This window comes from Pyrus communis, chromosome 6, assembly GCF_041283825.1.
Source record: "Pyrus communis isolate YQ-2024b chromosome 6, ASM4128382v1, whole genome shotgun sequence".
NCBI classification, from domain to species: domain Eukaryota; kingdom Viridiplantae; phylum Streptophyta; class Magnoliopsida; order Rosales; family Rosaceae; genus Pyrus; species Pyrus communis.
The window spans coordinates 20,747,612-20,818,847 of NC_142570.1; the positions used below are offsets into that span (position 1 = coordinate 20,747,612).

Here is a 71,236-nt window from a genome sequence, read left to right on the forward strand (position 1 = left end):
GACATGAGAACTCCAAAATATACAGTTCAAACCTAATGTTTGCTCTTTTATACACATGTAATGAATTCGACATATGCCCAGTGCCTTAGATCGTTCCAAACTTATATTAATTTTTCAAATTACTTTTTATCATCGACAGAAGTCATTCGTTATTGAGAATAAATTGCACATCAACATTCAATAAAGATGCAGTATCGAAACCGAAGGGTATTGCAAGAGAAAATGAACCGTGAGAGTACCGTAGGGTGTATTGCAAGACAATACGAACAGTGAGAGAGGATTCGCACCAACCCACGACGAGACAAAGGGGAAGAGAGGGGGTGGACGTCGCCGTCGCCGTCGCGGTGGTCGTTCGTGTTCGTCGCTTGTGGTAGTGGAGGTGGTTGGTTAGCGGGGCGTGGGTGATCCAAGTCCGATGGGAGAGAAGATGAGGACTTTAGGTTTTGAAGAATTGGGTTCGTGGTTAATTATTGACCTGAATTTTATATGGATTTTACATGAAAAACCCAAATGACCAACCTTTTGTTTTTTGGAGAAAAGGATATACGAAGACCATCCAACAAATTTGGGCGCCAACTTCTCCCCGCACAAATTGCGCGACGACTCTATGTGACGCTGGGGTGCGGTATATATTACAGAGTTTTAACAAAACATTACTGTTACGGTTCATTTTTAACGAAAAATCAAATGTTTACCTTTACTTGGTACTATTTATTTTACCTTTATTTTTCATTTTTCATTAAAATTAAAGGTTTTTTTTTTTACTTTTCGTTAGTTTTCTTATTTATTATTATCTTCTAGTGTTACCTTTCTTTACTTAAAGTTGTAAATAGGAGATTTTATATTTGAATCTTATAAATAGCGATAACTAATTTATTTTTCTGCCCCTTAATTTAAGTATATCATTGTTCCAAGATGTTAATGCTCAAAATTGTAAGGTTAATAAACTTAATTAAATGACTGTAGATAAGCTCAAGAGATAGACTGAAATTAAATGGACTTGAAGATGTAAGTAGTTTACTTTTGAAAATTGGGCTGCATCTATTGTGTATATTGATTTCAAGGTTAAATAATGCTCGGCTAATAGATTTACTTTATCTTTTCTGATTCATTTGACCCTCATAATGGAGGTATCTACCCCTTTATATAACCCACACCCTCTTAAGGCATCTCAAACTGGCATTTAATGTGCCAACCACTTGTACAAGCTTACCGACAACCTTTCACCTATCCGCCCAGGCCGTCGTCAAGGAAGTGACTTTCTAGCAGTCGAATGGCACTTCTTTTAAGGCCCAGGTGGTTGACGAGCACTGCCCTGACTGCGTTTATGTCCCATCCTAGGTCTCTGTTATTATTCGCATGTTGCTGAATGGCCTGAGTAGCACTTAAGTAGTTCTATCCTTAGAGACTTGTGCCATAAAGTTGTCAGCACACCTACATGTTTTGCGCGGTTGGGTAGTTATCCTTTTGTCTTGGTCAGCCTGAACACTCGAGAGTCGACCCTATTCAAACTCTTTGACCTTGGGCTTCTTGCCCTTTTCTTGGGCTTATATTGTTCGGTATGCCTAAATGGGCCCATTGTTAACACAAGAAAACTAGAAATTATTTTGAGGTCTCACTATAGACTAATTCATGAATTTCCTCATATAAGTTTTAGGCATCACGTAAGTCTCATTTCCTTATTTATATAGTGTCGGGCCAATGACAGGACAACGCACTAATCAAGTTTTTTAAATATGATGCATGTAGCCACTTAGTACTACGGTCTAGTGTTATTTCTCTTACTTGTAAGTGAGAGGTCTTATGTTCGATTTATGGCAAGCCTATTGTAAGGCTTAGTTCATTCCCCTACCATCTTAGTGTAGATACTATCGTTTGTTCAAAAAAAAAAAAAATATATATATATATATATATTATGCATGTCAACAAGTGGCTTAGATTAAAAGGTTATTTCCATTATTTCAAAGGAGCTTCAATGAAAAGCTCTTAGGCTATCTCCAATGAAGATGGTTAAAAGGCTATACGCTACAAAAATGACCCATTTGGTAAAAAACCTTTCTCCAATGGAGGGTTGGGCCAAAAATGTGTGAAACCCACCAGGCCAAATGTTGGCCAAAAAGCTAACGTGTTGGCTACTTCAAACCCGATTATTGGGGCCTATCTGCCATCCTCCAATTGCTGACATCAGCATGCAAAGGCTAGCTGACGTCATTTAGCCATTGAATTTTTTTTTCTCAGACGAAATTTGAAAAAATAAAAATAAAAATAAAAATTCTAATTTTATTTTATTTTTATAAACACTTATGCCATTTCTACACTATTTCTCACATCTTTTTCACCTTTACGTACTATCCTACCTCACTTTATTCCAAGTTTTCACATTCTATTCACCTCAAACACTCTTTTCATACACACCCCAAAAACTCTTTTCAAATGGCCAATTTTCAACCAAAGGTAAGAAATATTATTAAGATTACATAAAGATAAAAAATTTTTTGGAGAGTTACTTATTTAGTGACACGTGACATTCGAAATCCTATCTGTCACATTCCCGCCCAGGCCTCGACCACATCCCGGGCTCGACTCCACCATAGCACGATATTGTCCGCTTTGAGCCCCGACCACGCCCTCACGGTTTGGGCCCCCACCACATCCCTGGCTCAACTCCACCATAGCACGATATTGTCCGTTTTGGGCCCCGACCATGCCTTCATGGTTTTGTTTCTAGGAACTCACACGAGAACTTCCCAGTGGGTCACCCATCATAGGAGTGCTCTCGCGTGTTACTCGCTTAACTTCGAAGTTCCCATGGAACCCGAAGCTAGTAAGCTCCCAAAAAGCCTCATGCTAGGTAGAGATGGGAATATACATATAAGGCATAGAGGATTCACTCCCCTGGGAGATGTGGGATGTTTCAATCCACCCCCTTTAAGGGACCGACGTCCTCGTCGGCACACACGAGGCTAGGTTAGGCTCTGATACCAAAATGTCACATCCTGGCCCAAGCCCCCACCACAACCCGGGCTCGACTCCTCCATAGCACAATATTGTCCGCTTTGGGCCCTGACCACACCTTCACGTTTTTGTGTCTGGGAACTCACACAAGAACTTCCCAGTGGGTCACCCATCATAGGAGTGCTCTCATGCGCTACTCGCTTAACTTCGGAGTTCCCATGGAACCCGAAGCCAAGGAGCTCCCAAAATGCCTCGTACTAGGTAGAGATGAGAATATATATAGAAGGCATAGAGAATCCATTCTCCTGGGCAATGTGGGATGTTACACTATCCGAAAAATTATTGAGATTATATAAAGATAAGAAATCTAAAGGCTAATTTATTTAACGACAAGTAGCACTCAAGCTATGTCCAAATAACCTTATTGTAATATGATATTTTAATTCAATTAATCAATAAAGTTAAAGGACAAACTTAAAAATAATAAATTTTAGAGGCCATGTTTTAGCCATTTTAGTAGGAGATGGTATATAAATATAGCCTGACACTATTCATTTTAAAATAATTTCATAAAGAGCTATAATTATGGACGGAGTTATGTGTAGCCATTTCGATAGGAAATGGTTAAGATTGAAATACTAAGGACAAAAAAGGTGGTGGCATTTTCGTAAATAAGTTAAATTTTAGTGGCAATATCGTAAATAAGTTGAAGTTAAGAAGAAGTGGCGATATTATTTTTGTAAATAAGTTGAAGTTTAAAGCTTGTGTATAAACAATCGACCTAATCGTGTATAAACAATCGGAGCCACCAAGTTTTAACTTATTTACAAAAATGCCATTGCTAATATTTTCCTTTTTTGTTTATTTTAATGTTCATTAAATGTTTTTAGTTGAAAATAAAAATAAAAAATTCAGACCCTTTCATTAGTTTTTCCCATTTCAAACATCTGATATCAGGTATTTTATTGATTTTTTCTTGATCTTATTCCTAAACTATAACTTTAATATTGGTTGTTTTAGTCCTCAAATTATACAATGTGATTGCACTTGTGGTCCTTTTTGCTAATTCCATCAATTTCTTGTTAAGTTGAGGGTAAAGTAGGAATTTCGTTAAATGAGAACTATCAATAGTGTTTAGAGACCATAACTAAACTTGTGGTATAGTTCAAGACCAATGCTACAATTTAGCCAAAATAATAATTGGAGCAAGGTATTAAGTCTTTCCCTTGTTGATGCATTTTGCTTCGCTTTATAGAAGAGAGAGACTGTTTCCTAGTAAGTGCAAGCAACGAAAATGATAGTCCCTCGCGCGTTCATGCGAACTACTAAAAAATGGTGAGATTATTATATAAAGAATAAAGTCTCCCTTGTAGCATCAAACTTACTCCAAATTGATTGTCAAAAAAATTGGGTCATGTTTTCACAAATGTTCATGGAGTTCTTCCAAAATACACATAATGCACTCAAAAATGACATTGACAATATCATGCAAATTCAACATAAAACTATTATTGGTAAATAATTAGGCATTCATAATATCATTTTTGGAAAGACCCTGTTAATGCTAACGAACTCATTATGAGAATTCAACAAAAACTAGTTGGCTAAAAAGCTAATACTTTCTCTAGAGATGGTAGACTTACTCTTATTAAGTCTAGTATAGCTAGAATGCCTAGTCATACTATGACTTTTTTAAATGTCACCCCAAAGTTGTTGAAGCAATCAATAGAAAGAATAGAAAGTTTCTCTAAAATAAGAAGTTAAATTTCTCTCCAATGTCAAGGAAGGATGTTTGTCTTCCTAAGTCTTTAGAAGGGCTAGTGTAACGACCCAAAAATTATTCAGAAGCTAAACCCAGTAGTAGGCTAAAACAAAGCCATAGTTAATCATAACTCTTTTAACCACAGTAAATTTCCTTATTTGGCACTTACTCATAAAATTTATTTTGGTTATTTTATGGCTGTATCTAACCTCCTTGTTAGACTGCCTACGTACCCTCAAGTGAGATCAAGCCATTCATAGTTCACCGTCATAATTAAACTGTTTACTATAATATTCAAATGTTGGACATTAATGAAACTAAGTTCGAACTATGGAATTTCATCGAATGATGTCAAATATAGAATCAGATTATCGAATGTAGTTTAAAAAGGCCAAGTCGGCCCACTGGCCATGCACCGCCACACGCGGTGGTTTTCCACGAACAAAAAACAAGATTTTTGACCAACTCTAAAAATTACCAAATTTCACAGGATTGTAGAACACACCACAAGGAAGAGTTTTCATACATAGGCTGAAGTCCAATTCGGCCAGGAAATGGCCTGAAAACGCCACGATTCGTTAGAGACCCTAAAATGAGTGTTCTTCGATTTTTCGAATCCACAGCTCCGCCACCCCCAAACTTGTCTAGGCTTTGTTTCTGGTCTTAAGAGGAGTTGACTAAGGGTAGTGGTCGACTGCACTACCTTCAAAAATGGTGGATAGTCGCCGAATCCCCCATAGTGCCGTCTGTGAGATCCTCACAAAATAGAGACAAAGAACTCTCGGACTTGGGGTGGAATTTGAAGAAGGAAGGTCGTGGAGTTGTGTGCAGGTGGTGACTGGTGAATTTCGTCGAAAAAATTAACGGAAATTGTAGAAATTCGCTACTCAGAACTGGGTCACAAACTAGGTTGTAACTAGGTCAAGGGGATCTGATGCTTCCTTTCTATCTCCCTTGTCTCCTTTTTCCTCCCTTCTTTTTGGCTAGTTTCCCCATTCTTTCTCTCATTTTCTTTCCTTTTCCCGTCACAGCCACATACATGACTTCATCACAATGGTCTTTGCTCTAGCAAAGTTGGAGCCTTCTAGAATTAAAGGGTCAAAATGACCAAAATGCCATTGTCTTTGTTCATTTATATCTCCTTCGTTATAATCCGTTTAGTGAACGGTTTCGCCTACGCACTCGTAGGATTGACCTTTGTCACGCCCCGGACCCAGAATCGCTGAAAGAATTGATTCTGCACCCAGTGCGCGAATAAAACTAAAATAAATAAAAAGAAATTGAAACGAGTTTGACAAATAGTTCTTTGAAAATGATGCGGAAGGATAAATAGGCTGGTAGGTCGGGAATGAATCGAAAATCGACTTATTGAATATGCGAGTCAAATATGCTTGGTTCGAAAATCACCATTCGACTTGACGTACATCTCACGAATCCTTTCTCTAAATTGATCTGCACCCTCATAGACTTGGATTCGACTTCGCGATCACTAAGGTGAAAATTTGACTGTCATCAGACTTAACTCAAGTTATGAAAATACAGTGAAAAAGTTAGAAGGCTGCAAAGTTCCCTTTCTTTCCTTTCTTTCTTTTTTTCCCCCTTCTTTTACTTTGGTCTCTAGACTAGGGAAAAAAGGGTGCTTTCCTATTCTTTCTATTCTCTTTTTTTTTTATGGTCCAATCAAAATTCTACAGGTGTGACCACATGTCAACCACAAACAAGATTAAAACCTTTAGTTGGCTAACTATCAATTTGCCACGCGGCTAGCTCAACCCTTTGTGCAGCAACATGTCACCCATTTATTTGTCCTCTAAACTCTGAAAATTATTCCAAAAGATACTATTACTTCCGGATTAACTGATCTTAATCAAAATAAACTTTTTTTTTTCTTTTTCTGGTATCTTAGGCATCCAAAATAACTACTTAGAAACACTTAATAATTTCAAGGTTTCACATTCTTCCTCTCTTAAAATAGATCTTGTCCCCGAGATTTTTGACTATTAAATAGTGAAAGATGTTTCACATTCGAGCTATTTATTTTAAACAAATCAAAACCTCACTTTATGATTTCACTCCCTATTCGAAAAAAAATGATTCTGGTCTTTGTAAATATTGGAATCTCCAGCAGTAATTATTGGCAATACATATAAACATCATTGGTCATACAACGGCATTGCCACAATTATTTCTCAAAATTCGAGCATAAGATTCGAGTATAAATAATCCAACTTGATGACCGGTCTTGCAGTCAATTACCTTGCCTTTATCCACAATTCCAGATAGGGTAACGAGAATGTCCATTTACTTTCTACACCACATGGATCACAAGTACCCTCCTTACAGATTATGGGTACAAATTTGTTTGTGTAGGCCTCCAGAGGTTTAGGGGATTGAAACCCAAGGCATCGCACGGTGCCCTTCACTTTTAATTCTTCTTAATTTAGGAGTGTCCATTTCTACAGCTATACCACATAGACTTCCCGCAGGACAGGGCACTCCTAATTCTTCTCAATTTAGGGGTGTCCATTTCTACAGCTATACCACATAGACCATCCCGCAGGATTAGTCTATTAGCATAACACCCTCTGAAGGTTTAAGGGATCAAAACCCAAGGGAACCACACAATCCATTTCACTCTTAGGTCATCAAAATAATCCATGGAAGCCACACTCACTCTCCCGAAAGTGAGAGATTAACAATTATTATTATTATTATCATTTTATTTATTTATTTATTTTACATGAATGCACCTTCATCATAGGACTCATGAAATGATTCAATATCCATGCATTTCACACCAACAAAATAGAATAGGTAGTTTAGTTAGAGTTGAGAGAGAAAGACTATAATCATACACAGAGTAACACACAACACTAGCTACTACTATATGTAAATTCCCAATTCACTCCACAATTAGCCCCAAAATTGTGGATATATAAATGATATTATTTGTTAACCACAATCCACATGAAATATGTTATTAGTCCCATATACAATCCTTGTCAAACACCAACTTAATAAAAGGGGGAAAAATGTCCTGAGAAATCAAAATTTTAACACACATAAGAACTAAACAGAAAATCCTTGTAATCATATTCTAACTAGAGGTTTCATCAACATGGAGAACATGAAAATTTGCTCAAAATCGAGTTCTTAATCATCTACCAAGCTACCCATAATAACCAATGATTCAATCAAGCTAGCAATTCATGTAAGAAAAGATAAATTCCTGGATTCCCAAAGTCACAAATAATCTCACAATATGTTAAATAGCTTTTAAAATTTACCTTGAATTGTAAAGCTCAGCTCCACAACTTTGTAAGTAAAAATGATTTCCATAATTTGTAGCTGAAAACGATTCGTCACTTGAAATTTACACAAAAGTTACAATATTTGCAACATGGTTTTAAGAAGAACAACCATTTTCTGCTTTTTGAGTAGCTACTCAATGAAAAACTTGAGAATATAGTATATTGTATAGTAGAATTGTAATACCCTGAAAATTTAAATATATGAATTAAATGTTCATAATTATTAATATGTGGACGAAAACCGTTCATGAAACAGAGTTATAATGAAAGAGTTCAAGAACATGTGTGTGTATGTATATATATTTGATTCCCATACCGTTCATAAAACAACGGGAAGGAAAAGAAAGAAAAGATAACATAAGGTTTTTAATTTTGAGTAATTACGTAAATTACAGAAATGGAGATCTCGAAGAGTAGAGCAAAGTTTATACCTGTGGCTAAGTCCAATTTGGCCTGGAAAGGCTCCAATTTGCCTCGAAACCGCCGGAACCCTATAAATGGGTGGCCTCGAATCGTCACCTCCGGTGCCCCGCCGCCCATACCATTGTTTGGGCTTTGTTCTAGTCATCTAAGGAAGGGTTTTGGTGGAGGTAATTGTAAGAAATCATGTCACAATTGATGGATTTTGGGCAAGGTCTCTCGTCGCACCCATCACTATTTTTGTACCAAAATACCATCAAATTTCCTCTAATTTTTGGTGGAACTAGAAGAGAGAGGGCCAGGGTGATGATTGGGAGCGGTTTATAGGTCCAATTTGTCGAAAAATTGGACAAGAAACGGCGAGGAGCCGCCAGTTGAGGAGATGGGTCGCACGGGTTTTGGGTCACATTCCATGGTAATGAAAAGTTCGGATCTTTATTTTATTACAGTGACTATGATTTTGGTTGGAATTTTTGCTAATGTCAATTTTAGTGGTTTGGTTTGACATAGTGATATTTACTTAGCCACTGACGATTACAGCTAGAATTGATGGGGAAGTTTGTGATTTTAATTTCGTTTGGTTTGGTTACCACAGTTATAAATTGTCATTGTTGAATTGGTTATTGTGAACCAAGTTGAGGACGAGCACTTATTCTCGTGGCTATGTGATAAATAAGGTTTAGTTTTGTTGACCAATAGAGTGTTACATATTTAAATTTTCTCTTTTAATTGATGAAATGTGAATGGTATTCTGAATGAGCGAGTCACTCATTTAATATATTTGTGGCTGCACTTTGAAGTAAATTAAAAAGAAAAACAATTGAAAGAAAGATTTAAAAGGCTTTAACTTTTTACCATGGGCAATTTAGCTAATTGCGAAAATGAAAGGAACCATAGAATGATAATTTATGTTAGTAGTGTTGCGAAATTGGCTTTAATCTTCTTTCCATTAACCACTGAGTGTGATTGGAAATTTCCAATGAATTTGGTTGAAATTTTTGATATTCAGTTTGTTAATTATAAAGCTTTGGCTTGAAATTTTGAGATTCTACTAGATTGCTAATGGATGACATAGAATTTTGATATTAAATTGGCCGAGAATAGTTATGGCTGGAAATTTATGCTGCCAATATTGAGTATTTTCTAATGATGGTATCGTCAGTGATGGTGGCTAAAAATTTAGAAGAAAGATTGTGGTAACGGCTGTGTATAGCCAATGGAGGCCATGAGAAATTTTGGCTTAATGTGGATATTTATTTTGCCAATGGGCATGGTTAGAATTTCTGATATTTATTTTGCCAATGAATGTGTTTGGGAATATGAGAATGTGAGTAATAATCATGATTATAATTCGTTGTTTTGCTTAATTTTGAAACTTGAATAAAATCGTAGATGGAGGAAATAGTTCAAATTTGTTTTTGTTATTAGATGGTTGAAATCTCGGGGACGAGATTTATTTTAAAGGGGGTGAATGTAATACCCTGAAAATTTAAATATATGAATTAAATGTTCATAATTATTAATATGTGGACGAAAACTATTCGTGAAACAAAGTTATAACGAAAAAGTTATTAACGTTTAAAGTTAGGGATATTTTTGTAATTTTGCTCTTAACTAGAATTCTCCAGAAAATTTGGAGTCTGAGGTGTGCCACCTGTGTGGCTGAGATGAAAAGAAAATAAGAAAAAAAAATGGGATGGATGGCGGGGATGAAAAGGAAAGGTTAGAAAGGAGGAAAAGGGGGAAGGGGAAGAGGAGGCCAGGAGGAAAAAGGAGGGGAGAAGGGTGCACACGATCACGGATCTTGGCCCAAAAATCGTGCAACCCGCCTCCTCAACCGGCGGCTCCTCGCCGTTTTTTGTCCAATTTTTCGACGAATTGGACTTGTAAACCGCTCCCAATCATCACCCTGGCCCTCTCTCTTCTAGTTCCACCAAAAATTAGAGGGAATTTGATGGTATTTTGGTACAAAAATAGTGATGGGTGCAGCGAGAGACCTTGCCCAAAATCCATCAATTGTGAAATGATTTATTACAATTACCTCCACCAAAACCCTTCCCTAGATGATTGGAACAAAGCTCAAGCAATGGTAGGGGTGGCGGCGCACCGGAGGTGACGATTCGAGGCCACTCATTTATAGGTTTCTGGCGGTTTCGCGGCAAATTAGAGCCTTTCCAGGCCAAATTGGACTTGGCCACAAGTATAAAGTTTGCTCTACTCTTCGAGATCTCCAATTCTATAATTTTTGAGAATTTTTAGAAATAGTTAAATTTTTCGGCAAGTTAGGACGGTCCGTGTGGTGGTGCACGGCCAGGGAGCCGACATTGTGTTTTTATGCGAATTTTGCTATTCTAATTATGCTTTTGGGATCTAACTGTTGTGGTTTGAATATTAATACGATTGTGGTATATGTGGGACTAAATGAATATTTTTGGATTTGGTTTGAATTTTGAAAATGTGAACTACAAAAGGCTTGATCCCGTTCAAGAGTACGTAGGCAGTCTAACAGTGTTAGATGCAACCTTAAATAACTCAAGAAATAATTTTTAGAATGGGAAGTGTTTTATAAAAGGAAATAGTGACAGAGTGAGAATAAAGTTGTACGTTTGGTGCTTAAATTTTTAATTATGAATCATGGTTGTAAACAAGACATATAATTAAAGAATTACGATAGGTGGTAGTTAACTAACCAAGAGTTTAGTTTGGGCCTATCACCAATAATATTCCCCGAAAATAAAATTTTTGGGGCAGGGGCGTTACAAGAATTGTCTACTTTGATACCCTTTTGTCACGCCCTAAACCCAAAATCGCTGAAAGAATTGATTCCGCCTCTAGTGCACAAATAAAACTAAAATAAATAAAAAGAAACTGAAATGAGTTTGACAAATAGTTCTTTGAAAATGACGCAGAAGGATGAATAGGCTGGTAGGCCGGGAATGAATTGATAATCAACTTATTGAATATGCGAGTCAAATATGCTTGGTTCGAAAATCACCATTCGACTTCACGTACATCTCATGAATCCCTTCTCTAAATTGATATGCACCCTCATATACTTGGATTCGACTTCCCGATCACTGAGGTGAAAATTTAACTGTAATCTAACTTAACTTAAGTTATGAAAATACAGTGAAAAAGTTGGAAGGCTGCAGAGTTCCCTCTGTTTCCTTTCTTCTTCTTTTTTCCCCTCTTTTTCTTTGGGTCTCCAAACTAGGCAAAAAAAGGTGCTTTCCTCTTCTTTTTATTCTCTTTTTCTTTGTGGTCCAATCAAAATTCTACAGGTGTGACCACATGTCAACCACAAACAAGACTAACACCCTTACTTGGCTAGCTATTAATTCGCCACGTAGCTTGCCCAACCCCTTGTGCATCAACATGTCACCCATTTATTCGTTCTCTAAACTCTGAAAATGATTCTGAAAGATACTATTACTTTCGGATTGACTGATCTTAATCAAAATAAACTTATTTTTGTTGTAGGCCTATTTGATTGACCTAGTAGTCGTGGAGTGTCCAAGCTGCTGAAGAGTAGTCTTCTAGGTAGTCTTTAGGATTTTCTTTGTTTCCCTCATTGCTTTTTTGCTTTGCTTGAACTTCTTTGGTCTTTGCTAGTTGTTTATCAATTTTTTGCTAGAAAATTTAATAAACTTGTCTTCCTTTTCTTTTCTATAAGCAGACAGGCTTGCGTAGCCGATGCAGTCGTAGGTGTTGGTGTAGAACTTTACAAAGTTGTTAGCCATAAGGTCGGCATCTGGACACATTACTTATAGAAGCAGACAAGTTTGCGTGACCACTAGGCTGTTAACCTTGGCTTTCTCCAATTCCGTAGGTTGCATAGCAGGTATCACAACACTTTAGAACTTGGTGTAGGTCGTTCCGCACTTGGCAGAAGTGAAGTTTATTGACTATGTAGCATGTCGGTAGTGAATAAGTCTAGCATGGCTTTACTGCTCGAAGGGTAAGCCGTAGGCAGTTTTTTGGTTACCGTAGGCTACCTTAGTGCACTTGGTAACAACGTTAGAGTTCCAGGGCAGCCGTCTTTAGGACGTACTGCATAATGTGCCCCATTCGTCTTTGGGCCCCGATTCCCTGTGGATTAGGTCAAGAGACCCAAAATCCTTCAGCTAGCTAAACCTTGAAAAAGGCCATTGTGGCTACTTTTAGGAATCCCGACGCAAGCCATTGTGCACTTAGTTATACCAGGGCAGCCCGGCTCATCCACGTTAGGATATTCGAAATGTAAGTTTATCCTCCCGTCTCGGAGAGTAGACCCATTTGGGTATCGGGGAATTGGTTTACCCTCACATACTGGAGAGCAGTTAGTTTATCTTCTCGCACTAGAGAGCAGACCCATGTGGGTGTTGGGGAATTGGTTTACCCTCTAGCACTGGAGAGCATGGTTGGTCCCTCGAAGGAGGAGGGCAATTCCTGCGATGAGTCCTTAAGAAGGGCGTGATCTTCTTTTGAAGTGCAGGAATGATCAGTTATCGTAAACATGCAGCTAAGCCAAGTTACAGATTACTTCTGAATTTCTCATTAAAAAATGAGTGAAACGAATGAGAACTTAGGTGTAAAGTAGAAACTGCATAACAACTGGATAGTCCTCGACTTGTGAGGTGGTGTCCGTTGAGCTGCTTGAGTCTTCGTGCTTTGATGTAGTAAGAGGTCACACATGGTACTTCCTCATATTGTAGGTGTTCCACTGCTTTTCGATCTCTTTGTCGTTTATGGTGGCAAAGGTGTAATTTCCTTTGCCATCTACTTTGCTGATCTTGTACGGACCTTCCTAGATAGGATTCATCTTTTTGGAGCCCTTTCTGCTGGTAGTGATGAAGGTTTTCCTTAGGACTAGATTTCTGGGCTGGAATTGCCAGATCTTGGCCTTTTTGTTGTAGCTGGAGAAGAGTTGCTGCTGGTAAACTACGACATGGGTAATGGTTCGCTTACATTTCTCTTCTACGATATCTAAGCTTGTGGCCATCTCCTTACTGTTCTGCTCGATGCTTGGCAGTTGAGTGCGGTGGCTTGTCGTTTAGTGGTGTGATACACCATCAAATATCCAGGGAGTTCATCTGGCCATTTTCCCTTCTTGTCTGAGAGGGACTTCTTAAGGCATTCGAGGATCATCTTATAAGATGCTTCAGCCTGCCTATTACCTTGAGGATATCTCGACGTGGACATGTGCTGCTTGATGCCATACTTTTGGAAGAACTTCGCCAAAATCTTTGCCTATAAATTGCGGGGCGTTGTTTGTGACGATGAATTGAGGGATGCCAAATCGACAAATGATGTTCCTCCATATGAAGCGTTATATGTCTGTCTGTGTCGTGGTGGTCATGGGCTCTACTTCTACCTATTTGGTGAAGTAATTGGTTGTCACAATCTTCATGTATTTGCCCCTAGTAGCGGGCGGTATTGGCCCTACCAAGTCAATTGCCCACTGTATGAACGGCCAATGACTCGTCTATGGGTGTAATTTACTGGCGAGTAGTGCTGGTACCGATTTGTAATGCTGATAGTGATCATACTTTTGTACTAACTCCTTAGCGTTTTGGTGCATGGTAGGCCAGTAGTAGCCTGTGTTTATAACCTTGTGTGCTAAAGATTAGCCTCTGGAGTGATTTCCACAAACGGCTTCGTGGATTGAACTTAGAACCTTTAGGTCGTCCGGAGGCGCTAAGCAATAGAGATATGGTCCAGTGTATGATCTTTGGACAAGAATGTCGTTCCACATGTAGTAGGCTGGCTTTATTTGGAGCTTTCTAGACTCCAACCTTTCCGTGGGGAATATGTCATTGACTAGGCAGTCTATAATAAAACTTTTCTAGTTTGGAGTTGTACTAACCTGTGACACTTCGGCTGCTGGCTCCACCTTTATGCTTGGCTTATCTAGATACTCCACCGGAGTAGAATGTTTAAGTTGGTGGTCGAGAGGGGAGCCTATGTCAGCTAGTGCGTCTTGTGAGCATTGTCTGCCCGTGGAACTTGAGTGAGGGTGTAAGTCTGAAATGCCTCAAGTAGTATGGGTAGTGATTGGCTAGGAATCAGAATGAATTGTGAGCTTTTTCGCCGCTAAGTCTTTTGCCATTCGAAGGCCTGCTAGTAGGGTCTCGTACTTTAATTTGTTGTTGGATGCTTTGAATCCTAGAGTGATCGCTTGATTGGGCATCAAACCGTCTGGGGTGACAAGGACTATGCCTGCTCTCTAACCTTTGTAGTTGGATGCGCCGTTGACATGCAAAGTTTCCATCAGGTGGAGCAGGCGCGACTAAGGCATGCTCAGCTACCTCCGGGGCGTTGTTGGGCCGCTCTATTGCGTTGTGAAAGCGTGGTAGGGAGCCTTGGAGCTGGGGCCATGCTACACGCATTAGGAGATGCTCAACTACCGGTATGAGGTCACTCTAGAGTTAAATTATGAAGTAAGGGTAGGCTTGGGCCGTGTGACACATATCAGGAAGTGGTGTTCGACTGTTGATATATGTTGCTCATATGTAGAATCTTTTGGGGCGATGAGAATAAAACTTGCTTCCGAGTATGTCATTCTAGTGTTTATCTGCCTTTGGTAATCCTTTGGGCCGAGTTGTTGCGTTTGTCAGAAAATTTTGCATCCACTAGTGTTTACGCCTTTATTGTCGTGCGTTTGGATTGGGCAGAATAGTGCCATAAGGATGACTACGTGCATCTGAAGGTAAAATTTGAGCTTCAGGGTTGCAACAACTATCGCCAAAGTTAGCTTTTGAATTTCTGGTAGCATCGATGAGAGCTTTTGAACTGTGGAATATAGGTAGTCGGGACCCCAGCTCTTCTCGTATGATGGTTTGCTGCTTCAGATACTGTCAAACATGCAAATAGGTAATCCACTGCTTCCTGTTTGGATCATAGGGAGATGATGTTAGGTTTTTTTTCAAGTCCTTGCATCTTGATCGGCGAGCCTTGTCCCAAAGTGCATGCTTGTCTATCAGAGTGAAAGAGTCTGCCAAAATTAGATTTTTTTCATGATCAATTTTTTGAATAGTGGGTGGTCTGTTGGAAGTCATTTTTGGAAGACTACTCTGCCTACTCGTTCTTATCCGTGAAGGTTGACCTGCTTATGTTGGTCATGTTCCGTCGAAGTGTCTCGTCGGTAACCTTGTTGCGTTGGAAATCACGCAATCGCTTGGTCAAGAGTCTCTCTACTTTTTCCTGAATTTGCATTTTTTGGGGGTAGCGGAGCTCTTGGCTACCCTCAGTCATGACCTACATATCTAGGCTGTTCTTCTATGTATTCGGCTCGTCGTATGTGCTAAGTTCCTCGCAGACGAGCGAATTTCTCGTAGACTGCCGATTGAACTTAAGCCAGATTAAGTGACTATTTCTATCTGTCCATCGTGTTGCCTATTCCGATGTGAAGTGAAAGATGTTTCTTGCGGGCTTGGCCGCGAATGAACACTTCGCCTGGAAGGTTGCTCATGTTGACTATCGGAGTATGACCCTAACCGTGAATGTATGCTCGTCCGTGGGCCTAGTCGAGAATGCATGCTCCTATGTGTGCTAAGACTAGAGTATACATTATCTCGAGGGCTTAGTCAAGAGTGTACACTGCCCAAATGCTCGGTTCATGGCTGGTTGAATGGCTGCTTTCCAGGACACTGCTAGAGAGGTTTTCGTTTGCCCTTGTCTTACTTCGGGACACCTCGTCTGGGGCACGATGCATCTTGGTGCACTGCAAGAATTGGTTGACCAAGGTCTTCTGTTGTGCGACGGCGCTTATCCACTCTATGACTTGTCAAGATAAGTGTTATTCTCCATTTGGGTTGGAAGAGCTTGGAAGAAATGTATCTCCTTGAGCAGTAGAAGTATGGTAGACTCTGAGCCCAAGATTTGAGTTGGGAAATATCAAATCTGCAGAAAAATGTCGATCCGAAAATTTGGAACCGGGACGGTTGAACTAATCTTGGACAGATTTGGGCTGCTTGGAAGGCCACGGGAGAAGGTTGGGCCACATAAGTGGGCTACTCGGCGAGAGCAGGCTGGGCCACGAGAGTAGGCTGGGCATGGGAACAGGTTGGGCCACGAGAGTGGGCTGCTCGGCGGAAGCAGGCTGGGCCACAGGAGTGGGCTGCTTAGCGTGCAACGCATTGGGTTTACGTTGGGTTTAGGCGGCACGGGCCGGCTCGGTTAAGGCTTGGGCCCTTGAAGGTTGAAGTGGCACGGCTTGGGCCATGGTTGTGGCGCCATGTACCTTGCCGTGGGTGGCCACCGTGGTGGTTGCCACGGTGGTGCCTCGTGGGGGTGCCGCTCTACTCACCGCTATATTGAACCTTGAAGATCACAGCAGCCTTAATCTTTGAATGTTGGAATTTTCGTTCATCGAGGTTTCCGAATCTCTCACCATTTGTAATTTTCTTTTACGTTTTATTAAAGAATTTTTAGAAAAAAAATTCCAAGAATAATAACGTATGAAAAATCTACAAATAAGCAAAAAAACAAAAAACCTTAGATACAAGAGTCTTTTATGAGCGTGTGGCTCAACTCTCAATGAAAGCACTAACTTGTGGATGCAAATTTCTTCCTCCTTGCTCTTGGACAAAATTAAACATACAAAATAAATAATACCTTAGGTCAAGGCCAAAAGCCTCAACGCCCATGATGAATGGGGATGGAGGGACTTTGGCCAAAGAATCTCCAATGCCAAAGTTAGAATTTTGAGGGAAAAGTGTTTGGAGAATTTAAAAAATTTAGCAAGAGAATTGGAATTGAATTTTGGAGAAAATTAGGTAGTATTTATAGGGGTGTGGCCGGCCCCTTTAGGAGGAGGAAGACTGGCCACTTGGTTGGCATTTTGGGTGAGGTTCATGATTTGTAGCTAATTAGGAATAATTGAATAATAAATCAATTAATTAGCTAATTAATATAATTAAAAATGAATGATTTGAGGGTTACCTTGTGAAGAGGATTTGATGAGGATAGATGAAATAAGTTTAAAAATAAATACCTACTTGTACATTTTTTACTTGCTTGAAGGCTGATTATCCACTGTTCGCGCGTAGGAATTAGGTGTGCCTCGAGAATAATTTTGTTATTTTACCTAAAAATTCACATATCACTTCGTAATTATTTTTGACTTCACATTTATAACATAATTATTATTTTTTTACTTAAATTTTTAAATTTTATCTCCAAGAATTGAAGATGGTTTTAGAAAGAAATTATTCCCTGCCAGCCACAAAGGGGCTCCTGTTTGGAAGTACACTGTCCTTTCTGATCACTAGTCAGTCACGAGCTAAGTGTCAGTCTATTGGCCAAACCGCCAAACCGAAACCAAGTGCCCCTCTGGACAGGGGAAAAAAAAAACAAAACCCAGGGCCCCAAAGTGCAGCAAAACCCCAAAAAAACAAAAACACAGACATATATATATGCTTCCATCAAGCTTCAGTGACGCAATCGAAGAACCGGATTCTTTCTTTCTTGTTCGTCTAATCTCTGAGAGAGAGAGAGAGAGAGAGAGAGAGAGTATTATGGCTCTGCCTCAGTCCGTACGATGTTCATCTTCTACGGTAAACAGTAATTTTGTTCGATTTTAATCCTATTTATTTATTTCCGAGAAGAGAAGGGAATATAATTTATAATTCAGAAGAATTCTCTTTTAATTCTGAATGCAGGAAGGGGAAGAAGGAAGAGAGGAAGACCCACTTCATGTTAGTTTCCCTTCCTCCTTTTGCTTTTTATATGATATGCATTTGGATATTACTGGCTACTTTGCACCAAATGCAATTGCCTATGAGATTTTATGTTGGATGTAATATCACCGAAGTTATTAATCTAGTTTCCACCTGATGAACGCTATCCGCTATTCGAAACATTATACATTCAAGTCTGGATGCAATGCCGTATCGTCAAGCCCTGAAATTAGAGCAAAAAGAGTAATTGTTTACATGGAAACTGAAATTAGTTCGATAACGTACTTAGTATGAATTTGTATGTGGTTTCTTCTGTGCATGAAGTTGTTTAAAGCTGGAAGCGGATGGAGTCCGGGGAAAACCAATTGTAGTTTCTATAACTTCAGTTTGTATTTCCTACTTTTCTTATTTTAGAATCATTTGAAGAGAATGTGGTTTATTATTGTTGTTATTTTGTTACTATTACTATAATTTTTCTTCCGGGTCATTGAACGATTTGAGGTATCTATCCCTGCCCTCTCTTTCAAATTTTAGGACCTAAAACAGAATGTAGTTCAGTATACTCGGCTCTCCTCAATGCTCGGGCACAGAACTGGATTTTGTCATATGTAGATAGCATCTTGCCTTTTTCTTATGGAAGAGGAGCATTTCATTTTTAAAGTGACATATTTGATCCTCTCATGATGTTCGTACTTTATGGTTTTCCCAGAGTTCCATTGTGTTCCGATCATCTTTATGCATTCCTTATTCGTTTAGATATTGCAAACAGCTCCAATAATTCATTGGTTGATGTGAATGGAGTTATTGGACAAGCTAACAGATGATAAATCTAATAATTGGCTTTACCATTTTGGAGGATCATTAATTTGTGTAATCCTTCATTAGGAAATGTTTAACCAATATAAAAGGGCTAACTAGGAAGGGTTGGAACAAGAAGATGACCATATAGTTCGTGATCACTGATCAGTACTTGCTTATGTTTTATGATTGTGTACATTACAAACCCAGACGCGGACACCAACAGATGCTTGGTCATGACTATTTTTCTCTTGTACCTTACTAATTACAATTCCATCATGGAATCAATTAGCATGCCCCAGCATTTAGTTGAAACGTGTGTGAAACAGATTGAGGGATGTTATAGTTCAGCATTCATATTGGCTGAACCAGTTACCTTTGAAGCAATCTACTTTATAGTTTTGGCATACAAATATCTGTCCAATTCTTAATATCTTATTGTATATACTTTCTACATTATTAACAGGGACAAATGATAAACAAGCTTGCTAGTGCTGTGATGAAGAAGCTCGCGAACTCAAACACCTCACAAACCCTCACACCTGAGCTAATGAGTCGTATTAAAATAAGCCTTTCTGAAGCCTACCCCGTGTTTTTCACAGCCGATCACCCCACCTATGCTGTGGTACCACTCTTTTTCCATACTAATGCTTCTTGAGTAGATTTTTGCTGACTATTCCAAATTTTTTAACTTCAGAATTTTATATTTTTGTAGATGATACAGAAGGCAGTTGCTGAGTTGAATGAGGAAGGGGGTTCGACTGAAGAAGCAGTATCAAAATTTATCAGAGAGCATTTTGACTGTTTGCCATTGGCTCATGAAAGACTCTTGAGTCATCATTTGAAGAAACTTAGCGAGAGCGGAGAAATTGTTAGTGCTTCAAAAAACTGTTATATGCTTCCGGCTCATAAAATTGATTCTTATTCTCAAAGGGAGCCTGTGGAGAAACCGAAGAGAGGTGAGCTGGGTAGGAGAATAATAAGAAGAAATGATTTTGAGCCTGAAAATCTGGCAGTAGAACGAGTTGAACTGACTGGACAACAGAGAGAACATGCATGGCAAAGTCAGGAACCATGTCAGAAAGAAGAGTTTAGTAAAGCGATTGATGATGAAGACGTTTTCCCAGAGAAACAAAATGAACTACAAGACGAATTGAATGGAAAAAATAGACAAGCGGAAATGCAAGAAGCTGCCATGGTAGTACAGAAATATAAAGTGACTGAAGAACAGGTTGAAGAGACTAAACAACGGAGAGAACATGAGCAACAGAGTCAAGAAACGAGTCTAGAAGAACAGCATGGTAAGGTGATTGACGATCAAAATGGATCTCCGGAGGAACAGCAAGATGAAGTGAATGGACAAAAAAGTAAAAACCAAATTCAAGAAGTTGCCGTGATTGTTGAAAAGCATACCAATTCAAAACAGAAAGCAACTGAGGAACAAGTTGAATTGACAGAAAAACAAAGGGAGCATGATATGCAAATTGGAGAACCCGATCTAGGAGAATATACTAAGTTGATTGACGACCAAAATGGCCTAGAGCTACAAACTGAACAGAATGAACTGAATGGACAACGAAGTCAAACTCAAATGCAAGAAGTTGCAATGACTTTTGAAAGGCAGAATAATGCAAACCAGAAATGTAAAGTGGCTGAAGAATGCGTTGAGCTGACATGTGTTGAAGTGACTGAACAGAGATCACATGGGCAACAAAGTGAAGACGCAGGTCTACTAGAACAGCATGGTGAGGTGATTGACGATCAAAGTGTATCTCCTTATGAACAGTGTGTTAAGGGGAATGGACAACAAAGTGAAAATCAAATGGAAGAAGTTCCAGTGATTGTTGAACAACAGAACACTGCAAAAGAGAAATATAAAGCAACTGAAGAACCAGTTGAAGTCACTGATAAACAGGGAGAACACAAGCAAAAAAATCCACAAGAACAGCATAATACGGTGATCGAAAGTCAAAATGGATCTTCGGATGACCTGCAAGATGAAGTGAATGGACAACAAACTCAAACCCATGTGCAAGAAATTGCAGTGATTGTTGAAAAGCAATGTATTGTGGAGCATGATGACAAAGTGAATGAAGATGAAGAATATGAATTGACTGAACAACATGGAGAACGTGGGCAGCAAAGTGAAGAAGAACAGCATAATAACATTGACTATCAAAATGGATCTCCAGAGAAACAAAATGAACAGCCAGATGATGCAGATGGACAGCAAAGTCGAATACAGATGCAAGAAATCACAGTGACTTTTGAAAAGAAGATTGATGCAGAACAGAACTATAAAGCGACTGAAGAAAAAATTCTGGCACAAGAGGATGAACAAATTGAACAACAGTGCCAAAGTAAAGAACAGCAATGGGAGATGACCACGGGACGGTTACAGATTGAAGGTATTGAAAGAGAAATTCAGTTACTAGAAGAACAAGTTGAAATAATGGAAAAGCTGACTGCACCAGAACAGCAAATTGAAATTATTTCAGAACAAAATAAGTCACAAGAGCCAATTGACTTAATATCCCAGACCATTGATTCTTGGTTAGCCATTTTCGCTATGTATTCAAAATTAGTTTTGTTATTGACTATTTTATAAGTGTCAATCTCATTTCATAAACAGCAATATGCAGGAGTTATCATCCAATAAGCAAGAGAAAGATGCAGCTATTGTGATCAATTCAAGCCCTCTTACAAGTCAAAAATTGCCCCACCATGGTTCATCACATTTGTCTGAGGTAAATGTTGAAAGTTGAAACTCTGTTGTAACGGAAATAGAATGTTGAAATGTGTATATAAATAATGCAATAATTTTCTCTTGATACAACATACTTGCGCCTGCAATGTTGTGTTTTTGTATTATTATTTATTTTTTAGCAACAAGGAATTTTGGAGAATTGTTAATGGCATGTGAGGTTGAGGAAAAGTTGTTAGAAGATCTGTCTAGTATAAGGGAGTCGTCAACCCATAGTACTAGGAAACCTATTACAGACATAGAGGAAAGATCACCGTTAATTACTAGTTCTTGTAGAAAGAGGAAATATATAGTTCGTGGTTTTTCAGCACGACAGAAATAGCAACACGATGGCCAAAGAGCAACAGTGATAATTTTTCTTTTTAACCCCTCCTTTTTGAATGCCAAATGTTAAAAATAAGCATACTTACAAATAAAATGGTACAAGCAATTTACGATCCAATTTGATGCATTCATGCAGGATGAGGAGCAGAAAGCAGAAAATGTGATTGAAGAAAATGCTGTTGAGATGGAATTAACAAAAATTGAGCAATCGTGTGAAAAACAACGGGAAACACAGGAGTGGTCTCAGCAAAGGCAACTGCTTCCTCGGCGTAAAAAACCATCTGAATCTGATTGTGGAGTGCCAAGGGCACCTAAGTTTCAGGTATCAGCCATGACATTTTCTCTTGGAACTGCATTCTTGGAGACTAGGACATATAAGTTAACAGTACACTACATTGTGATTATGGAATCTTTTATCAACTCATGTACAACATGCATCCTAGTCGTTATGCATGCAGCAAAAATAGTTGAATAGAATTTGAAAGATACCGACAAGTTATCCCTGGACTGGAACTTTTAATGTTAGTCTCATACATTCTTTCAGGATGGAGAGGAGCAGCAGGCAGAAAATGTCACGGAGCAATCGTATCGAGCACAACATCAGACAGAGGAGCAACAGAAGTTTAGGGGGCTGGGGCTTCAGGATCAAAGACCATCAGATCAACAAGGGGAAAATGCATGTCAGGTAGCAGCAACTAGAAACCTCACAATTTCTAGCTTGTTAAATTTGGCATGAATTGGAGAACGACCATGTAATTGTACATGTAATTGGACATGGAAAATCTGAATATGCATGGAAAGGCTTTATATGGGATCTTTGATGGATAATTACAAATACAAACATCGTTTTATAAGTAAATAACACTATTTACATGCATGTGTAATTGTGTATGCATGGGACAATCAATAAATTTTTTGTGACAGCAATTTCTGGCATTACCCAGGAACTTGAGCATGAGCAGCAGCCTAGGGAATGTATACAGGAAATGGGCGTGGAACTTGATTATTTGTCAGTTAAGATGTCATTTGAACCACAGAAAAATACAGATGAGCCAGGACAGCAGCGGCAGTTGCGTCCGCGGCACCGGAGGCAGTCCACGTCTGAAGTGTCAATCACACCAAACCTTCAAGAAGCTGAAAAGACTGAAGAGCTGAAGGCATCAGCAGAAAAAACAGGCCAAACACAGCAGCAGAGGCAACTGCGACCTCGAAGCAAAATGCTGTCCGAATCTGGACAAGCTGCGACTGGATCTAGGGTAGTTTTGCTACCTTCACAATCTCTGGATGAGGAGTGTACATCACTTTCAAACAGTGGAAGATCTCGAATGCAAAAATCAGGAGGGAAAAAATTATGTCAACAGAAGAATCAACATGAAAATCATTCTACCCAGCATAAGCGGTGCACACCAGAGCCAACAATAGATACCCTTGGTTCAATCCTCCTTTCCCAGAATACAGAGCTTCCCAACACTGAAGCATTTCAAGACCTAGGACCAACGGCTGTTGATGCTTTATCTCAACCTATGGATCAAAAAACAAAGAAGTTGAAGTCCAACCCAACAACAACAAAAGTTCCTGATGAGTTAGTTCTCACTTCCCAGCAGCTCGTGGAAGAACCTCATACTCCACAGCTCAAGCCAAGATCAGTGGTAGAATTTTCCACAACTATAGTAAAGCTGCAACAGCTGCGCCATATGAAACTACGCTCCCACAGTCAAATTGTTTCACAATCTGATCCGGCTGTATCCATGACAGAATCATCACTCTCACAGCACCAATGTGAGCAACCACAAGAGGAGCATCATGATGAGTTGCAGCAGCCGAAGCATCAAAAGCAGAAGCCTCCTACGCCAAAGGAAACTGTAGACTCAACCATGAGGGTTTTGTTCCCAACAGCTGACCAGCAGCCGCAAAAGCAAGAAAGAGCGAGGCCTCGTAAAGAAAAATTGGCCACAGCTGCAACCGGCGATGAATCATCTCTGCCTGATAAACGTAAGAAGCAACTGGAACAACACAAAAAACCAAAACAAGCGAGGCGTTGTATAGAAAAACTGGCTACAGCTGAAACCAGCGATGAATCCCTGCCTGATAAATGTCACAAACAGATGGAACAACCAGAAAAGCGAAAACTAGTTAGGCGTACTAAAGAAAAACTGGTCACATCTCCAACCGGCGATGAATCCCCGCCTGATAAATTTCAGAAGCAGCTGGAACATAGCCAGAAAAAGCGAAAACAAGGGAGACCCAGTAAGTTGGGTACAAAAAGCACTGTATCAGGGATGAAATTGACCTTGAAGAACCGACCATGTCAACAAAAGCATCGAGGGACGGGAAGGCCTCGAAAAGTTACTGAATGACCTAGGGAAGCAACATAGCAAGTGAAAATTTTGGTTTGCTTTTGTCACTAGCATTATAGTTCACTGGTTTCTATGATTCGTATGTTTTTATGGATTATGCAAGTGTCAGTGCTTTGTTTTTACTAAATACATTACCAAATTAACTCGGGATCCGTCTGCTTCCACGTCGATGTTTTATCGTCTGGTAGTATGCATGCAAACATTGATTGCTGAATTTAAGTAAGGGTTATTATACAAAATAGTCCATGAGATTTGCATAATCAATAAAAATGGTCCCTGAGATTGTTCACCATCCATGATTTTGGTCATTCCATTAAAAACTCTTTGGGCAATTTTCAAAGCTTCGTAACTCAATCAATTTTTAACCAAATTCGACCCATAGTACATCAAAATGAAGATAAGAAAGTGTAGAACAAGATTATACATATTTGGAAGCCCAATGAGTGCCGGAGATGGCCAGAAAGTAGCATGAAAGATGACTGGTCCGCGGGAAAACAACTCGCCGGAAACTGAGTAAACTTTAAACGTTCATAACTTCTTCAATACTCAATGAAATTGAGTGATTCAAAAACGAAAATCATACTTCTCGATGAGATGAAGAGAATGATATCTTTCTTTATTGCTAACTCGCTGTGGTTTGGCCGGAAAACTGCTTGAAAGTGGCTAACTCGAAAATGGTTAGCCATTTTTGAGCCGTTTTCCAACCAAACCATGGAGAGTTAGCCTTCAAAAAAGGTACCATTCTCTTCGCCTCGTCAAGAAGTATTATTTTCGTTTTTGAATCACTCGATTTCGTTGAGTATTGAAGAAGTTATGAACGTTTAAAGTTTACCCAGTTTCCGGCGAGTTTTCCAGTTTTCCCGCGGACCAGTCACCTTTCAAGCTATTTTCCGGCCATCTCCAACAACCATTGGGCTTCCAAATAAGTATAATCTTATTCTTCACTTTCCTATCTTCATTTTGATATATTATGGGTCAAATTTGGTTAAGAAACGATTGAGTTACAAAACTTTGAAAATTGCCCAAAATCGTTTTTAGCGGAATGACCAAAATCATGGATGGTGGACAATGACCATTTCTATTGATTTTAAATCTTAGAGACTATTTCTATTGATAATGCAAATCTCAGGAACCATTTTGTATAATAACCGTTTAAGTAATGATTGAAATATTGCACAAAGAGCAGTGGTGATGGTAAAACTATTTTATAAACAAACCAGTGTTTTAAAAGATGATCCCCGAGGCGTGCCTAGGCGGCTTTAGAGGCGGGGTGGGAGTGATAAAGCCTTTGCCTAGTGGGAGTGGGCGAGTTTTCGAGCGTTCAAATATTAGAGCTGAAATTTTAAGGTTGAGATCAGTTGTCATATAGAGAATGCTGACATTTGAAGAAATGAAGCTCAATTTGAAGCTCAGATGACAATGGTGTTGTAGACTTGTAGTATTTGGTGGTGGATTTTGATGGTGACGGTGGCAGAAATGTGTTACAGTATTTCATTTAATTTTGGAAGATGGAATCAAATTCATCAAAATTTGCAAGTCTTGTTCCTGTTTGCCACCTACAAAAAGCATAAATGCATGCATCAATTTGTTTGCCACTTGGATTGAAAATTTAGACAACCTAACTCCGTCTATTTTTCCGTTTATGCGGTATTTAATTTTTGCAATAGTGAAATACCGTTAAAAAAAATAGTCTTCATTTGACCCAGTAAGCAAAAAGCACATGAGTATACTACCGCGAGTCACTAATTACTAAAAGTGTTAATCTAATAGAATCTAAACCAATGCAAATTGGCTAGGATTGGATCGGGTCGGAGTGTAAGCTCTAATTGGGTTATATGCAATCTCATTTAAATTAAATAGGTTTCGAGTTGAATCTTAAATTCTGACTAGTAATTATTAAAAAAACAACTAACAATTCGGCAACAAAACTGCCCATGCCTGGTTGTACAAGAGAAGTCATTGATAAGATATTGAAAGTTTAACATCCCATCCCGGAATTTAAGGAACGGAAGGGCATTTTTGTAATTTCCACCTTGGGTTGAATGATATTTTGTTAATGTTGCTTTTGTAGGTCTTAAACCGTGTGCCATTAGGGCCCATTTCCTTTTTGGTTCCCCAGCCCTCTCCCCTTTCTTCATTTTTGGACCCGTGCCCTTTCTCCCTCCTCACAACTCTCAGGTCCCTCTCATCTCTTCCTCTCCTAAGTCTCTCTCTCTCTCTCTCTACACTCACCTCTCTTCTCCGAGCCACTAACCCCCAAACAAACATGACAACGACGACAACACCACCACCATCACCCTTACTCCTTGCCTCCTCTCCCTCCCCTTCTCTATGATGCACACCATCAATGACTGAGCACACCCACCACGCCGGCTAGTTCTTGGTTTCTCCGACTAGGTAAACCCTGGACCATCCAAATGACTAGTTTTGGATGTTTTAGTTGTGTTTTTTACCCTTGTACTTGGTTTGAAGGAAGATAGATGCAAAAAACTACTCAGGGAAACTTTCACAGGTTCCGAAGAATGACCCGTGGCTTCCAGGCCGTTTCCTGGCTAACTCCAGCCACCTCTCAGCCTCTCATTAGTACAAATCTCTTCCTTGTTCCTTAGGCTTCATTTGGTATTTTGCATGATAGTTTTTAGTTGGGTTTTGAGGTTGAACGGAGCTAGGAGAGCTCCGACCTTTTTCTTCCTCAAAACGGCCAACCCGGCCTGGAAACAGGTCAAACCCAATCCGCAAAACCTAAGCCGACCCAAATCGTTGGGCCAAGGAACCCAACCTAATTGTCTAGCCCAACCCAACAACCTAGAAACCTAAACCCAATTACCTAGGCCCAACCTTACGACCCAAAACCTTTGACCCAACCCAGCTGAACCAGCCCATCCCAGAACCCTGGCCAGCATGTGGGTCTACACGTGGGCCTGCGTGTGGGCGCATGTGAGCGCCTGTCTTGGCTGGCGCATGGAGCACATGTGCCTCCACCAGAGGTACTGTGACGGCGGCAGCCCCGACGACTTTTCTGGCTAATTTCCAACGACTAAAATCGGCTCGTGGCCGTCTGGGCCGCCACCTTGTGGCGGCGCATGGGATACCCGAGGTCCCCCCTCATATTTTCGACATACTGAATCCATTTTCGAAGTCCGTTTTCACAAATTCAACCGTTTTAGTATAGTTTTATTAATTGGTACCCTTATGTGCTTAGGTGCAATTGTTTATGGCGTTTCCATCCTCTCTAGTTTGCACGGCTCTTCAACGATGAAATATCGGTGAGTGGACCCTTTCTAAAATGTGTGATTTTACTATTAGAAATGCATACATGAAAAGCATGATTTAATGGCTATGTTTTATAAAACATTTATGAGTAAATGGTTTCACGCTTTTTGAATTATGATGCTTTATCGACTTTACGTTCTTTGTGGCATATATGATTGATGATTATATACATACTTAGGAACATGATTTTATGATATGACGTTTTAGTTACTGAGCTCTGTTTTGAGATAGATATATGTATGTTAGAAATATTATGTTAATGTTTTTATGTGCTTACTTAGTGGTTATTCATACGAACTGCCTACGAGTGAATGAAATCATTAATTGACTTTGGTTGAGTGATGTAGGGCCTACGAGCGAATGATACTGCCTACGGGCGAATGATATTTATATTTGGCTTTGGTCGGGCATAGGCTGGTGGCTTCGGCCGGGAGATATTTATATTGGCTTCGGCTGGGAGATGTAGTGCCTTCGGCGAATGAAGATTTTTGTGTGTGTGTGTGTGTGTGTGTGTGTGTGTGCGCCTTGTGCTGCTACTCCTACTAAGCACCCTATATACGATATATGTTTTATGAAAGGTTTTATGGCATGCTAGGGTTTTTGGAAAACCTAATACATATTATACTATTGAGTTTTCATAAACTTTAGGGGTTAAGTACGTTGTTGAATAACTGTTTCAGTATTACTTATATATCAACTTGGTCCACTCATGTTTTTGTTTTGCGCCTCCTCAGGACTTAGAATAGAGGCGTACAATCCCGACGTCAAGGCACTCCCGCATTGGCATCTTCGAGTCCTCTCGATGTAGGACCCATTCCTTTGCTCATTCAAATTTATATTTTTCCTTTTTAGTGTCTCGGATTAGTTGTATGCTCTGAACATGTTCCACAATTGCATACTCATTATAATTAAATTTACAAGTTTTATTTATGTCTGTTAATTGTTTCTAGTTGTCATGCATCATAATATGGCTTCGTCACCTTCGGGTGTCAATCAGCACGTGCCTACCCTGGTGTTTGGAAGATATCAGGGTCGGGCGTGTCAATTTGGTATCAGAGCGTGGTTTGTTCAAAGCATACTTAGGATCTTCTGTTACTGTAGTAGTGTGTCGGTCATGACGTCATTTGGATGACACGACTTTCGGATTTGGTGCCTTTCGGCGCAGTTGTGCAAACCTTTCTTTGTTTGACTTATCAACTTCTAGTTGAAATACAAGAATTTGTCTCGGGATTGTGCGTCATTGGTGATGAAATGGATTGTTAGACGAATTTCAACATCGGACTAATACTCTGCAACATGTGTTCCTTAGGAATTGTAGGCAGAGTCGATTTTACATTGAAGTGACATGAATTAGAAATCTTAGTAAGGGGAAGTTTGGTTAAGACTAGCTGAACATCCGAGATGGCGATGCCACTCTGCAACATGCGTTCTTTAGCAATTGTGGTATGAGTTGGTTAAGACCAAGTGAAGACTCGAAAATGTGATGCGACTTTACGACATGCGTTCCCTAGGAATTGTGGGCAGAGTCTTATCTACACAGGAGTGTGGTGAAACGAAAAAATCTAAGTGGTTTGAATTTGGAAGATCTGAATCGGTGATGTTACTCTACGACATGAGTTCCCTAGGAATGGCGGGCAAAGTTATATATATTTGGAAATTGTTTGAGACATTCGAAGTTCATGTTGAAGAGAGCGAGTAAGCGCTAGTTATTGCGAAGTTTAGTAAATGTTAGTTTAGTGGGATCAAATCAATGTCCTCTGACTCGTTCCCATTGAGAAAATTCGTGTGGATCCTTATAACAATTCTCAGTGGTTGTTCTATCGATAACATTCTCGCTTACACCAACTACAAAGTCAAGTTCACTAAACATCAACATGCAGCTGTATGTCAAATTCTTCAAACATTGTTTTGTTTAGATTAGATACTTTCTTTGGGAGACTCCTTTGTAGCAGACGTTTTTCTCATCAATTTCCAAAAGGGTTACGACCATTAGAAATTGAGAATCTTCTCAGGGTGTTGTGAAATATGAAATATCCTTAGTTTTGTCTCTTTCTTTCAGTGGTTCTTAACTATTCCTTGAGCTTAGCCCTATTTCCTTTTTGGCCAAGAAAGCAGTCAATTTTGTTGCGATACTAACGGTGAACGAAGTTTCTGACAATGGAGTATTGTCTCATCTGAGCGTAGTTCTTACACTTTTTGAATTCTGCGGTGGTGTATTATTAAATGTTTGGATGCACGCTGATGCAACAGGATCGAGTAACGTGTGTCCCTCTTGACGTTTGGAACTGCATGATGTGAACCATCTTATCTTTGACCTAGAGCTAGTAACGATTCTCCTTGCTGTGAAATCTGGTGACATTTTCTCTACAGTAAGAAATGTTGCGTCCTTTTTTACTGAAAAAGATGTAGTGTGTTTGCACACAGAAATAGTTGAGTTAGAGGCAGAAAAGGTGGATGGAACTCATCGGTGAGTTGATTGCACCTGTGAGTACCATCATGGTCAGGCAATTGTCGTAGCTGATGCTCTTAGTCAAAAAATCCCATGGATAGCTTACCTTTATCCGAGCTATCCATATCCCACTATCGCCTTCTCTTCGATGAATTTGTTTTACTTTGGCGTTCATCTCATGATGAGTACTGTCAACTCATATTTCAACATATGTCATGCATGCTTGCAGTATCGAATGGTACCACTAGGTTTATCCACTTTATTACGAGTATTGTAAGCATGGTTTATCGCTTAATATGTGAGGGAATATCTAATTTACTGATCAGTGAAAACGATGAGATGGAAGCCATCGGGCTTATCTCAAATTCTTTTTATTCGTGTGTAGAGATGGGAAGAAATTCCCATAGTTGTCCTTCTTAGGTTGTTGAGGATCTACTGGGGATGCGAATGGAAGGGGGCGAATGTCACCATAGATTTCTTGTACAAACCACCTAGTACACGTGGAAACCATGATGACGTTTTGGTACTTGATGGTCAACTTACTCAGCGTATTATCTACCAGTTCGCAAAGACTATAATTTTGACCACTTGGTAGAATTTTTCATCCTAGACTTTGTTTGACTGACGTCTCAATTTACATCAGTTGCGACCGTAATCCTATTTTCACCTCTTGGTCCTAGAAAGCATTATAGTCAACTTTGGGTTCATGTTTACCCTAAAACACCTGTATCATTTCCAAACCAGAGAGACTATTCAGGCGAGCCATTTAGATCCGAAAGTTTTAGCCTGGACCATCAGGCATTCAATCACCCATTAACATCCTGTTGAGAAAATCATTACCATTGGTGTTTGTATATCCCTAAGTTTATCATTATAACAAGTTGTTGTGAAAGTTGGAATGGGGAAAAAGTTTGAGTTCCCGTTTATCAGATTACTTTAGACTACCACTCAAGTCGAGTCCGCATTCAACCATCTCGACTTGCCACCATAGAATCAAGTTAAGTACCTATACGTATTCTTGCATCAAAGCTACGCATGCACTCCAATTACCATATACTTTAGATTTGTTGGACTTGTTTTCACCCTAAAATTCGTGGGTGTTCACTTAGCCTTCTCGGCATAGCTGTTCGTTAAATTCGAGAGAAATTTTTTTCAATAAATTAGCTTGCTTAGGCATTGTGAATTACATTGTTCTGGTTCTCAGTGTATCATCACTTTTGTACCTCATCGTGATGCGCATTTCACTTCTAAGTTTTGTGAAGTTTTCGTGAAGGCCTTGAGTACTAAGTTGTTTGTCCTGTATCACATTTTTATTCGTGGATTGTTAGACAGTCTGAACGAACTATCTAGACCTTGGAAGACATGTTGTGTTCTTTTGATTAGTGGTTTCTGAGTGATTAGATTTTGCACCAATCTTTTTGGAGTAGTTACGACAATAGTTTTTATTTGCAGTTTGAGTGTGGCACTATTTAAGACTTGGTATGATAGATTCTATTGGCAGGACTGGTTCGACAGTAGATTTTTGCGAATTGGTTTTTGGATGTTTGATTTTACGATTCGAGAAATTGTGTGCTTGTGTTGTTGTCGCCTTGGTGGTTGGACAAATTAGTATGTTTACACCCTTAGGAAATTACTACTTGTTTATTGACACAATAATGTGTTGTTGATATCGCGAGCGGCCAATTGTAATATCAATGACTTATTCGTTGGATTCATTAAGCAAGTGGGTAGGTAGACCAGTATACAATAGTTGTTACTATTTAGTTATTGTCAACCCAAAGACACATACCTGTTCTCGGAGTACGTGACTGTAGACATCAAAATTTCAGTGAAATGAATGTTGACCAATAATTAAAATTTCAACGCTCACGTGTCACATAAATTTTACATGTAGCGTGTGACTCAACGAAAAATCGAAATAAATTGGAAAAGTCATCAAATAGGACACGTGTCAATACCTGGCAGAAATGATTTATTTCATTTGATTATTTAAATCTAAAAAATCAAGTTTTAGAATTCTATAAATAGGAAGCCAAGGCATTCATTTTGGAGGAAGAAAGAAAGAAGGGAATTTACATCACACCAAAACCTTGAAGCCTTGAAACTCTAAAGCTCTCAAGAAAATCCCGAAGGATCAAGAAAACACTCTTCGTTCTTCGTCAAATCCTCCTTCAAGGTCAAGCCCCAACGGCCCTTGAAGAACTTCCACCGACTCAAGATCAAGCCCCGACGGCCCCTTGAAGAAAGTGTTCATCATTCATCATCCGTTCATCCTAAGATCAAGCCCTAACGGCCCTTTGGATCAACAACCTCAACAAACTCATACACCCATTCTTCAAGATCAAGCCCAACGCCCCTTGAAGATCCATTCATCAACTGTTCATCCTTAGATCAAGCCCCGACGGCCCTTTGGATCAACAACTCATCCACAAACCTACACCCTACGAAGATAGAATCAGAGGATCAAATTACAAAGAGATTGTAACCCCAAAATCATTAAACACAAAAATATTATTTTGTACACGTATTCTTGTTTCTTGTTTCAGGAATTTTTCGTGTTTACAAATTTGGCACGCCCAGTGGGACCTCTCTACCTCTCATCTCTATCCTCAAATCATCGAAAAACGCAAATGGCATCAAGAAAGGATCAAGTTGTTCCTGCAATCAAAGCAAAGAACAAGAACATCATCGCCGCAAGTGGTGATATTTCGGGCATCATAACCCGAAGTAAGGCAAGAGATCTTTTTGCCGCGGCTTCCGCCTCTGCATTAACTCTGTCAAAGGAACAAGAGCACCTGAGGTACGAGCCTGTGATCACCCTAGCCTCGCTAAAGGCATCAAGGGGGGAAAGCCCGAGGAAATACTCAGAGTCCCTACTCTCCGACGCTGATTCGAGCGGCAGTACAACCATGCAAGTCATGACCACTGGAGCAACTTCAATCGAGGAGCAGCTAGCTCAGATGAATGAAGCAATTGCAAAGCTCACACGGACTATGGAAGAGAAGGACTTGTAGATTGCCGCACTTGTCAACCAACTAGATGCGCTGCCCGACGTGAAAGTCGACCCAAATGTTGGCCTATTAAAGAAAGAAGTCGACAAAGAAGAGGAGCCACCAGCGGAGAAAGTTGAAGAGAAGCCGAAGCTAGACCAAGCAACGGCATTCATGGGATCTCTCTCTATCCAGCAGCTACAGGAGATGATCGCAAGCACTATCAAGACACAGTACGAAGGAAGCTCGCATGACTCCGTACTGTACTCAAAGCCTTACTCCAAGAAGATTGATGCTTTGAAGATGCCAAGGGGTTATCAGCCCCCAAAATTCATGCAGTTCGATGGAAAAGGCAACCCAAAGCAACATGTCGCCCATTTCATTGAAACTTGCAACAATGCTGGGACAGAGGGAGACTACCTCGTCAAACAGTTCGTGCGTTCGCTGAAAAGTAACGCTTTTGACTGGTACACTGACCTCGAACCTGAGTCTATCAACAGTTGGGACCAGCTAGAAAGGGAATTCCTCAACCGTTTCTACAGCACTCGTCGTACTGTAAGCATGCTAGAGCTGACCAGTACGAAACAGTGGAGAGATGAACCTGTCGTCAACTACATAAATAGATGGCGCTCCTTAAGTCTGGATTGCAAAGATCGGCTTTCTGAAACCTCTGCCATTGAGATGTGCGTTCAAGGCATGCACTGGGGGTTACATTACATCCTCCAAGGCATAAAACCAAGAACATTCGAAGAGCTAGCAACTTGTTCCCACGACATGGAGCTGAGTATCGCTAATCACGGGAAAAAGGAGCCGATTACTAACTTCAATAAGGATAAAGTATTCGCCCCAAATGTAGACAAGACCGGGAAGAAGCCCGCTAAGGAAGCTTTCACCGTCAACACTACCCCCATCAAGACCTCCTCAGCGCCCATCAAGATCTCCTCTAAGAAGAAAGCGAAGGAGATAAAGACAAGTGAGCCTTCTCGCACCCAAGACAGATACAAGAGCACCTTGAGAGAGTTGGAACAGAAAACGTACCCTTTTCCTGACTCTGACATGGCTGCCATGTTAGATGACTTGCTGGAAAAAAAGGAGATTGAGCTACTCGAATGCAAGCGTCCTGAAGAAATGAATTGCACAAACGATCCTAGGTACTGCAAGTACCATCGTATTGTGAGCCATCCTGTTGGCAAGTGCTTCGTTCTTAAAGAACTCATCATGAAGCTAGCACAACAAGGGCAAATTGAGCTCGACCTTGAGGACACGGCTGCAACGCATACCACTACAATTGCGTTTGGATCGTTTAATCCTGTGCCTCTCCAAACGACACCTGACCATTCCCGTGAATGCTCAAGTTGCACGGCACCTCTTACACAACCATTACTGGAGAGAAGCGACCAAGATGCACATGCTGATGATGAAGAAAGATGGATATTGGTAACCTACAAAAAGACAAGGAAACCAAGACCACGAGTCATACAGCCAAAGGTGGAACAAAGAAGAAATCACCACGGCCGCAACAATGCAAAGCCTAAAAGAAACATAAAGCATGATAAGGCGACATATGCTGGGGAACCTACGGAGCAGGAGCCACGCATTCTCGTTTCCTTGCATGAATACTTCCCGAATGACTTTTTCCAACAGTGCACTACTGTGGCCTGTCACATGGTTGAAGTAGAAATAGAAAAGCCCTCAAAAGGCAAAGCTATCGCCACTGAAGTAGAAAAGACCCTTACACCTGGAGAAGGTCTGCCAACACACTTTAGCATCGAGGAAGCGCTACCATTGCCAAAAAAGATGCGAAGAGCACTAGCAGCAGTCTTGGCAGGTCCCGACGACCACGAAGTGCAAGAAAGTAACGACGAAGGCTCGAAGCTTCAGCCACATGAATGTGCCACATGTTGTGCCACCCATGACGTAATTAACTTCACTGATGAAGACCTACTGTTGGGATCAAAGCCTCACAACCGTCCTCTCTTCGTCTCCGGGTACATAAGGGAATACAAAGTCAACCGCATGCTTGTGGATGGTGGGTTGGCCATAAACATCATGCCAAAATCAACAATGACCATAATCGGCATCAAGGTGAATGAACTATCCCTGAGCCGTCTGCTGATCCAGGGTTTTAACCAAGGAGGACAAAGGGCGATGGGCATGATCCGAGTAGAGATGACCATTGGTGAGCTCAAATCAAGCACGATATTCCACGTGATTGATGCAAGGTCTTCCTACAGCTTGCTCTTAGGAAGACCTTGGATCCACGCAAATGGGGTAGTGCCGTCTATCCTTCACCAATGCCTAAAGTTTTACCGAGAAGGAGTGAAGGTGATTCAAGGTGACACCAAGCCATTCACCGAAGCCGAATCACACTTTGCAGATGCCAAGTTCTACATGGATGAAGAGTCGGTACCCGAAGCCCTTCCGGAAGAGATCAAATCCACGGGCAGAGCAGCACCTAAAAAGCAGGAGTGGCAAGCCATGCCTAAAAAGCAAAAAGAGCAGGCCGTGCCATCTTCAAGCAAAGACGATGACGAGTTTGCTAAACCTGCAACAACCAAAGGGAGTAGGATGCCGTCAGAAGGACCGAACGCACCCATATTCCGGTATATCCCGATGTCAAGAAGAAAGAATGGTCAATCTCCATTCGAAACTAGAAAAGCCGACACACAGTGGCACACGGATAATGTGAAGTTACTCAAAACGAATGCAGTTTTGCCTCTGACACAGCTAGGGGGTGCTAAGGCCGCAAGACTACCACAAGGCTTCATAAAAGCTCTACCAAAGAAGGTGGAATCAAGCTTTCTTCCAACCAAGAGGACCGAGGAAGGTTTCGACCCTAACGCCTACAAACTCATGTCAAAGGCCGGGTACGACTTCGCTTCTTCTGCGATGGCTGGAAATAAGGTTTCAAACACTGTCAATGACGAAGAACGTAACCTCACCAAAACTCAAAAGAAGTTGAAGGAGCATGGTTACGGAGTTGACGACAACAAAGCCGGACTTGGTTTCACACCAAATGCACCTGTGACGATTTCAAACAAAGTGAAAAACACTAGCACTCAATACGTCAGCATGAGCATTGAACAAGACCAAGAAGAGCCTAAACCCTCCCCTCGGACGTCGGTCTTCGATAGGATGAGCCATTCAAGCTCTAGAACTTCAGTGCTTAATTGCATTGGTGGTCAAGACCGAACCTCTGTCTTCAAGAGGCTTAACGCGCCGACATCCCAAAGCTCTGTTTTTGAAAGGTTGTTAAAGCTTAAGAAACAAAGCAACACAGTTATCTCTCCTCTGCGACGATCAGCTTCAGAAAGATTTGAAGGTAATGAGAAGCCTTTTGGAAAGAGGAAGACAACACCAAAGGAAGAAAAACTCGATGGGTTAGGAGAAAAAGACGACGTTCGAAGCTTGATTCCTTCAAGGATGAAGCGCCAAGCAATCCTAGAGGTCGACACAAAAGGACCACACTGGCAAATCTTCATGCCAGCAAACCCAAGAGAACGGCACTGAAGATGAAATCCCTAAGAAAGATGTCACTTCTGGCTCTTTCAACTCAAAGTCTTCACCTCGACTGTTGGGGGCATGCTCCAAGTCAAGTGAAATTGAAGGATGGACTCAGGTCACTCCGAAGAAACTGCACGAGAAACATGTCTTCTCCACAAGTGCACCAATAGAAAGGAGGGAAAGCAGCTTTCGCCAACCTCCAGAACAATGTGAAAGTGTTGGAGATAGTGAAATTTCGACACAAAGATCGTCCATCCCCATCACAATGTGCGACCTCTTCCCAGAAGACTTCTTCAATTACTCGGTCAAGGCTCATTCCTATGAAGATTGCGAGGAACGCCTCTCCCAGAACACCAGACAATCCTTATGCCAACAAGCTCGAGAAGACGGCACTGAAGAGGAGATCCAAGATGTTTTCCACATCACGGTTCAAGAAGGTAAAGAAGACGAAATCCCCGAGGAAGATGTCACTGCTGCACCACCACAGCTCGAAGATGGGGGGCAAGCCACGGTCGATGATCTCAAGGAACTCAACTTAGGTACAAGCAAGGAACCAAAGCCTATCTTCTTAAGTGCATTATTAAGTACAGATGAGATAGAGGAGTATTATCAGCTGTTGTTAGAGTACAAAGACGTCTTTGCCTGGACCTACAAAGAAATGCCCGGCCTGGACCCTAACATCGTTGTTCATCATCTTGCGGTCAGGCCTGGAACACGACCGATAAAGCAAACTCAAAGACGCTATCGATCTGAGCTTATCCCACAAATCGAGGTCGAGATCGACAAGCTAATCGAAGCAGGCTTTATTCGAGAAGTGCAATACCCCAAGTGGATCTCCAACATCGTCATTGTCCTTAAGAAATCAGGACAAATACGTGTTTGTGTAGACTTCCGGGACCTCAACGATGCTTGCCCAAAGGATGACTTCCCCTTGCCAATCATTGAAATCATGGTGGATGCAACCACTGGCCATGAGGCATTATCATTCATGGATGGCTCTTCTGGGTACAATCAAATTCGCATGGCCCTCGAAGACGAGGAACTAACAGCCTTTCGTACTCCAAAAGGTATCTACTGCTACAAGGTGATGCCCTTTGGTCTAAAGAACGCTAGAGCTACGTATCAACGCGCAATGCAGAAAATCTTCAATGACATGCTACACAAAAACGTAGAATGTTACGTAGATGATGTGGTGGTTAAGACGAAGAAAAGATCAGACCACTTGAAGGATCTGCGAATAGTGTTCGAAAGGCTGCGAAAATACAACCTCAAGATGAACCCGTTAAAGTGTGCGTTTGGCGTCACCTCTGGAAAATTCCTCGGCTTCATCGTCAAGCACCGTGGTATTGAAGTAGACCAATCAAAGATCAAGGCCATTCAAAGCATGCTCGATCCAAGAAACCTGCACGAGCTGAAAAGTCTACAAGGACGGCTAGCCTTCATCAGACGCTTCATCTCCAACGTCGCAGAGCGTTGTCAACCGTTTAATCGCCTTATGAAGAAAGATGTTCCATTCGTATGGGACAAAGCATGCCATAATGCTTTTGAAAGCATAAAGAAATATTTGTCAAGTCCACCTGTCCTGGGGGCACCTGTGCCCGGGAAACCACTCATATTGTATATTACTGCTCAGGAAAGTTCAATCGGAGCACTCTTGGCGCAAGAGAATGAATCCCAAAAAGAAGGAGCACTTTACTACCTCAGTCGAACTCTCACCGGCGCTGAGTTGAACTATTCCCCAATAGAAAAGATGTGCCTCGCTTTGGTGTTTGCCATTCAGAAACTTAGACATTACATGCATGTTTACACCATCCACTTGGTTGCTAAAGCCGACCCTGTCAAATACGTTATGACTAAGCCAGTCTTGACAGGGCGACTCGCTAAATGGGATTTACTTCTTAATCAATATGAGATCATTTACGTCCCAGCTAAAGCCGTCAAGGGACAAGCGCTAGCAAACTTCCTTGCCGATCATCCAATCCCGGCTGATTGGAAAATCTCAGACGACTTGCCTGACGAGGAGGTGTTCTACATCGACATCTTCCCGACATGGACGATGTTCTTTGACGGATCCGCACGAGCAGACGGAGCGGGGGCAGGAGGAGTATTCATGTCGCCACAAAGGCAAATACTACCTTACTCCTTCCAACTGAATGAGCTATGCTCCAACAATGTTGCTGAGTACCAAGCATTGATCATCGGGCTCCAAATGGCGATCAACATGGAAATCACAGCTCTTGAGGTATATGGCGATTCCAAGCTCATAATCAATCAACTCTTAACTGAATATGAGGTGAGGAAAAATGATGTCATCCCATACTTCCGGCTAGCGACCCAACTGCTACAAAAGTTCGAAGCTGTGACACTAGAACATGTGCCAAGAAAGGAAAATCAAATGGCAGACTCTCTCGCCAATCTAGCCTCGAGTATGATACTAGGAAAAGATGAAGTTGCAGACGTGCCAATTTGCCAAAGATGGGTGATTCCGCTCGTTAATGAAATGTCACTAGATGATACAAATGTCATCTCAGTACTTCCAGTCGATGCTGAAGAGTGGAGACAGCCGCTGATCGACTACTTAGAGCACGGAAAGCTTCCAGATGATCTTAGACACCGTTCCGAAATACGTCGACGAGCACCTCGCTTCCTTTACTACAAAGGAACACTCTACCGACGCTCTTTTGAAGGAGTGCTCCTGAGATGCCTAGGTGAGGAAGAAGTTAATCAAGCCATGGAAGAAGCACATTCAGGTGTGTGTGGGGCACATCAGTCTGGACCAAAGCTACATTTCCAGCTTAAAAGAATGGGTTACTACTGGCCGAGCATGGTGAAGGACTGCCTGGAACACGCCAAAAGGTGCCAAGCCTGCCAATTCCACGCCAACTTCATACATCAATCGCCTGAACCATTACACCCTACAGTTGCTTCATGGCCGTTCGACGCATGGGGATTGGACGTTGCAGGACCAATTACGCCAAAGTCATCTGCAGGGGAAGCTTACATCCTAGCTGCAACAGATTACTTCTCCAAGTGGGCTGAAGCCATACCTTTAAGGGAAGTAAAAAAGGAAACTGTTGTTCGTTTCATCAAGGAGTATATCATCCACCGATATGAGGTGCCTCGCTACATTATCACTGACAACGGAAAGCAGTTCTCCAACCGACTTATGGACGAGCTTTGCGACAAATACAAGTTCAAGCAGCATAAGTCTTCCATGTATCATGCTCTGGCCAACGGCCTCGCGGAAGCATTCAACAAGACGCTGTGCAACCTCCTGAAAAAGGTAATCGGCCGAACAAAGAGAGACTGGCATGAAAGAATAAGTGAAGCACTTTGGGCATATACGACTACACATAGGACTCCTACCCAAGCTACACCTTATTCTCTCGTATATGGCGTAGAAGCTGTTCTACCGCTCGAAAGTCAAATTCCCTCACTAAGGATGGCTATACAAGAAGGCTTGACTGATGAAGAAAATGCAAAGTTGCACCTTCAGGAGTTGGAAGCGCTGGATGAGAGAAGGCTCGAAGCTCAACAACACTTGGAATGCTACCAAGCACGGTTATCCAAGGCATTCAACAAGAAAGTCCGCCCAAGGTCTTTCCAAGCCGGAGATCTCGTGCTGGCATTGCATAGGCCTATCATTACAACTCATAAGACAAAAAGCAAGTTCACATCAAAGTGGGATGGACCCTACGTAATATAAGAGATCTACACCAATGGCGCCTACTTAATCATGGCAGAAGACGGGTTAAAGATCGGCCCCATCAACGGCAGATTTTTGAAGCGCTACTACCCCTAAAGCAAACGCACCACGCTCCTGGCCCGCAAGAGCATAAACTGTGTACGGAAAAATCATCATCAAAACCATCACTCATTTGAACTACGTCATGACTTGATCCCTCCTCAACCAAGGGTACGTAGGCAACTTGAAACTTCAAAACTTCAAGTACAGTCACATCAAAGAAAAAAAAAAAGACTTTATTTCTTTAAAGGAATGATTTGGTTACAAAGCTATATTACAAGGGTGAGCATCACACCAACGTCACCACCGAGGGAAAACCGTGACCAAAAGGCACTACACAACGAAATCCTGCTACAGTCTTTTGCATAGCACCACACGATAAGAAGTGACGTACTGCAACAAGCACCAGGCAAAGAACACGGTTGTACCCACGTCCTGCTCACTCCGTCACCAATTGTAAACCTGGGTAATCCGTCAAAACAACAAGGAAAGCCATGAACGCAGTGAGAACCTGTAAAAAATAAATAAATAAATAAATAAAAAATTTAAAAAAAAAAATATATATGTGTGTGTGTGTGTATATATATGTATGTGTGTGTATATATATTCTCTGCCCAGTGCCATCATCCTCCATGTTTGAACAAGTGGAGAAGAAGAACCCATCGTGCTTAGCGATGGTCCCGAAACCCGCCGATGATGCAAGGACGGTTTCGAACAAAACACAGCAGCAAACCGTATTCCCACAGCTTCCTGCAGCCTCTTAGGTGTCTAAAGAAGTTTTCAACATCTCTCTTCCTCAAACCCAGCACATTTCACCCACCGTTGGATTGGATTACGCGCACAAATCTACCCAGCAGCAGCTACAGCTGCAACAACAATCTCAGTCATTGGTGCAACAATCCCAGAACGTGAATGTGAGTTCCATGTCGAATTACCAGCACCAGCAGAGTATGCAGAGGTCGCCGTCGATGTCCCGAATGAACCAGTTTCAGCAGCTGAGTCAGAACCCACAGCAGCAGCAGCATTTTGGTATGATGAGGTAGCAAGGGGGCTTGTATGGGCAGGTGAATTTTGGTGGCTCTGGTGGTATTCAACAGCAGAATCAGCAGCAGCAACAGCAAAACCCGGCACAGCAGACACAGCAAATTGGCGGTGGGAATTTGTCGAGATCAGGCTTGATTGGGCAGAGTGGCCACCTGCCCATGTTGTCAGGCACTGCTGCTGTTGCAGCTGCGCAATTCAATCTGCAGCCGCAGTTGTTGGGCTCGCCGAGACAAAAAGGCGGTCTGGTCCAAGGTTCCCAATTTCATCAAGAGAGTGAATCAGGGGCAGGGCCAACTTAGGCAACAATTGGCCCAACAAAATTCACTCACCTCTGCACAGGTTCAGAGCTTGCCAAGAACGTCTTCACTTGCATTTATGAACCCTCAGCTATCTGCGGTGTCTCAGAATGGACAACCAGCAATGATGCAGAATTCTTTCTCACAACAGTGGTTGAAGCAAATGCCAGGGACTCAGCTATCTGCGGTGTCACCTTCGTTCCGTATTCAACATAGACAGCAGGTTCTCCTTCAGCAGCAACTGGCTTCTAATCAGTTGCAAAAGTCCATGCCCTTGACCCAACAACAGTTAAACCAGCTTGTACAGCCGCAGCAACAGCATCCACTAACTACCTCCAAGCTCGACTCGAGCTCTCTGTCCGTGTTCATCCTCCTCTGCGAGCCCTCTCCTTCTACCGATCAGCTTCAGCAGCACGGACACCCCTTCCTCCTCCGTCTTCTCTCGAACTCGGCCTGGGTTTTCACCCACAAACCTGGCCTTGCAGAGCACCATATATATATATAAAAAATATATAAAAAAAAATAAACAAAATAATTAAATAAATAAATAAACAAAATAATAATAAAGAAGAAAAGTATTGATGGTGCCAAGCGCACCGAGAGCAATTATACAAAAAGAAAAAAAGATGATGCATGCTACTATTAGCAAGTCAAAAGAAAAAGAAAAAGAGGAAGCAATGATGATGTTGGGAAGCCATGATGATGTTAGGAAGCAATGATGAAGGTAAAAAAAAAATATAAAAAAAAAGGTAGCAATGATGATGTTGGGATGCATCTTTCAAAGACAGCACCAGCTGCCAATTGTTTAAATTAGCAAATTGGAAGATGCAAGGCAGTGAGCAAATGCAGTGACCATGCAGTGCCCTATATGTGTGTGTGTGTACAAGTTGGGAAATTAAAAGTAAAGAAAGTAATGAAGGCCATCATTCGTAAAAATAAAAAAAATAAAAAAAGGGAAATAACACATCTTGGTGATATATATGTTTTATCTGTATTTAGCACAATACACTGAATAAAATAAAGCATGTCCATTGATCTCCGAGAAATTACAAGTGCGTACAAAAAAAAAAAAAAAAAAAAAAAGAGAAAGATGGAGCTTTCACAAAGGTTGTTCACGTGAAGCCCCACTACTTGGCAAAACTCCAGGAGCGGGAGGCATCGAAGATAGATCATTCGAGGCCTCAATACTTGGTGGAACGCTAGATGACGCAGGAAAAATGTGCCTCTGGAAGAAAGCCGCAAGCCTGTGACGGTCACTTTGAATTCGACCTTCAGATTCTTGCAACTCATCAAGCTTCCTCTTCATGCTCGTCAAATAATTATTTGCAAGCACGTGCAAACCTCTATTCTCGCGCTTAAGCTGTTGGATCTCTTGTTTAAGATTTTCCACCTCCGCCATCAATGATTCAACTTGACGGGATCGAGCAAGTAGGCGTTGGCCCATGTTGGACACGGAGCCCGCACACTGAACACTGAGAGCTAGGGACTCTTGAACGGCCAACTCATCAGACCGTCCTGAAAGCAGCCTACTATCTCTAGGAGTGAGGAGGTTCCTAGCTACTATTGTAGCTGTTGTTGCATCCTTCATCACGGAGTCTTCACCTGTAAGAGGGCCACTAGAAGATAAGAAAGACGGGCGTCATACATTACCTTGACGCGGCGCACCCGTATCACTGCTGAGACTCAAATCTAAGCAAATGTTAGATGGATTAGCCATTTTCAAAGGTGTTAAAAGAGAAGGGTTGGATGGAGTAAAATCTCAAAGGGCCGTTAAAACAAAATACACCGGAGACGATTTTCACGAATGGGCAATCTTTAAAGTGTGCATGGTGGAGGTGATCGATACCTCTATAAAAGGAGAGGCGACACGACCACCGATTCAAAAATTGAAGAGACACCACTCTTCAAATCTTAAAAGCCAGATTTTCCTGCGTAAAGTTCGGCAACGCTCTTCAGACACAATCTCGGCTTTTCAGATAACACGTGCAACTTTGTCAAAGATCTCTGACAAAGTTAAAAACGCGTGAAGGTCATTATCCCAACTACCACACAATTTTTGCCTCTATAAAAAAGAAGGAGGAATAGGGTTGTTCATTCAGAAATCGAAGAGGCGCTTGCTCAGAAATCGAAGAAGCGTTTGTTCAGAAATTGAAGAGACGATTGCTCAAAAATCGAAGAAGCGTTTGTTCAGAAATCAAAGAGGTAACACCCTCCAAACCTCAAAAGTCGGGCCGCTCGTTCAAGGATCGAAGAGTCATCACTCTCTGAATTTCAAAAGCTGGGCTTTTCCAGATTTGTCATCACCCTTCATATGCAACCCCAGCTTTGCAGAAATCACGGGCAACTTTGTCAAAGATTTCTGACAAAGTTGAGAACGCGTGAATCTTACTGTTTCAATTACCCAACAGTTGTCGACAATGGTAAAGGAACAGTACCACCACTTGCTATTGGGAAATCCCTATATATGTCGACCTTCATCTTTTATGGCAAGGCAGACCTGCAAAAAAATGCCCAACTCTTCCTCACCTCTGAGGGCGCACTCCCAGCAAAGCATCTCGAAATACTCAATTTTTTCTTCTTCCCTAAAGAAGATACCAGATGCCTGGAGTACAGATAAGGCAGGAGGAAACGGTAGATCGAAGCATGTGGAGACAAGCACAACAAATATATGTGCTGCTTCATTCGCTGCTTCTTCAAAAGCAAAAGTATCTCATATCATCAAGGGCGAAAGCAAAGGTATCTCATATCATGCTTTTTCCCTGTCTTTTCCTTTGCCCTTGTTCTCACCTGCCAAGACAAGGACAGAGAAAGCAATATGTCGGAACCTCCACTTAAACTTGCGCTGCCACCAAGAAGTGATGGTCCATTCAAATGCAAGGTTTGCATTCCACTCCTGCATCAGAGGACAAATACTACAAGAGAATATGCTAAACCTGCATAAGGAAATACCACTTCTGCAAAAGGAGCAAGTAAGGCAAGTGAAAATGATACATCGAAGCATGTGGAGACAAGCACAACAAATATATGTGCTGATTCATTCGCTGCTTCTTCGAAAGCAAAGGTATCTCATATCATGCTTTTTCCCTGTCTTTTTTTTTTGTCCTTGTTATTACTCGCATGGCAAAGAGAAAGAGAGCAATCAGCCGGCACTTGGAGTCAGTCTTCCGATCTGGAACCGACTACCTGGAACCTTTGCCTGGTTGCTTACCTAGCGTTGCTCTCGAGTAGTCATCTTCAACGGTTGATACACTTCCAGAGAAGGGACCACATCTGCTTGGAGAACAGCTAAGACGAGTGACAATGAAACATCAATCTTGTGGATCGTCAGCAAACGCAACAACTGCATATGCTGAGTCATCCTCTAACCCTCTTCAAATATGAATTGGAAAGATTGAACAAAGAAACAGATCATCACCTCCACCTCGTGCTTGCCTGCCATATGTCCGAATCCTGAAACCGCTCATGGTCCTATTTTCACTCAAGATCAAGCCTTAATGGCCCTTGAAGAAATCACAAGTCCGATTCAAAATCAAGTGTTCACCACCCTTGAATCAAGTTCAACTCCAGATAAAAGGAGTTAAGTTCAGACCTTCGAGGAAGACCAAAAGAATCCTCCAGCCCAGTTCAAGATTAAGCCTGTGGAAAATCAACGATTGGAGGAAACCAGAAAATCTTCCAGTCGAACTCAAGATCAAGCATCGATGGCCCTTGAAGAAATTTCCAGCCCAATTCAAGATCAAGCCTCGACGGCCCTTGGGTTGACATCTGTTGGAAATATGCCCTGAAAGTCAATCTTTGGAAGAAACCTTTCAGGACAATGAATTGATGTATATATATATGACTCTTATACATCGGAAGGCAAAGATACTAATTAGGACTATCTCAATGAACAAAAATATGTCCTAAATAGTGAATCCATGGACAATGGATCGATGGAAGAAGTAACCTAATGATGTTAGATTACAGAGACCTTCTTCTCATAACCATCATGTCCAAAAAGGTTCCTGGTCATAGGATTGTCGGAGAGATACTGACAATCCATAGACCGGTACATACTATGTCCGCTTCAATTGGAAGGATGGAAAGTCTCATCCCATTCGTGTAGCGACACTAAGACAAGTATGTAGGTGCTCATTAAGGGAATGAGTTCACTGAACACAATCGAACGAGAGTACTTGCATGGAGGTCTACTCACATGTCAAGCAAGTAACTCTAATGGTTGGGATAATGTAAGTAATCCTTTGACCTGAGGCATCGTCGTTGTCTTGTGGTTAAGTACTTAATCTTTGATTATGTTAAAGTCATTCCGTTCGCGAGTGTCCAAGGCATCGTTGGGGTTAAGCCACTTAGCCATGAAGGCAAGTGAATGCGCAACAAGGAATCTCTGATCCTCGATAAGAGAGGATGAATACTCTAAGATATGATTCGGGAATCTTCGGCCGAAGTATCGAGCGTAATAAAGGAAAGCGTTCCTATACGTCTCAAATGAATCATATAAGAAGGAATAATCACATTAGGGGTTTGACATTATAAATCCATACCCTAGTAATGTGATTGAGAGTATTGTTTTAGAGAAGGATCGAATTACATTGTAATTCCAACTGAATAGGTTCTCCGAATAACTTCTACATTAGCTTGGGTAGCCATGATATATGGTTAGATGTCACTCATGGCTTGTGAGTTCTTCTAGATGATTAAATGTAGTCATCAAAAGGAAGGTGAATTAAAAGTAAGTTTTAATTCACTAAGTGATTGGATAATCAATTGGATTGGTGCCAATCACCTCACTGCCTTGCTAATTAGAACCTAAAAGATTGTTCACCAATACACTCTTGTAGTGAGTAACTAATGGATGAAGGAAATAATTAATTGGATTAATTAAGTGTTTTGATTAATTTAGAAAGTCTAAAGAAATCATAAAAGCGATAAAGATCGTTTTGGGCTTATAGAAACGTTCGGGTTTAATTAGGCCCATTGGGCCAAAACCCATTGGGCTTTTATTCAAGCATTGGATGACTTGAAATAATTAAAAGCCCAAAGCCCAAACCAAACACATATGGCCGGCCAAAGAGAGGGAGAGAGAAGGTCAATTGTTGACTTGTTTCTTTATGTAATAAAAGGAACATTATAGTGAAAGATTCATTAGGGTTTTATGGGTTCTAAAAACAACAAAAGAGAAAAGAAAAGCTCTCTCTCTTGAACACAAAGGGCCGGCCACCAAGGGGGTGATTTAACTAATCATCTATACACCCTTTTGGTTAATTCCTTCATCTTTCTCATTACAAAGTGGGTGAGGATCTTTAGAGGTTTTCATATCTTTGGAAACTTGAAGAGAACCTAGGAGCACTTACTTTACAAAGTGGAGGAAGCAAGGAGGGAGGCTAGGCTCAAGGAGTTTGAGGAGCAAAGATCTTGGAGGTGGTCCATCCTTGGTCTAAGATCTAGATCAAGAGGTATAAAACTAAACCTCTAGTTTGTTCTTCTTATAAATTTTGTTTTGATGCATCTTATATAAACCTATGCATCTTGAAGGGGATTTGCATGATTATAGCTTTGATAAAATGTATGACATGCTTCCGTTGCTTTCGTATATAAATTTTGAATTGTATATGCATGCTAGTCACTAGAAATCCCACATGAATCTCATAGATTTCCCTTCAAGTGGTATCATGAGCCAAAGGTTTATATTTGATGTGTCCTTTTGGATTTTATGCATATGGGTATTAATTTTATGTTTGACATATTAGTTCTTCATTCAAAGTATGTTTATCTTTTGTTTTTCAAATGTTGAAAAATTGTGAATCAATAGTTGAAAAGATATGTATGCAAAAGGTGTTTTGGATGCATGAATGAAGAGTGAGTTTAGAACAATTTTTTGGGGTTTTGAATCATAGGGAGGGCACGGCAAAAAGGGGATTTTTTGGCTATGTGTTTGTGTTTTGTTTTGAACCTCACACACACACTTTGAAGCTAGAAAAATGTGTTCTTGAAGTTCTTGATTATGATCTTGGTGTTCATGGTTTTGTTTTTTTGAAAATAGTTTTATTTAAGTTCATAAATTGTTTTATGGATTTGGATGATATTCTTATCATCAATATTTATTACAAAAGGTTTTTTCAATCCTAGACTTCTTTAGGATATTTTAAAACTTTTTCCCTAATTTTCTTAAAGCAAAATCAAGTGCAAGCATAATTTGAATTCTTTTTCTTCTTTATGTTGAAATAATGCAAGGTGGGTGAGACCTACCCATTTCCCCCTTCATTTGGCCGGCCAACTCAAGTGGTTTTCCCACTTGAGGGTCCTTTTGTAATCATGAAAAGTTTGGTATTACTTTTAGTATTTATGGTTTGACCCCTAACTTTTTCATATTTGCATTTAGACCCCTACTATTTAAAAATTGAAATGTTTGATTTTAATTTTGTTTAATGTTTAAACTCATCATTGAATTATGCCCATATGCACTAAATCTAATTGTTTATATGTTGCATTCCATTTGATTATTTAATATGATTAAGTAGTTAGAAAATGGGTGACTATGGACTTATGCCTTAAACGATAATTGAGCTATGAGATAAGGCGCTAAAATCAAATTGTTTGAACCTTGGGAATGTGTTTTAATTACTGTTTCAATTGGACCTTGTCACGTTTCGACATTAATCTATCTCTCCCTCTTAGTATGTGTAATTTGTAGGAATTTGTACAAATCGGTTTGTAATTCTTATTACTTCTTAATCTCTTTTAGTTAGTTGATTCCCTCTAGTACTAGACTAGAGTTTCTTTAACTATTGGTAAGGAGACATATTTAAAAGAGGGTTTTGACATGAGATAAAAAGATTAAATGGGTCCAACGCCCTAATTAGCAATGAATCATTGTCTTTCATTTCTAATGGCTCAATCAAAAATGTTTTAATTGAATTGAAAAGCACGTAATTAAAATGACACAACCTCCCCGAGATCTTATTCAACAATGTTGGCTCGTTGTTGCAATAACCCAATAAGTCCATGGTCATCCAAGAGCCTAAGATAACTATAAAGTCCAATTTCAAAGGATTGCAAAAACCGTAGTAGTAGTAGTTACTTCCAATATTTGAAAAATTCGTTTTTGATATTGATTTGTTTTTCTCAAAACAAATAGTGGGAGTATCATACGCTACTAAACTATAATGATTTCAATTAGTAGTTATATATATCTCCAATATTTTGAAAAATGTTTTGATATTGATTTGTTTTATGAAAACGAATAGTGGGGATATCATATGCTACTAATTTCATTAACTTTGGACTAATAGTTGTAATAGGACAATTTATTTGAATATGTTTAAATAAATAAAATTGATGAGACCTTAAAATCCCTCAACCAACAAAGAATATTAAGTTGATAAACGAGAGATGTTTTGAACATTTCTTCGTAGGCCTTCCACCGTGGTGGGCTCCAATCGTTTGTGACTCATGCACCGGCTTCACCCTATAATGGGGAAGTACAAAGTATGGGCTTACATCCAGGAGGAGTCCATAAACATATGATGAGGTGAGTGTAGACAACGAGTATGACCAACATGATATAATTCTGAGGTTGTGCTTGAACCTCTACATAAACTAAGCATGGTGGGAATAACTTAACTAAGTGCAATGGAGCCAACATGATATAATTCTGAGGCATTCATTCTCTAGAGGCCAAACTAGATGGGTAATTACAAGAGTTGTAAATGAATAAAGTGTTATTCTCTCATCATTATTTTTGCTAACCAACATGATATAATTCTGAGGTGGGCTTGGTAATGGTGAGTCTCCCATACCCCGCTAAGAGTTCAACATAACTCTCGGATTCTATTTGAGGGATATGGAATTTGCCAAAAATGGTGGGTGGTGTCATTCGGTTCAAAGACCCGAATCGTGTGACTTAATCAACAATCAAACTAATTTATATTATTGTTTATGTATTTAGATATGGTTGGAAGCACATTCGCGAAAATACTCGACAAACATTGCCTAGAGGGGCACAATTTCCCATCATGGTATCGTAATGTCAAGATTCTCCTAACATTGGAGAAGATTATTTACGTACTTGATAAGCCTCTTCCTGACATACCTCTTGGCCCTGAGGCCACAGAGGATGAACGTGCTAAGTATGACAAGCATGTTGAGGATGATACACAAGCCAAGTGCTATCTGTTGGCTTCCATGAATGAGGAGCTACAGAGACAGCACGAGGGCATGGACAGTGCATTTTCCATAATACTCCATCTTACGGAGTTATATGGTGAAGGGACGCGCAACCGTCGCTTTAACACTGTTTGTGAACTTGTGAAGACCAAGATGGTCAAAGGGGCTCCAGTGCATCAACATGTACTGAAGATGATAGGATTCATAGAACAACTGGAGAACCTAGGTACTCCACTTGACGGGGAATTGGCCCAGGACTTTATATTGGCTTCTCTTCCTGATTCATTTTCGCAGTTCGTAATGAACTACAACATGAATAAGATGGATCATACTCTCTCTGAGTTACTAAACATGTTAGTAACTGCTGAGAAAACTATGATGAAAGAGAACGTTGTAGGGACTTCTGCAGTAGCCTACAACAAGCCATCCTCTTCCAAGTCTAAGCCGCAAGGCAAAGGCAAAGGGAAGGAGAAGAAGTCACCCACTCTTAAGCCGAAAGGGGGAGTGAAGAAAAAGAAGGCAATGGAGCCCAAGGGGGCTTGCCACCACTGTGGAAAGGAGGGACATTGGAAGAGGAATTGTAGGTTATACCTTGCAACTCTTAAGGACAAGCCACAAGGTATGGTTTATGTTCTTATCTTCAATTCTAATTGTTAGATCTTCTAAATATTTATATTTGATATAAAGTGCTAATCACTTATATAATTGTATATAGGTGGAGGAGCTAAGTAGAAGAGGAACAAGCAAATAAAAGAGTGGAGAAGGGTTCGGTCACCATGTTTTTGCTTATTACTTGGGAAGTTTGTTTAGGCATTTAAAGATTGTCTTTAAACTTTCTTATTGTGTTAAGAACTTATTATGTGGCTTCATATGATGGAAGACCACTATTAAATGCCTAAATGTTTGAAGGTACTTAAATAAGTCTCTAAATGTTTAGAGATAATTCCTTTTAAGTTAAACATTGTGAATGTTTGTGTTATCATATTAATGTAATGTGACGAATGCCTTCTAAAATATTTCCTTAAAGTAATGTTATGAATTGAAGATTGTCTTGTTGTATCCTAGATGAGATACATGATAATAATGATATTAGAAATAAGAAAAACGTTTCTTATATGGTTATCACTTAAACCACAATAATCAAGATCACTCTTGATTCAATTAGTAGTTTTGAACAATTAATTGGACATTCTTAAAATTGTTTCAAAATGTCAAGTGTGTTTAAACCAAAAATTTAAGTGTCTAAATCAATAAAATGTTTAAAGGTTTTAGTCACTTAATAACAAGACATCAACTTAGTGAAGAGTGAAACAAATGAGCTTGAAAGGTTTTAAAGCTACTACACAATGTCCTCAACCCGTATACTCCACGTTTATACAATTTTTGAATGTATGAAATGATTTCTCATTAAAGTCATGAGAAATAGTGGGAGGTGAGAAATTGGATATAAACTTGAATATGATTGGTTTATAGTTGTCTAAATAATAATAGTACTTGACTATTATTGAGAGTTTATAATTTTAATTGTTAAAAGACTCAAGCTCTACAAAACATTAATATTCTATGTTGTGTAACATTCTAAAGAATAGTCTTTGAATGTAGTTTCGTCAACCTAGCATAAAATGGTTATATGTTGGGAGTTGTCCATCATTCTCTTTTATGAGAACAAGCTAAATTACAAAGCATATGGACAAGTTGATGAAACAAAAGGGAATAGTTTCAAAATGAGTCACAACATATAGTTTAACAACAAGACAATCCGAATTCGTCACCTTATGTAACTATAACGCTCCATGTAGTTTTTTGATAAAGAATTATATCAACCACCTAGAAGGAATGGTTGAGTTTCTATATCCTTAGTAGAAGGCTTGCTTTCACTAAAGACTTGGATAATTCTTATATGACTACATTAAAGTCTTAGTATGACTAAAACTTGAAGAATGGTGTATGACACCATTTAAATGATTAATTTAAATAACTTGTGTTAGCTAGTATTGTTGATAGTCTCAAAATTGTTGAGACATCATTAATAAGCTAATGGATCTCAATGATTGTCAATAGATCCAAAACAAGTTAGTGGGAGCAATATGCATTCAAATCAAGAAAAATTTAAGTGTTAAGTTTTGAATGAATGCTAAGTTACAACAAGCCCAATGGGAGTGATGTCATAATTTGAGCAACAAGATATGAATGAAGTCTATTTGATAGACTTGATCAAACCTAGATGTTACTCGAAAAATGACAAGACATGACACGGTTAATTTTAAGTATAGACTTGAATTGGACTTATTGATATAACAAAGGCTATCTCAAGGAAGTTATATGGGGAAATTAAATCTCAAATGTTGAAGATTTAAGAAAGCATTTTACTATATGATAGAAAATGACTTTCATAACCCTTATAATGAATGTGTCATAAAATCACAAAAAGGGACACATGTATGGACTTGTGAGTAGATATCCAAAAGTGAAAAACCATGGGTTATCACTTTAAGATATTACTATATCCCAGGATCAGAACCAAAGCAACTGATAGAGTATTATTGCCTTTAAGAAAGGAACATCAGAGTGGGACTTTGGAAGCGTGCATTCACTTAGGTTACGAACCAAAGTGAAAATAACCCATTTTAACAAATGGAACTTCATAATGGATGAAGTACTAATCATATGAATGTATTGTTAGTATCGTACTACAATGGTCTCAAGGTTGGAGCAAAGTTTGTATAAAGTATACAAACAAAATATATGTCGATATATTGTTTTAGAAACTGCTTCAAAAGGTGTTTTGAAAGGAAGGGGTTCTTTTAGAACCAATGATTGAATCCAAACCATAAGGTCGTTAGTAGGATACTACGACGTAATGGGGCGATAGCTCAAGCCATGGAATCAAGGTCTCATCAAAGTATTCGAACACAAGAAAGAGACATCATCAAAATGTTTTAGAAACATTTGATAAGTAAATCCCTTTTAAATTAAAAGGTGACTAATACATAACCAAGTTAACCTACGAGCATAAGCTCACTCAACTAGCATGTATAAGATACACTAGTGATTGACTTTAGTGCAAGTGGGAGATTGTTGGAAATATGCCCTGAAAGTCAATCTTTGGAAGAAACCTTTCAGGACAATGAATTGATGTATATATATATGACTCTTATACATCGGAAGGCAAAGATACTAATTAGGACTATCTCAATGAACAAAAATATGTCCTAAATAGTGAATCCATGGACAATGGATCGATGGAAGAAGTAACCTAATGATGTTAGATTACAGAGACCTTCTTCTCATAACCATCATGTCCAAAAAGGTTCCTGGTCATAGGATTGTCGGAGGGATACTGACAATCAATAGACCGGTACATACTATGTCCGCTTCAATTGGAAGGATGGAAAGTCTCATCCCATTCGTGTAGCGACACTAAGACAAGTATGTAGGTGCTCATTAAGGGAATGAGTTCACTGAACACAATCGAACGAGAGTACTTGCATGGAGGTCTACTCACATGTCAAGCAAGTAACTCTAATGGTTGGGATAATGTAAGTAATCCTTTGACCTGAGGCATTGTCGTTGTCTTGTGGTTAAGTACTTAATCTTTGATTATGTTAAAGTCATTCTGTTCGCGAGTGTCCAAGGCATCGTTGGGGTTAAGCCACTTAGCCATGAAGGCAAGTGAATGCGCAACAAGGAATCTCTGATCCTCGATAAGAGAGGATGAATACTCTAAGATATGATTCGGGAATCTTCGGCCGAAGTATCGAGCGTAATAAAGGAAAGCGTTCCTATACGTCTCAAATGAATCATATAAGAAGGAATAATCACATTAGGGGTTTGACATTATAAATCCATACCCTAGTAATGTGATTGAGAGTATTGTTTTAGAGAAGGATCGAATTACATTGTAATTCCAACTGAATAGGTTCTCCGAATAACTTCTACATTAGCTTGGGTAGCCATGATATATGGTTAGATGTCACTCATGGCTTGTGAGTTCTTCTAGATGATTAAATGTAGTCATCAAAAGGAAGGTGAATTAAAAGTAAGTTTTAATTCACTAAGTGATTGGATAATCAATTGGATTGGTGCCAATCACCTCACTACCTTGCTAATTAGAACCTAAAAGATTGTTCACCAATACACTCTTGTAGTGAGTAACTAATGGATGAAGGAAATAATTAATTGGATTAATTAAGTGTTTTGATTAATTTAGAAAGTCTAAAGAAATCATAAAAGCGATAAAGATCGTTTTGGGCTTATAGAAACGTTCGGGTTTAATTAGGCCCATTGGGCCAAAACCCATTGGGCTTTTATTCAAGCATTGGATGACTTGAAATAATTAAAAGCCCAAAGCCCAAACCAAACACATATGGCCGGCCAAAGAGAGGGAGAGAGAAGGTCAATTGTTGACTTGTTTCTTTATGTAATAAAAGGAACATTATAGTGAAAGATTCATTAGGGTTTTATGGGTTCTAAAAACAACAAAAGAGAAAAGAAAAGCTCTCTCTCTTGAACACAAAGGGCCGGCCACCAAGGGGGTGATTTAACTAATCATCTATACACCCTTTTGGTTAATTCCTTCATCTTTCTCATTACAAAGTGGGTGAGGATCTTTAGAGGTTTTCATATCTTTGGAAACTTAAAGAGAACCTAGGAGCACTTACTTTACAAAGTGGAGGAAGCAAGGAGGGAGGCTAGGCTCAAGGAGTTTGAGGAGCAAAGATCTTGGAGGTGGTCCATCCTTGGTCTAAGATCTAGATCAAGAGGTATAAAACTAAACCTCTAGTTTGTTCTTCTTATAAATTTTGTTTTGATGCATCTTATATAAACCTATGCATCTTGAAGGGGATTTGCATGACTATAGCTTTGATAAAATGTATGACATGCTTCCGTTGCTTTCGTATATAAATTTTGAATTGTATATGCATGCTAGTCACTAGAAATCCCACATGAATCTCATAGATTTCCCTTCAACATCTACATTAAGGGACTTCAAAACGCATCTTCTACATGTGACAAGCACATGTCTACGACGCGCCTTGAAGTGGGGGCATTTGTAGACATCAAAATTTCGGTGAAATGAATGTTGACCAATAATTAAAATTTCAACGCTCACGTGTCACATAAATTTTACATGTAGCGTATGACTCAACGAAAAATCGAAATAAATTGGAAAAGTCATCAAATAGGACACGTGTCAATACCTGGCAGAAATGATTTATTTCATTTGATTATTTAAATCCAAAAGATCAAGTTTTAGAATTCTATAAATAGGAAGCCAAGGCATTCATTTTGGAGGAAGAAAGAAAGAAGGGAATTTACATCACACCAAAACCTTGAAGCCTTGAAACTCTAAAGCTCTCAAGAAAATCCCGAAGGATCAAGAAAACACTCTTCGTTCTTCGTCAAATCCTCCTTCAAGGTCAAGCCCCAACGGCCCTTGAAGAACTTCCACCGACTCAAGATCAAGCCCCGACGACCCCTTGAAGAAAGTGTTCATCATTCATCATCCGTTCATCCTAAGATCAAGCCCTAACGGCCCTTTGGATCAACAACCTCAACAAACTCATACACCCATTCTTCAAGATCAAGCCCAACGCCCCTTGAAGATCCATTCATCAACTGTTCATCCTTAGATCAAGCCCCGACGGCCCTTTGGATCAACAACTCATCCACAAACCTACACCCTACGAAGATAGAATCAGAGGATCAAATTACAAAGAGATTGTAACCCCAAAATCATTAAACACAAAAATATTATTTTGTACACGTATTCTTGTTTCTTGTTTCAGGAATTTTTCGTGTTTACAGTGACGTTATGAATGCTTGGGCGAAACCCACTTTCATTTTCAATTTTGATTTTCAGTACAAGTATTTTGATTTACCTTATATCAGTTATACATTGTATTTTTGACATTACAAATGTTTGGTTGAGTCATCTCCACTTTTAATGTTAAGTTCTGTACGAGTTTTTTGACCTCTATGTTAGTACATATCTATTTTGACGTCATCATATTATATGTACATACTTTTGACCTTATGTTATTATATAATTTCAACATTATATCCTTATAAAGCATGTTTCTACTTTTATACTAATAAGGGAAGAAGGTATGAGCCTGGAGGCATCAAAGAAGAACCATTGCAACCCGCTGGCGATGGTGTGGCATATTCTCTTTAATGTAACCACTCTGACTTGATTTCTTCTTATATTTATATTCTTCGTAATATCTTCAAGTATTTACTTTTAGTAAGTTATTTCAAATTTCGGGATGAAATTTTCTTAACGGGGGTAAATTGTAACGACCCGTCCCAGAATTTACGAAACCGAAAGGCATTTTTGTAATTTCCACCTTGGGTTGAAAGATATTTTGTTAATGTTGCTTTTGTGGGTCTTAAACCATGTGTCGTTGGGGCCCATTTCCTTTTTGGTTCCCCGACCCTCTCCTCTTTCTTCCTTTTTGTACCTGTGCCTTTTTCTCCCTCCTCACAACTCTCAGGTCCCTTTCATCTCTCCATCTCGTAAGTCTCTCTCTCTACACTCACCTTTTATTTCCGAGCCACTAACACCCAAACAACCACAACAACGACGGCAACACCACCACCATCACCCTCACTCCTTGCCTTCTTTTTTCCCTTCTCTGTGAAGCACAGAGACACCCATCAATGGCTGAGCACACCTACCACGCCGGCCAGTTCTTGGTTTCTCCAACTAGATAAGCCCCGGGCCATCCAAATGACTAGTTTTAGACGTTTTAGTTATGTTTTTGACCCTTGTACTTGGTTTGGAGGAAGATGGATGCGGAAATCTACTCGAGGAAAGTTTCCCAGGTTCCGAAAAGGGACTCGTGGCTTCCAGGCTGTTTTCCAACCAACTCCAGCCATCTCTCGACCTCTCATTGGTATGAATATCTTCCTTGTTCCTTGGGCTTCATTTTGGTATTTTGCATGATAGGTTTTAGTTGGGTTTTGAGGTTGAATAGAGTTAGGAGAGCTTCGGCCTTCTTCTTCCTCGAAATGGCCAACCCGGCCTGGAAATGAGTCAAACCCGATCCACAAAACCTAAACCGGCCCAACTCGTTGGGGCATGGAACTCAGCCCAATCGTCCAAGCCAACCCAATAACCTAGAAACCCAAACCCAGTTGCCTAGGCCCAACCTTGCGGCCTAAAACCCTTAGCCCAACCTAGCTAAACCGACCCATCCCAGAACCCTGGCCAACGCGTGGGTTTGCACGTGAGCGCCTATCTTGGCCGGCGCGTGAAGCACACGCACCTCTACCAGAGGTACTGTGCTCCGCCACTGTCTACAGTGGCCCTGGTAACTTTTCCGACCAACTTTCTAACGACCCAAATCGGCGCGTGGCCATCCGAGCTTCCGCCTCGTGGTGGCGCGTGGGGGTACCTAAGGTCCCCCCTTAGGTTTTTCGACATCATGAATATGTTTTTGATGTCTATTTTCCCAAATTCAATCGTTTTAGTAGAGTTTTATTAATTGGTACCTTTATGTGCTTAGGTGCAATTGTTTATGGTGTTTTTGTCCTCTCTAGTTTGCACAGCTTTTCGACGGTGAAGTATCTATGAGTGGACCCCTTCTAAAATGCATGATTTTACTATTAGAAATGCATACATGAAAAACATGATATAATGGCTAGGTTTTATTAAACGTTTATGAGTAAATTGGTTTCACACTTTATGAATTATGATGCTTTATCAACTTTACATTCTTTGTGGTATATCTGATTGATGATTATATACAAACTTATGAACATGATTTTATGATATGACGTTTTAGTTACTGAGCTCCGTTTTGAGATATATGGCTTTGGCCGAGCGTAGGCTAGTGTGTGTGTGCGCACGTGCGTGCGTGTGTGTGTGTATGCCTTGTGCTACTACTACTAAGCACCCTATATATGATATATGTTTTATGAAAGGTTTTATGGCATGTTAGGGTTTTCAGAAAACCTATTACATATTATACTATTGAGTTTACATAAACTTTTGGGGGTTAGTACGTTGATGAATAATTGTTTCAGTATTACTTATATATCAACTTGATCCACTCATGCTCTCGTTTTGCGCTCCCTCATGACTTAGAATTGAGGCGTACAATCCCGACGTCAATGCACTCCCTCATCGGCATTTTTGAGTCCTCTCGGTGTAGGACCCATTCCTTTGCTCATTCAATTTTATATTTTTCCTTTTTAGTGTCTCGAATTAGTTGTATGCTTTGAACACGTTCCACAATTGCATACTCATTATAATTAAATTTACAAGTTTTATTTATGTCGGTTAATTGTTTCTAGTTCTCATGCATCATAATATGGTTTCGTCACCTTCGGGTGTCGGGCAGCACGTGTCAGAAAGTCTGACTATTTTTGGAATTGCTATAGCCATTCCATTCATTTCATTTAGATGAACAAGACATATTCTATCATAACTTGTTCCGATACATATAGCCCCAATACATCGAAGCTGATTGCCTATACATATAGCCCCAATACATCGAAGCTGATTGCCTATGGATAAAGAAATACAGTTTCAACATCAAAACAATAAAAACTAGAGCAAACATATAATAACAGATTCTAAATTGCAACCAAGCATTCCTTATTAAGAAAAATGACGGTGCGACATTATATTATATTACAAATGTTACATTCGAAATTACTTGTCCTCTGTAACATAATTTAATGGTCGGTTGTCTTTAGAGAGATTTATTCAATTTTAAAATCGTTTAGCTCCTCTCTCTCTCTCTCTCTCCCCCAAGTCCCGAGCTTCGTATGTGTCCCGTTCTGTGCATCTCTCAGTGGAAACCAGGCTTACAGTAGTCTACTTTACTCACTCCAATGCCGAACTCAACTTCCCACGTTTTGTTTTGTTTTCTTTCCGAAGTTTCAGCGAAGGATCCCTTAAAAACCGAGTGAAATGAAAAGCCATTATTGTTGTCTTCCTGGGTTTTCTGGTCTCGCAACAAAACAAAACATGGCCCTCTCTTCTTCCTTTTCCCTCCCTTCCATTTCCAAGGTATTATCTTTTATTTCTCATATAGTTTCTTTGTAGTTTATAGATTTGTGCTAGTTTTTGATGAATTTATGATCCATTCGAAATGGGTAATCTCTAGTTTGGCATATAGGTTGAAAAGTTATGTTTTTTTCTTTGGATTTGTGGTTTGGGTGAAGCAGAGATTGTTTCTCTTGGCCTTAATAACTCTTCTTCTTTTATTGCTGCTTATATAATTTCCAAATGGTATATATTAATTATATAGAAAATTGGAAATTAAAGCAATTTTTGTCATAGTTTAGAGCTCAGAGGGCTCATGAAAGTAAAATGCTGTGTGAACTTGATGGGTTACTTTGCTCGAGTAATTTTTATTGTGCTTCTGCTGCTGTCAATACTTGTAATGTCGAAGAATTATTGGCCGATTAATAACGTGTTTAGTTACTCTGTATGATCTTGTGATTTGGGAACTTCTCTTACAATTGAACTTCCGTTTCTTGTAGATTGACCACGCTAAGAAGACGTTAAGACCTTGGAGTAATGATGGAAGCAAACAAAGGTTCGATTTTCCACTCACAAGTAGCAAAACTGAACTGTTTGGTCATCAGCTTGTGACAGTAGGAGCTCACTTACACAAGAGCTGGAGTTTTTTGGGAGGTTTGAGAGTTACTATGAGACCAAGGCATGAGAGTATCGTTCCACTTCGAAAAATCTCTCGAGTATATGCGTCATGTGATCCCCTCTGCCACTTAATTTCCTTTTAGTCATGTATATTAACATCATTTTACGTGGCTTATTAAATTTTTGCATATCTTGCAAAGTCCGAAAGTAGTTTTATGCATGTTAGTAACTTGTTTATTACTTCAGACATTTCTTCTAGTAACAGATTCCTAACAGAGGTATTTGAGATACAAATTTAGGATAAAGATTCGCAAGTATCTCATGCATGCCTAAGTCCAACAAAACTATGAAAATTGAAAAGTCTGTAGCATGTTTTGGGTGAAGCCGTTGATATACCCCATAAGTGCAGAACAATGTAGGGATATGAACAAAAAAAGCTGTAACTTAGAGACCACCAGGTTTTAGCTGCTGAATGGTTTTTTAAGATCACTGTGAATGTCCTGCTTGCCAAACTGACCAGATCAAGGTCAACCAAACATTAGAAACACTTGATAACTCTTTCTGCCAATGTTCTTGTCACTTGTACTTCTTGTTCTATGTTGCATGAGACTGCAATATCCAGTTCTACAAGGCCCTTCCATATAATTTAATTGGGGATTTCGTTGTTCTCGTTCTATTGTGGTGGCTGTTGGGTACATATGGTATTAACACTTTCGCCCTACCTTTTAAGTTTATTGTTCTCTCTTTCGGAAACTCCTGTAATAATTTCTTTAAATAGTTACTAATAGCAGTGTCATATGGTGCATGTAAGTTTGATAACTTCTGGAATTGAAAAATCTTTTAGCCATTTCATGTTCTTGTGATCCAGACGTTTGCTGTCACGCCCCTCAAGTTACTGTGACGATAAGGGGATGAGAGGGCTGGAGGTAGGCTTAGTTTCAAATATTACTGATAAAATAAGTTTAATGTTCTTTTTGTTTTACAGGGTTGGCAAGTTCTCAAATTGCTAGCACTGCTTTTACTTTCGGAACAACCTCAGTTCTCCCATTCTATGCCCTCATGGTTCTGGCACCTAAAGCTGAACTAGTATGTTTATGTATTTATTTCAGTCCTCTGATTTCCATTCAATGTATCAGTTTTCGTTCAACGTGTAGATTAATTATCATAGTTGTCGTATATATTTGAAAGCTGTCAGTCGTGTGTGTGTTTTTTACCTCAAATTGTTACATCTCTTTTCCTGAAATACATGGTTGTACTGATGGCATATTTCATCTCAAATTGAGTTTTTTACTCAAATTTTCCTCAATCTCTTATCTCGGTAGGTTGAAAACCCCTTCTTTTCATGGTTTGCTGAACTTAAACTGATGCACCTAATTATTTCTACTCACGTAAAACGCAGACGAAAATTTCCATGGAAAGTAGTATACCGTATATCATGCTGGGAGTTCTCTATGCCTATCTACTATACCTCTCTTGGACTCCTGAAACGCTACAGTTGATTTTTGCAAGTAAATACTGGCTACCTGAGGTATGTATTAGCACATATACATTCAGTTCTGATACGTTATGAAAATGTCTTAATACGAAACTCTTTTTTTTCTGCCTATCTACTATATGTGCAGCTGCCGGGTATTGGAAGGATGTTCTCAAATGAGATGACATTAGCTTCTGCTTGGATTCACTTGTTGGTTGTGGATCTCTTTGCTGCAAGGTAGCTCTTTTCCTCTCACTTTGCTGTGTCTATGTCTGAGTTTCTCGGTTCTAACACTCGCGCGTTCATTTTTCCAGGCAGGTTTTTCGTGATGGACTGGACAACGAAATTGAGACGCGACATTCAGTTTCTCTTTGCCTCTTTTTCTGTCCCGTTGGAATCGTTACTCATGTCATTACCAAAGCGCTGACTAAAAATGCTGGAAGTTCCGGCACACGTAATAAGCATTGACAATTGAAAATTTTCCGCAACAATCAAGATTTTTCGGAAGTTGAAAAGAAAACCCTGATTTGAATGAATGAACGCATGAAGATTCTTATGTTCGTCGGCAATTTACAAATATGTTGTTCTCGTTGAAAGCACTTATATCATACTATCTTTGATCAAATACATTGACAGGTCATTCATTTTTTTTAATTTTTGGTGGTTTGCATCACTAACAGGCGGATCTATGTATTATTACTTTTGATTTCACAAGGAGAGAGCTAAAATTCTACCATGCTCCAGTCTATTATACACCTGAAATTTCGGCTCTTGGATCCTGGTCATTAGACTATTGACCACAGATCTAATGAAAGTAACACAACATGCATACGCTAATGAAATTAACGTAACATGCTTACACTAATGAAAGTAACATAACATGCATACAGCAAAATGGGCTTGCTTGGTGAATCGTAATGAAAGTCGTGAACAGGCAGATGGGGAAATATAGAGCTTCTAACTTACTAAGGTCTAAGAATATATGGCCGTGGTGATGGTGGTGGTGGTGGTAGCAGCGGACATTGCTCCGGTGGTGGCAAGAAATGAATAGGAACATTAGGTTTCGGTTGCGGTGGCGGTGGAGACCACTCCGGTCGTGGTAGGAAATGAAATGGAACATTAGATTTCGGTGACGGCGGCGCGGGTCTCCTGTAGGGTCTTGTTGATACTACTTTAAATTCACCCATAGGAAGGCCAGAAAAACCTTGAGGAGCGGCCGTCGCGGTTGCCATGTAACTGGACTGCGACATTACTACTAGCAGTTGTAGAAGTAGTAGTCCATGAATGAACAAGAAGGTTAGAAAACTCGGATTGACAAGCATTTTTGTGCTTCCCTGTTTCCGACATAGAGTTGGGAGGAGAGTCATGACTCATAGAGGATTGATGTTTCTTTGGATAAATAAGCATTGATTTCCTATTGTTTGCTTCTTTCAAAAAATAATATTATTATAATACATATACTCTATATCTCTAATATGAGTGTGTCACAGATACAATGATAGAATTCACCTCAAACCGGAATTATCACCCCGAATCTCAAACCCATTCTTTGTATATAAAGCCAAAGAGAAGGCAGCAGAATTGCTACCCCGAATTTCAAATGAAATTCTACGTTAAAATTATCTAAACTACAAAAAAAAGATTCAAACTTAAATGCAAAGTAGTGGAGCACACTGCTCTAACCAACTTAACTAAGCTCATTTATATTTATATACAAGACAAGTTGAGTAATATGTCTCACCCTTTTTTCATTTTTCTCGTCATCTTATTCTTTCCACTGAAGCTTCTACTAATCAAACATTAATCCTTGGATTTGTTTCTTGTGAAACAAGTTAATTAATTTTGATCATTTTACTTGCTAGCTCTGCCAATACCAATCCCACTCTTCGTAATATCACAATTGCTCTCACGTGATACTCTCTAAAGCACTCGTGAAGACACCAAAGGGTTTTGTTAACAGGTAGTTTATATAGGATAGAAACGATGCTGTTTTGATGGAAAACATTAGCGTTTCCCACCGTACGATTTAACCGGACGGCTAAGATGGGGTACAGAAAAAGTTCCAGAGAGAATCCGAGTCCCTCATAATTTATATTGAGTAATTTGGATACATCTATGCATTGACAGTAATGTAAAAAGTTGTAAATAACTTTTAGCCATTTCATGTTCTTGTGATCCATACGTTTGCTGTCACGCCCCGCATGTTAGGGCGAGGATAAGGGATGGAAGGGCTGGAGCTAAGCTTAGTTTCAAATATTACTGATAAAATTGCTAGCACTGATTTTACTTTCGGAACAACTGCAGTTCTCCCGTTCTATGCCCTCATTCATGGCTCTGGCTCCTAAAGCTGAACTAGTATGTTTCTGTATTTACTTCAGTCCTCTGATTCTCATTCAATGTATCAATTTTCGTTCAACTTGTAGATTAATTATCATAATCGTCGTATATATTTGAAAGCTGTTATATGAACGTATTCACTATTCAGTTGTGTGTGTTTTTTTCCCCAAATCGTTACATCTCTTTCGCCGAAATACATGGTTGTACTGATGGGCCGATGGCATATTTCATCTCAAGTTGAGTCTTCACGACTTTAAATTTCCTCGATCTGTTATCTCGGTAGGTTGAAAATCCCCTCTTTTTTTTTCATGGTTTGCTGAACTTGAACTGACGTACCTAATTATTTCAACTCATGGAAATGCAGATGAAAATTTCCATTGAAAGTAGCATCCCGTATATCGTGCTGGGAATTCTCTATGCCTATCTACTATACCTCTATTGGACTCCTAGAACGCTACAGTTGATTTTTGCAGGTAAATACTGGCTTCCTGAGGTATGTATTAGCACATATACATTCAGTTCTGATAAGTTATGAAAATGTCGTTATACGAAACTCTCTTCTTTTTTTTCTGCCTATCTACTATATGTGCAGCTGCCTGGTATGGGAAGGATGTTTTCGAATGAGATGACATTAGCTTCTGCTTGGATTCACTTGTTGGTTGTGGATCTATTTGCTGCACGGCAGCTCTTTTCCTCTCACTTTGCTGTGTCTGTGTCCGTGAGTTTCTCGGTTCTAACACTCGCGCATTCATTTTTCCAGGCAGGTTTTTCGCGATGGACTGGACAACGAAATTGAGATGCGACATTCAGTTTCTCTTTGCCTCTTTTTCTGTCCCGTTGGAATCGTTACTCATGTCATTACCAAAGCACTGACTAAAAGTGCTGGAAATTCCGGCACACGTAGTATGCATTGACAATTGAAATTGTTCCGCAACAATCAGGTTTTTCGGATGTTGAAAAAAAAACCCTGATTTGAATGAATGAACGGATGAAGATTCTTGTGTTCGTCGGCAATTTACAAATATGGTGTTCTTTTTGAAAGCACAGATCTCGTACTATCTTTGATCAAATACATTGACAAGTCATTCATTTTTTGTGGTTTGCAACATTAAAAGGCGGATGCATATATTATTACTTTTGATTTCATGAGGAGAGCAAAAATTCTACTATGCTCCGATTTATCATATACACTTGACTTTTCGACTGTGAGATCTTGATTATTGGATTCTTGACCACGGAAATAAGGAAAGTAACATAACATGCATAAACTAACGAAAAGAAAGTAAAATAACATGCATACAGCAAAATGGACATTGCATGATGAACCATGAACAGGCAGATGGGGAAATATAGAGTTTCTAAGATATCGTGTAAGACATTTCTTGATACAACCTTAAATTCATGGCTGTTGTTGTGGCGGCGGCGGCGGGTATCGCTCCGGTGGTGGCAAGAAATGAATGGGAGGAGGCCGCGATCCCGTGTAGACTCTTCTTGATACTACTGTAAATTCATCCGTGTGAAGGCCAGAAAAATCTTGAGGAGTGGCCGTGGCGGTCGCCATGTATCTGGACTCTGACGTTACTACTAGCAGATGCAGTAGTAGTCCATGAATGAACAAGAAGGTAAGAAAACTTGAATTGGCAAGCATTTTTGTTCTTCCCTGTTTCCGAAGTCATAACTCATAAGTAGGAGATGGATGTTTCTTGGGACAACATTTACTATTACCACGCGTTTTTTTTGGTCGGTCAACATGCACTACCCTATCTCTAAGATAAGTGGGTCAACAGATACGGGTAAGGATCCTCCCCAGATTCCGAGTGAGGATCTTAGGAATCAAGTAATCTTGACCGTTCACCACAAATCCAACAGTTATAAATTCATATTTTTATTTTATTTATAGGGATGTGCTATTCACACATTCGTTTTTACTTCTCATACTCCTCTTGTTAATTTCTGCCTTTTGATACTCTTTAATTCAATTGATCTGATGATCACAAATTAAGAGGATATGTATGAAGTAAAAAAAAAAATGTGTGGACAGCAGCACACCTCTATTTGTATTTTAACAAAAATTAGGTCCCACCAACCCCCTAACTTTCTCCTATTCGATCTAGAGTATGATTCTCTCTCCTCCTAATCTATCTCCCCCTTCCCTCCCTTACTATTTAACCGGTTACGATTAAATCACGTTAACATCTTGTTTTGATTTTTGGGTGAAGTGCCGATTTAGTCTCTGAACTATCACCTTAGTGAAAATTAGGTCTCTGAATTATTTTTTGGATAAAATAAGTCCCTAAATTCATTAAAAATTGCTAATTTCATCCCTACTATTATATTCAAAGTTATTTTATCCAATTTTTTGTCAAATTAAGTCACTTCACACACTTTAGAGTGTAATATCGTTCTTTTCTCTCCTATATGCCCTTAACATTTCATATAGGTTGCGAATCTTATGTCTAATTTACTCTCCAAAGTTAACTCTATACACTATTTCTTTATAAAAATATTCCCAATCTATCTTCCAATGTATATCATATGCAAGTAACATGACTTAAATTGACAGAAAGTTGAATATAGTAACTTCGAATCTAATATTAGGGATGTAATTGGCAGATTTTTATAATTCATTGACTGATTTTTTTGAAAAAAAAATAGTTTAGAGATCTAATTTTCCCTCAGGTGATAATTCAGGAATTAAATTGGTAATTCACCCTTTTTTTGAAAAAAAAAGTTGTAGATAACAGCATGTATGATACCGAAAGATGTTGGTAAACTAATAAAGCAGAATGAAAACAAGAAACAGAGGTTCATTTACACAATTCTCTCGACTGGTGGTGATCTCGGCCGCATGACAATCGTATGAGCCATTCGACTACTATGAAATCCGAAAAGAAAGACAAACAGCAATGTTGGGGATAACAGTGCATTTTATGCCTCAAGGGGGTACAAGCAATTTGAAGCAAAAACGACTGGGAAAATAGGGTTAATACGGGGCGCGTCACTAAACGTCTACAATTGCTGAACATGGTTAGTAATTTCTTCTGGGCAAGATTGGGCTTGTAAGAGCTCCAAACGTTGGTAAGGATGAGTAAACTGCAATATGTAATCTTCATCTGTAAAAATTAGCACATTTATTAAACAAGCGCACCATCTGACTGCTGAGGGAAACATTGTCTACGTTCAACAGAAATCTGAATCTGACTACTTCAGCTACGAAAAGCTATTATAAGTGAATTACTGTAAATACGATCAGTTTTATAGAATATATAACACACTCATGTGGTGGCGATGTGTTAACCGTTATAAATATAGTTGTAATGTTTCGCATGCCAGTTGCAGGAGTACAAGTTAAGCATTGACCTCAAAAGTTATACGCAAGCTGCTTTTGCAATTGTTTTAGAAATCTTTTTATCTTTTAACTAAAGAGGGGAGGAAGAGGAAAGAAATGAGAGAGACAAAGGAAGAACAGAAAGAACTAAACCTAGAAACAATTTAATATTGCTTTCAGTTTTCATTTTTCGTAACCATCTATGTTTTCTTCATCTTCTCTCACATTTCCTTCTCCTATCTCTTTCTTCAATTAAGAACGGGAGTAGAGAATCATGTTCTTTTCTGTACTTTTTCTAATTGAATGGGAAACCAATGAAGCTGAAGGGAAAACGGAGACAAAGATTTCAAACTCACTGTCTTTTACGGTCCCATAGAGCCAGCATAATACCTCATCAGCAAATGCCAAGCAAACTCCTCCCTGCCAACCAGGTTCATTAGAAGTGACAACCAGTTTCATTAAAAGTGACAGATAGAACATTTATTCAGCACAAGCATGAGCGATAAGATAGAACATTTATTCAGCACAAGCATGAGCGATAAACTTCACAAACACTAAGATCGATAAATTAAATTTTTTTCAGTGTAACGGGTAGGAAGGTGGTTGGTTGTATGCTCAGAAACCATTTGCATCACAGAAAACAAAATATACCTGCCAGTAGTTCTTCATTTTCACTCTTTGCGTTATATCTTTAGTTCTTAGTCTCTCTGTGCGGACAAGTTGACCTGCATCGTTCCTGTAAAAAGGGAATATATTTATATATAAATTGTGTAGAGTAGCAAATGTAAGAGCTACCACAAAAACTCTTCCCGGAACAAGCAACTGCACAGTGGAATATATAATACATGTGTTTCTATGAATTTAAGTTATTTATGTCAACTATATAAATTACCATTCTTTTGCACCTTTTAATACGCATAAGCTATCCAAGCCATGTTGAAAGATAAGCAAATTTTGATGGATACAGTTAATGGTCTACCCAGTAAGAAAGTGACAAGCTTAAGTACCAATTTGGAAAGTAAAAGGCTTAAGTAGCAATTTGGATTACCTAAATCCAATGACAATATAGGGAACACCTGCTAAGAATGATTGAATCTGCACCAAATATAAGAGAAATGTTAACTCATTTATAATCACAGATTTTACAGAAGCCTGACGAAAATATAAAAGACAGGTTCACTCCTTTACCCAAAAAAAAAAAAAAAAAAAAGGAAAAAAAACACAGATGCTTTGAAATATAAATAGGAAAAGGACTGGAGACAATGACAACCAATTCCTTGAGAAAACTAGATAAGACTGAAGTACAATCTAAATTCTACCATTTTGCATGTCAATCTCTAACAAAAGCTATTGAAGACCATGTGTGTTTTTAGGTAAGAAAACAGTAATGTACCCAAAACTTGAGGAGCTTCTCTTTCTCAAATTCATACTCTATTTTATGGTTGTCCAACTGCACAATTGAATGAGAAACTTACGGTCAGTTACATAAGAAAGCTCCGAGAAGAAAAAGAGTTGCATGTACAGGAGAGTGAAGAAAAACAAATGTCAACCTCACGGCTTGTCTTTAATTCCACATAAAACCTCCTTCCATCATCAGTCGAGTCACAGCAATCCATTTCAGCACCCATAAGAATGCGATGAGCCCCTAATTTTGTTTTGATCACAGAACAGTATTCAACATTGGCATCAACATGACGTATCCCTCCATCACCTCTTCCTGGATCTTCAGTGGCAAGACTCTCAAAACAATACCCCCAGTAACACCTGAGTTGAAAGGATAACATTGCATAAAGCACGCCTGAAAATGAAAATAAGCAATAATAGAAAGATGCATATCTAGGCATGCTTAGCCCTCTTGAACCAGTTAGATGAAGAACAACAAAATATCAGTTACAATTAGCTGCTAAGGTATCAATTAAAACCAATGTTTTAAAAGGCTCGCCTCAGGTTTTGCCTAGGCGCCCTATGAGGCTGGGCTTGAGGGTTGCCGCCTCTGTTTTGAGGGAGTGGGCGGAAGGCGTCGCCGGAGCTGCCTAGGTGCGCCTCAAGGGATTTTTTTTTTTTTTTTTTTTTTTTTTTAACTCCCAAACCCAAATTTTGGGGAGGGTTTTAACTGCCTCATACCTCTTCCTTCCACTATTGTCTATCTGCCTTTTTTTTTTCTGATTTTTATCTTTTTATATAATGAATGTGTGTGTTGTCTGCGTGCATTGTTATATGTGTGCTCATTGTGCTTTTCATCCTCTATTATATATATATATATATATATATGTGTGTGTGTGTGTGTGTGTGTGTGTGTGTGTGTGTGTGTATATGTATTTATAATATATGTGTGTGCTCAGGGTAATTATTGATTAATTATCTTCTTCTTTTTTTTAATATAATATATGTGTACGTTTAGTGTATATATTAAAAAATTTAGGTCCCGTGAGGCTTCGCCTCATGCCTAGGCTGGGCTATCCCTCAAACGCCTCGCCCAAGCCTCACGCTTTTAATACATTGATTAAAACACAAATATATCTCCCACAATCTAGATGACAGGAAGCATTTATGCCCAACTTCAATGAAGTAAATCATATACCTTATGAAATCACTTCTGCATCTGCTCTATATTGCATCTCATTACCATATTAAATTCAAGAATAGCAACACGTTGAGCTTTGACAATCCTTATCAAATTTCCCGTTCTTTCATAATGAAAATCGAAATTGTTGGCTGTTACTCTATCCTTCAGGTACAACTTGAGAAGAAGGGTTTGAAAACATTGATATTCATTAATAAATCTATTTCTTAAGCAGAAGAATTCCATTGATTAAAGCAATAAGCAATTCCAATAACTCCATTAAACATACAAGGGAAGCAATTCCAAATGCTCCAAGAACATAGTCATTGCCATCCTAGAAAGACCATACGAATTTTTAAAGAATAAATCAAAGTCCAGTACCTTCTTCGATCCAACTCAGTCTGTGGCCTTTCAGGTAGTTTATGCACATCAAGATAGACAACCCCATTCCTTTTATGCACTCCCATCTCCCAAGGATCCCTTTTATTATAAAAAGTGGCCAATATCTACAGAAAAAAAAAAAAAAAAAAACGAGAAGCATATGAAATACAACACAACAAAAGACCTGTTAGCTAGTCCAACAAATACCACAGCTTAAAATATTACACTAATAACCAATCAGCTGAAGTACTCTACAGCATTGTGTCTCTAGTATGTTTCTTGGGAGTATTGCCCCTTTCTTCATTTATTTGTATCACTAAGTGTGCATAAAGATAATTATAATTTGAGTATCCATTAAAAAGCAGTCATTAGAGGCCTGCAGCTGCTCATTAAATTGGTTTAAGCATTCAACTGCTAGAATCTATACCCTCTTATCCAAAATCACTCCACATCTACACACCATATGATAACTAATCCATGGTTCATCAATGATATCCATTCAAACTAATATAGGAAATTATCTTCAGAACAAATTACGGAAAGGTACTAAGAAATACCTTATTAAGATTGTTGCGATAAGTCTGTCAAAGAGAAAAAGATGTCAAACAAATTAGTAGTCAATAACCCATATGGAAAAATTATAAATGAGAAAACAATAAGTGTAATACGCTTCGCACCACAAAATGAATGTTTTGAAGTGGAATATTCTTGTCTCTTATGCAGCCGAGAAGGTCACCAAAACCTTGAGAGCCCAAATCTGGTTCAGACAAATAAAAAAAAACACATAAATTCTCCCGCAAAAATCAGATCTCGTATGCAAAAAACCACAAAGAAACATATAAACTAACTCCAATACACATATTATAAATCTAAAAAAATATTTATTTTAACACAAAACATACCTTTCTTCGCAATAAAAGTATCATAACCTTCATTCAGATCTCTTCCAATTTCTTCAGTAATAAGACGCTTGAAAAGCCTCTAATGTGGATGACAGAACAACATGAATTAGTTAGTGATTAGTGTGCACTGCATATACAAGAGAAACCTACCAAAAGAACAGACCATTCAGAAAGTAAGCTACAGTATGCTTACCAAACTGGTCTCGTCAAAGCTGACATCTCCACCTTCTACCCGACTATAGCAAGCAAGCTCACAGGGCTAATGGGTAAAATTATTAAATTATTGAAGAGAAAAAACAACTAACGTACTCATAATGCACCAGTCAATTGACAAGACCGACTTATGAACATGTGGATTAAATCCCTGATCAACAAGTAAATTTACCGAACTGCCACGGATATATATGACTAATGCTGCTTGCATCAGTTAAACCAAAAGCCAATGTAACACTTTAAAGAAATTATTTTATACAAAGGGAATAAACTAAGTCGTCCAAAATTTAGCTATATCAGTAAAAATATAAGATCTATATTTTGTGATATTTATCCATGCACCCTTGATAAGTCAACCATAGAAGCACTTGACTTGAAATGAGAGAGAAAAGGTAGCATAGAAATTAATGATTATTAGACATACTTCCTGAAATGCAACGGCCTTTCTTGACAGTGTTTCTTCGCTCTTTGAAAGTAGTCTTAGTTCCGAGACAAAACGTTCATCGCGATAACCATTTGAGCCACCATATCCAAAATTTTGCCTCTGCTGAAAAGGTCCACCTCGACCAAGGATGCCTGCACCTCTATCATTTGGACGTCCAGATGGC

General features: G+C 39.5%; 4 protein-coding genes and 2 pseudogenes across 9 annotated transcripts in view; 4 read left to right on the forward strand and 2 right to left on the reverse strand.

Annotated features, from left to right (window-relative positions):
- Positions 1-529, reverse strand: part of LOC137711578 (protein SENSITIVITY TO RED LIGHT REDUCED 1 pseudogene) — a 2,975-nt pseudogene extending 2,446 nt beyond the window's left edge. The window contains exon 1 of one of the 2 annotated variants that reach the window (XR_015963681.1): positions 240-529. The product of XR_015963681.1 is annotated as a protein SENSITIVITY TO RED LIGHT REDUCED 1 pseudogene, transcript variant X2 (transcript). The remainder of the gene's footprint in view (positions 1-239) is intronic. The other variant, XR_015963680.1, reaches the window with a different exon arrangement.
- A 17,221-nt stretch (positions 530-17,750) lies between these two features.
- On the forward strand, positions 17,751-24,591 carry LOC137710979 (uncharacterized). 2 transcript variants are annotated; one of them, XM_068450162.2, is made up of 8 exons: positions 17,751-17,984; positions 18,090-18,125; positions 19,372-19,530; positions 19,621-21,458; positions 21,538-21,652; positions 22,130-22,315; positions 22,538-22,678; positions 22,938-24,591. In XM_068450162.2, the coding sequence occupies exons 1-8, from the start codon at positions 17,844-17,846 to the stop codon at positions 24,348-24,350; spliced, it is 4,029 nt and encodes a 1,342-aa protein (XP_068306263.2). In that variant the 5' UTR covers positions 17,751-17,843; the 3' UTR covers positions 24,351-24,591. The 2 variants fall into 2 exon arrangements, with proteins under 2 accessions (XP_068306263.2, XP_088552060.1); XM_088695934.1 differs by having other exon boundaries at positions 17,778-17,984; positions 22,538-22,669.
- A 24,808-nt stretch (positions 24,592-49,399) lies between these two features.
- On the forward strand, positions 49,400-50,546 carry LOC137737268 (uncharacterized). The gene is made up of 2 exons (XM_068476698.2): positions 49,400-50,433; positions 50,530-50,546. Exons 1-2 carry the CDS (start codon positions 49,587-49,589, stop codon positions 50,544-50,546), a joined length of 864 nt encoding a protein of 287 aa, XP_068332799.2. The 5' UTR covers positions 49,400-49,586.
- A 7,948-nt stretch (positions 50,547-58,494) lies between these two features.
- On the forward strand, positions 58,495-61,640 carry LOC137710884 (protein ABA DEFICIENT 4, chloroplastic). The gene is made up of 6 exons (XM_068450039.2): positions 58,495-58,836; positions 59,313-59,541; positions 60,416-60,516; positions 60,830-60,958; positions 61,053-61,141; positions 61,219-61,640. The coding sequence occupies exons 1-6, from the start codon at positions 58,738-58,740 to the stop codon at positions 61,370-61,372; spliced, it is 801 nt and encodes a 266-aa protein (XP_068306140.2). The 5' UTR covers positions 58,495-58,737; the 3' UTR covers positions 61,373-61,640.
- A 1,486-nt stretch (positions 61,641-63,126) lies between these two features.
- Positions 63,127-64,905, forward strand: LOC137709941 (protein ABA DEFICIENT 4, chloroplastic-like; annotated as a pseudogene). Its single transcript, XR_015963284.1, has 4 exons — positions 63,127-63,259; positions 63,606-63,734; positions 63,834-63,922; positions 64,002-64,905. The product of XR_015963284.1 is annotated as a protein ABA DEFICIENT 4, chloroplastic-like (transcript).
- A 1,086-nt stretch (positions 64,906-65,991) lies between these two features.
- The window catches only part of LOC137710601 (NAD-capped RNA hydrolase DXO1), a 6,424-nt gene continuing 1,179 nt past the window's right edge, over positions 65,992-71,236 (reverse strand). The window contains exons 2-13 of one of the 2 annotated variants that reach the window (XM_068449670.2): positions 71,053-71,236; positions 70,609-70,674; positions 70,416-70,494; positions 70,191-70,270; positions 70,071-70,094; positions 69,514-69,638; positions 68,120-68,333; positions 67,963-68,019; positions 67,618-67,664; positions 67,221-67,305; positions 66,926-66,989; positions 65,992-66,354 (exon numbers count right to left, since the gene is read on the reverse strand). The exon at positions 71,053-71,236 is cut by the window's right edge and continues 61 nt beyond it. In XM_068449670.2, the coding sequence (XP_068305771.2) occupies positions 66,251-66,354; positions 66,926-66,989; positions 67,221-67,305; positions 67,618-67,664; positions 67,963-68,019; positions 68,120-68,333; positions 69,514-69,638; positions 70,071-70,094; positions 70,191-70,270; positions 70,416-70,494; positions 70,609-70,674; positions 71,053-71,236 (1,129 nt within the window). In that variant the 3' untranslated portion in view covers positions 65,992-66,250. The remainder of the gene's footprint in view (positions 66,355-66,925; positions 66,990-67,220; positions 67,306-67,617; positions 67,665-67,962; positions 68,020-68,119; positions 68,334-69,513; positions 69,639-70,070; positions 70,095-70,190; positions 70,271-70,415; positions 70,495-70,608; positions 70,675-71,052) is intronic. The other variant, XM_088695935.1, reaches the window with a different exon arrangement.

Bases quoted from the DNA above. Each gene is read 5' to 3' on its own strand.
- LOC137710979 (XM_068450162.2), top strand. From the start codon at position 17,844: ATGCTTCCATCAAGCTTCAGTGACGCAATCGAAGAACCGGATTCTTTC. The intron at 17,985-18,089 runs GTAAACAGTAAT...TTCTGAATGCAG, and splicing joins TACGATGTTCATCTTCTACG to GAAGGGGAAGAAGGAAGAGA. The intron at 18,126-19,371 runs GTTAGTTTCCCT...CATTATTAACAG, and splicing joins GAGAGGAAGACCCACTTCAT to GGACAAATGATAAACAAGCT.
- LOC137737268 (XM_068476698.2), top strand. From the start codon at position 49,587: ATGTATTTAGATATGGTTGGAAGCACATTCGCGAAAATACTCGACAAA.
- LOC137710884 (XM_068450039.2), top strand. From the start codon at position 58,738: ATGAAAAGCCATTATTGTTGTCTTCCTGGGTTTTCTGGTCTCGCAACA. The intron at 60,959-61,052 runs GTATGTATTAGC...CTATATGTGCAG, and splicing joins GTAAATACTGGCTACCTGAG to CTGCCGGGTATTGGAAGGAT. The intron at 61,142-61,218 runs GTAGCTCTTTTC...TCATTTTTCCAG, and splicing joins GTGGATCTCTTTGCTGCAAG to GCAGGTTTTTCGTGATGGAC.